Raw genomic sequence first — 72,089 nt, 5'->3', positions numbered from 1 at the left:
GGGTGAAAAAAAAAAAAAAAAAAAAGAAAAAAAAAAAAGGGGGGGAGCTGAGGAATCGGGATGGAGGATTAAAGAACAAAACAAGAATTCCGTAAAGAATTCCTGAGATTGTTATCCTTGTGTAAGAGCAAAATACATCAGAAGGTAGGGAGGGCCAACGGAATAATGGAACCGACAATGCTCAGATATCTGCCAGCGGTTCATGTACATAATCTCGCTTATTTAGAAAAGATTTGCGGGGCAGTTGCTAAAGTTCCTTTTGAAATAGCGCTACGTGTAACCAGCTCCGGTCCTACTTCGCGTGAAATTCTCATCATCCCCCTGGACACGAGATCTAATGTTAACCACTTGCCATCCGGGCCAATTCTAAAACTTTACGCCTACATGTAAAAATCGACTTTTTGTTTGCTAGAAAATGACTTAGAACCTCTAAACATTATATATATATATTTTTTTTTATAGCAGAGACTAGAGCTGCACGATTCTGGCCAAAATGAGAATCACGATTTTTTTGCTTAGAATAAAAAGATCACTATTCTCTCACGATTCTTGCAACGTAAAATCTTTCACGTTATACAAAAAAAAAATGGGTTAACTTTACTGGTTAGTGGTTTTTTTTTTTAATTCATTAAAGTCATTTTTTCCAAAAAAAAAATTATTTGGAAGACCGCTGAGCAAATACAGTGTGACATAAAATATTGCAACAACCACCATTTTATTCTCTAGGGTGTCTACTAAAAAATATATATATATATAATGTTTGGGGGTTCTAAGTCATTTTCTAGCAAAAAAAAAAATGATTTTAACTTGAAACCAACAAATGTCAGAAAAAGGTTTAGTGTTTAAATGGTTAAACTTTTTTCACTTACACACAAAGTCTATTCCATTGACAAATTGTTACAATGTTTATACTTAAGTTCAACTGATAAAGAATGTTTCGATTCTTGGCAGACTGCCCAGTTTTTCTCTCCCTTTCTTTTGATGGCTGTGGCTTCAGAAGAGCAGAGAGAATTCTTTGCATAGAAAGAATTGTGAAACACTTTAGTCAAGATCGCGATAATGATTCTTGACGATTAATTGTGCAGCTCTAGCAGAGACCCTATAGAATAAAATGTGGGTGTTGCAATTTTTTATGGCACACGGTATTTGCGCAGCGTTTTTTTTTCTTCCAAGATCTTTATTACGTTTTCAAGAATAAACATAGGCGTTAACCATACAATCTCAACAGTTCATTTAAGAGGACGTCCAATGGGGCTAATATCCCTGCATGAAAAGGCAATACAGTAAGTGGATCAATCAATGAACAAAAAAATACAGTAACCTAATAAACAATAGCGAACATCACTCCCCCTCCCACCCTATTTCTTCACTATAATTATTAGCATTGTTCCAATTTGGGGTGTCTTCGGTAGGATGGAGTATCTACAGATTATCAGAACTAGCACAATACATTTTTTTTTTTTTTTTTGGCAGCGGTTTTTCAAACGCAATTTTTTTGCAAAAAAAAAAAACACTTTCATGAATTAAAAAAACAAAAACAAAAAACACTAAAGTTAGCCCAATTTGTTTTTTTTTTTGGTACAATGTGAAAGATGATGTTATGCCGAGTAAAAAGATACCTAACATGTCACGCTTTAAAATTGCGTCTGCTCATGGAGTGGCGGCAAACTACGGTGCCTAGAATTCTCCGTAGGCGACGCTTTAAATGCCTTTACAGGTTAAGAGTTTAAAGTTGCACAGGAGGTCTAGAATTATTGCTCTCGCTCTGACGTTTCACGACAATACCTCACATGTGTGGTGCGGTCACTGTTTACATATGCATTACGGCAGTAACGTATGCGTTCGCATTTATGCGTAAGAACGGTGGGACGGGGGCGCTTTCAATTATTTTATTATTATTATTATTATTTATTTATTATTTTATACATTTTTTTTTACACTTTTTTTTTTTTTTGTACTAACTTTATTGCTATCACAAGGGAAGAACAACAGGTGACAATATGGGCCTTGACAGGTACTAATTATGCAGAGAATTGGGGTCTATTAGATCCCAAATCTCTCCTCTGGCCTCCCATGCAGCATAGTAACGTATGCATTCGCATTTGTGCGTGAGAACGGTGGGACGGGGGCGCTTTACATTTTGTTATTATTTATTTATTTATTTTATACCTTTTTTTTTTTTTTTTACACTTTTTTTGGTACTTACTTTATTGCTTTCACAAGGGAAGAACAATAGGTGACAACATGGGCTGTGACAGGTACTAACTATGTAGAGAATTGGGGTCTATTAGATCCCAAATCTCTCCTCTGGCCTCCCATGCAGCCGATCAGACAGAGATCGGTTCGATCGGTGGCTTTCCTGGTCGCTGGTGGCCAGGTAAACAAAGGTGCAGAACCGAAAGTCACAAACTATTTATCGATCCCAGTTTCCGGGGGTTACAGCAAGAGGGGAAGGACATCAGTTTCTCTCTCCCTGTACAGGGCAGCCATCGCCGCCGACCGCATCTGCGGTGGGATCGGAGAGCCTGGGAGTGGCGGCGGCAGGAGGGGAGGTGGGATCCCCTTCCGCCACCCACAGAAGTGATCGAATGGCTAATTAGCCAATTTGATCACTTCTGCATGAAACAAAATCGCCGGCTGAAAAGATCAATACCAGGATGATGCCTGTAGGTGCAGGCATCATCCCGGTATACCCACCTAAACCCGAGGACGTCCATGAACGTACCTTGGGCGGCAAGCGATTAAAGATGAGGCAGATAGAAAAGACCAATATTGGGTGGAGATTTACCGAAACTGGAGCACTCAGATTCTGGTGTAGCTGTGCATGGTAGCCAATCAGCTTCTGACTTCAGTTTGTTCAATTAAGCTTTGATAATAAAACCTGGAAGCTGATTTGTTTATATGCACAGCTGCACCAGATTTTGCACCCTCCAGTTTTAGTAAATCTCCCCCAATTATGTGATCATTAATACATCAAAAAATATACTTCTTTAACCACTTGACCTTCAGAAGATTTACCCCACTTCATGACCAGGCCATTTTTTGCAATACAGCGCTGCATTACATTAACTGGCGATTGTGTGGTCGTGCGACACTGTACCCAAATCAAATTTATGTCCTTTTTTTCCCCCACATATAGAGCTGCGTTTTTTATTTTTTGCGCTATAAACAAAAAAAAGAGCGACAATTCTAAAAATAAAACCAATATTTTTTACTTTCTGTTATAAGAGCTGGTTCTAACCACAAAAACGCGCTCCAGATCCATCCTGGATGCGTTTCTGCATTTTTTGGTGCTTTTGTGATGCGTTTTTGATGCATTTCCGGATGCATTCCAGATACTTTTTTTTTCTTCTTTTTTCCTGTTTTTTTTTTTCACTGTACTGGGGTCCGGTGCGTTTGTGATGCGTTCCAGTGCATTCTGCATTCTGATGCGTTTTACTGCGTTCCAGTACAGTACACTACAGCAGGAAAAATGCAGCAAGTTCTATTTTTTTTTTTCTGGAGCTGGAACGCCCTGGTGTGAACTATACCATTGGAAACCATATAACCTACTTTCCATGTGTTTTTGATGCAGAAAAAAACGCACTGGACTGCATGAAATGTAAACATGCCATGAGGGCTGGTTTACACCACAAAAAAAATCACAAAAAAAAATCCCAATAAGCTATATAGATTGGTCTGTGCAAAAGTTACAGTGTCTAAAAACTATTACCCTTTTGTATAACTTGACCCTCCCTCACAGATTGTAAGCTCTAATGAGCAGGGCTCTCTGATTCCTCCTGTATTGAATTGTATTGTTATTGTACTGTCTGCCCTCATGTTGTAAAGCGCTGCATAAACTGTCGGCGCTATATAAATCCTGTATAATAATAATAATAATAATGGGTTATATTTATTTATTTATTTCGTTTACTAGTAATGGTGGTGATCAGCGACTTATAGCAGGACTGCGATATTGCAGTGGACATTCTGACACAAACTGATACTTTTGACACTTTTTGGGTACCACTAATGACACGAATACAGTGATCAGTGCTAACAAAATGTACACTGTCACTGTACTAATAACACTGGCTGGGAAGGGGTTAACATCAGGGGCGAATAAAGACTAGCCAGTGTTTTACTGTACTGTGTGGGCTGCTTTTACTAGAGGAAGAGATGGAAATTATTCTTTGCTTTGCAGGAACACAAACTCCATCCCTTCCCCTCCTGTCAGAACGGAGATCTGCCTTGTTTACATAAGAAGATCGCAGTTCTGTCTCTCTGCCTGAGGATCGGCGGGTGCCGGAAGACATCTGGTCCCCCTGGCTCCCGCCGATTGGCTTCGGCTGTGTGTAATCACAGCTGAAGCGAGCCACCGGCAGTGCGCATCCTCAACCCCCTACCCGGAAATGTTGGATCATGTATTTATACACGATATGGTGCACAGGTGCCGCCCTGTATTGGTAAAACTGCTATAGGGCGGACCTCAAGTGGTTAAAGTTGAAAGGATATAAATCCAGTTTGTGTGAACCAATTGCCCTTACAAACCCATATATTACCTTTTAAAAGTAACAGCGGCATCATCCTTGTACTGTACCTTGATTGTGCAGAAAGGAAAGCTGTGGGAGCAACCCAGGGCTGATAGGAGGAGAGAGCAGTGTGACAGAGAAATGAGTTCATCACTGTGCTGCTTCTCCTTTCACTGTTCAGTCACAGGCTGGGAGCGGGTCCAGGACAACCTGGGTTCAGAGGAAATGGGTTTAATGATGCTGGTCATCAGACTGAGGACATCTAATGGCAGAGAAAGGTACTGCAGGGAAAATCTTTGGACCATAGGTAAATATTGCAGCTGAAGCTGATTTTGTTATTTTATCTTTGGATGAGCTATTCATTTAATCTTGTATTTACTGAACAGAGTTCTGCTTGTAAGCGAGCTGACATTAGGAGTGTCTGCACTGGCTGCTGTAATGATGGAGGCAGAGTAGGCTTGGTTACCACAGCATCATAGAGCGAAAAGCAGCTCTGGTAGTGACATGTTACATGCACAAGGTGTTGGATCAGGCAGGTGTTTCTATCCATCTATCTTTTTATCTATTCTGTCTATCTATCTATCTACATCTATCTATCTATCTATCTATCTATCTATCTATCTATCTATCTATCTATCTATCTATCTATCTATCTATCTATTTCTTTCAAAGCACTGCACCTTTTTATTGGACTCCACTATAATATACAGTTTATTGCTATTCTCTAATAATCTCTTATATATTATATGTTCCTATATGTAACTACAGTATGTCTGTCTGTCTATTTTATGTGTCTATCTATTCATCTATTATTCTATCAATCTAACACCCAGTATGTGTCTTTCTATCTCTCTATCATCCCTCCAATCATGCGTGTTTATATTCAATAACAGTTTATCTGTCTGTGTATGTATGTAATGATCTAATCCTGGTCTGTGCGTCTATCAATCAGTCTTGTCTGTGATATATAGAGAGAGATAATTATGTACATCTGTCCTGTATCTGTCTGTCTATTCTCATGTCTGTCCATGTTGTTCATCCACCAACCTGTCTCTCCTTCTCATCACTGACCATGGTACCTGTACAGGTGAGTTTTTTCTCTTGCTCTCTATAGATCACAGACAGTCAGGAAGGTTCTCATACTTTGTAGTATCATGGTGTAAAGGTGGGGTACCTCTCTACTATTGCTCTTGGTGTGACCCAGAAAAGTGAGGTCACCCCCATCCATCATAAAGAGGGTCTCCTCGGTGACTGGCAGGGAAGGGGTTAGTACATACAAGACTGATTTACAACCAATCTACCTATTAAAAAGAGATTTGGTATCAGTGGCAGGTTTATAAAGCGATTCTACAAGTCATTATTCAAGTGTCAGTAGGAACAGAGAGGTGAGAGGTGTCTTATTAATGACTAAATGATAACTTCATCTATGGTGGGGGGGGGGAGCAATGGAGGGGGGGGGGGGGGGTGGGCTGAAAACTCATCACTGAACAGCAATCCATACTCTCATGTCTACTCTTCAAGAGGACAGCTGTCCAACGTATAGAAATAGAGAAAAATCAATGGAACTGGAGTTATAAAGATGCATAAAATGTGGTAAAGTAATAAAAAAAAAAAGAAAAAAAAGATTTCAAGTACATGATATAGAGATAGATATATAAATAATTAGATAGACAGATAGATAATCATTCATCCATATCTATCTATCTATCTATCTATCTATCTATCTATCTATCTATCTATCTATCTATCTATCTATCTATCTATCTATCTATCTATCTATCTATCTATCTATCTTTACCTCTCTTTATCTATCTATCTATCTATCTATCTATCTATCTATCTATCTATCTATCTATCTATCTATCTATCTATCTTTCTCTCTCTTTCTATTTTTTTTATATCACTTTAACTCATTTTAAGCGTCTTTAAAAACTCCAGTTCCATTGATTTTTCTCTATTTCTTTTTTTTTGTAGGTAGATAGATAGATAGATAGATAGATAGATAGATAGATAGATAGATAGATAAATTAATCGATCGTAGATAGTCAGATAGATAGACAGAGATAGAGATACAAATAGATATAGATATAGATATAGGCAAAATAGATAAAAAGACAGATGGATAGATAGATAGATAGATAGATAGATAGATAGATAGATAGATAGATAGATAGATAGATAGATAGATAGATAGATAGATAGATAGATAGTTAAAAATATACATAATTTAAGTCTTATTCAGCTGATATACTTTTATTTCTATTACAGAAACAATGATTCAAATTTTGTCACAAATACAACAAAGTATTAAATCCTCACACAAGTATTTCCGATCCCCCCATACACAAACACATGCAATGTTTGTCTTTTCTTCCCACCATTGAACACTTTTGACAGATTCTTTATATTATAAGTTTTGCTCTATTTTTTCGACCTGCCATAAAACTTCCCGCATTCATTTCCCCGACTTTCTCCCAAGTCGGGCACCGGACCCCGATATCTCCACAACTAACTAGTTGTATGTTTTTCGATCTGAAGCCTGGAAAATAAATCGTATATTTTCCCCTCTTATAAAACCTGAGTGACCTTTATCATAAAGTTGTAAGATGATGACTCGGTTTTCTTTAAATAAAAAAGATATAAAAGCATGTTCCAAAACATTCTTCATCACTACGGAAAAAGATCAACAGATCTTCAAACCAGCCGACCAAGGCTGTATCGATTCTTATTAGATCGGTGTGAGGTGGAACCGTTTTATGTCGGTCTTCAAAGACTTTGGGCAAAATATTGAGTTTTCAGACACTTTGCTCTCCGCTGCATTTTAATCAACACCAAAATAAATCTTTTGGTGGGAAGAAATTCTGAGTTCACCCCTTCACCGCCGCTTCATATCCACACTATTCTTCTCTATAGAAGAGGATGGAGGAGAAGAGAACGAAATCTAATCCTAGGAGCAAACATCTACCCATCACAGGAGACTATATCAGCACCAACATACATACCGGACAGAGGAGGAAAGTAAACAACTGATTACAGCAAAAACACTTCTACACCACAACTAAGCCGATTCCCCAAGCTAGAAGTTTATCGGGGTGGGGGGTCTGTGACCTCAACATCGCTTCATGTATTGCGGGATTTATCGTTTTTAATGTCTCACTGATACTAAGAAAGAAACTCGATTAGTTAACATGACTCAAATCAGCATGTTTTTTTATCTTTCTTTCTTTCTTTCTTTCTTTCTTTCTTTCTTTCTTTCTTTCTTTCTTTCTTTCTTTCTTTCTTTCTTTCTTTCTTTCTTCTTATAGCCTTTATCCTCTTTCTCATATCAATCTTTCTTTCACCCTCTTCCTTCTCTCTTTCTTTAATATATATATATATATATATATATATATATATATATATATATATAATATATTTATAGTTGTCTACTTTATCTATCTATCTATCTATCTATCTATCTATCTATCTATCTATCTATCTATCTATCTATCTATCTATCTATCTACTATTTTCATTATTTCTTTCTAAATTATACTTTATATCTTTATTTGCTTTGTTCTGTTTACCTATCAATCTTTCTATATATCTATCCATCTCTATCATCTTTCTTTCTTTCTTTCTTTCTTTCTTTCTTTCTTTCTTTCTTTCTTTCTTTCTTTCTTTCTTTCTTTCTTTCTTTCTTTCTTTCTTTCTTTCTTTCTATATATATATATATATATATATATATATATATATATATATATATATATATATTCATTTTCTTTGTTTTTTTCTATTTTATCTATCTATCTATCTATCTATCTATCTATCTATCTATCTATCTATCTATCTATCTATCTATATTCTATCTTATTTTTCTCTCTCTCTCTCTCTCTCCTCCTTCCTTTTTTCTCTCCTCCTTATCTCTTTCCTCCCTTTCTTCTCTTGCTGTCTCTTTCCTCCTTACTCTTCTCTGTTTTTCATTCTTTCACCTCTCTCTCTCTCTCCTCCCCCACCTCTCTCCCCCCTCTCTCTTCTCTTTCTCTATATTCTTTCCACTCTTCTCTTTCTTTCTCTCTCTCTCTTCTTTTTTGCTATCCTCCTTCCATTCTTCTCTCTCTCACTTCTTTCTCTTTCTCCCTCTCGCATTCTCTCTCTTTCACTTCTCTTTATCCTTTTCTACTCTTTTCTCTCCCTTTCTTTCTTTCTTTCTTTCTTTCTTTCTTTCTTTCTTTCTTTCTTTCTTTCTTTCTTTCTTTCTTTCTTTCTTTCTTTCTTTCTTTCTTTCTTTCTTTTTCTCTCTTTGCTCTCCTTCTCTTCTGGAAATTAGGGACCTTTTCTCCTCTCGCCCCCTTTTCCCATTCTCTCCATTGTCCCATTCAGCCCTAAAGAGCACCCCGTGCCAATGGAATAATTAGCCGCCTTTGAACATATTACAGCAGCCAGCCGGGTCTGTAGCGCAGTACAAAGCGGCCAGTCAGGGTAGTTAATGAGCTGTTGCCCTCTCGCTTAGCTCACCGGCTCTCATCCCTCTCTCCTCTTTAGCAGGTACCATGTATGACATTTGATCTGGGATTTCACATGAAAGCCTCTCTGTAGTTGTTAGTTAAGATCTGTCATTGATCCCCATTGATTAAGCTGGGTTTACCCTTAACACACTGAGCTGTGCCGGGGGGTGTGAGATTGGGGGGGGGGGGGGGGTGTGCTGGTGAATAGACAGGGTATGAGGGATTTGTAGCTTGGCCGGGGGTTATAAAACAATGAGGTTATGAGTAGAAGAAAAAAAAAACACTTCCCTCCTTTCAACTCTTCCAAACAGTTGCCGACGGATATATAAATCGATAATTAATGACAATGAATAATTTACAGTATCGATTTTACTTGCCACATATCCTTTCAGATTGCATGTATATGTCTATATGTAGATAGGCTGTATGTGCACTTGCAGAGTGCAGGAGGTGGGGGGCGCACCAGAGACAATATACTGCTGGACTGGGGGTGGGGGAGGGGGGGTGCCTCTGGACTCCTGGTTTTTGTTGGTTTTCACTGTTTGTTCATAGTGTGTACTCTGTTTAAATAAATGCAAAGAAGAGTAGAGGAGGGATAGAAGAAGAGGAGGAGGGAGGGTGAGGTGCTCGGATTGGAGGGGTGTGGAGGGTATTCCCATAGCTGCTTGTTATAACATTTCTCCAGGAGATTTAAGCAAGTTGAAAGCTCTTGTAACTAAAATCAAAACTAACAAGGAAATGATTGCTGTCTCTCATCTGGGTAGAGCGTCCTGGGGCCCGAGAGGGGCTCTCAAGAATCAGCTTTGATTTCTAAAAAATGCATTACCTCCTAAATCAAACGAAACATTACTTTAGAAGAGAAAGAGACCGGGAAGGAGGGGGGGTCATCTACAACACACACACACATGGTAGAAGTGCGATGGCAAAGGAGGAGGGGGGTGAGAGGAAAATTCATAACGAAGCTTGCTGGGGCAGTATTGAAGATGGACGATTGATGGACGATAGATAGACCCCAGTTTTGACAGGAGTCTTGCCAGTTGGTGGACCTGGACCTGCCATTGGACCCCCAACTCAACAAAATTTAAATTTTAGCCAGTCGCCGGGTTCTTTAGCCCCTAAAATATTCCAGTGGTGAGATTTACCCAACTCTTCAACCCAACCATTATTCAAATCCCAATATACCCCTTTACATTTACTCAAACCCCATCTCCTTCTTCCAGGCCATAAATTTACATTGGCATTATCCTAATGTCTGCTTTACTTTCACACTAAAAACCTATTACTCCAAAACAGACCTAACCTGTAGTATTGGGGTTGATTTACTAAAATTGGAAGGAGCTGGATGGGATTTTAGCAGTACCAAATGACCAATAAAGGATGGTACCGCTAAAATCCCACCTGGTTCCCTTCTTTGAGTATTTTACATTTCAATAGGGATGAGTTGCCATGCTTAACTTAGGTTGGGATTTTGCATAAAGTATTTGCTAAAACTGAAGAGTGCATAATCTGGTCCAGCTGTGCATGGTAGCCAATCACCTTCTAACTTCAGCTTGTTCAATTAAGCTTTGACAATAAAACCTGGAAGCTGATTGGTTTCTATGCAGAGCTGCATCAGATTTTGCACTCTCCAGTTTTAGTAAATCAACCCCAATTGTGTAACCATTAATACATCATAATAAACTATTTCTTTAACCACTTGACCTCTGGAAAATTTACCCCTCTTCATGACCAGAGCATTTTTTTCTGTTTTCATGACCAGGCCATTTTGGCAATATGGCACTGCCTTAATTTAACTGACAAATTAATTTAACTAACTAATATAGTTTTAGTAAATCAACCCCAATTTGGGGAATCCATTGGACAAGCAAGTTTCCATCACTTCATACTGACCATGACAGATGGGTGGAGATGGGAATTCTGGTGGAGATAGCTCACCTCTCAGGTTCCTGAAATATATGAGGTCAGTTTATGGTTCAGCATGACAGGACTCATGCTAAAAGTTAGCTTTAATAGCACTTACCATTTCATCTCCAAAGTTCTTTTCGGGTGATAGATTCCCTTTGAGTGGTCAATATCTTGTGGAGACACCAGGCACATGGGTGACCACTAAAACCACTATTGCCATGCAACTGGGCAGAGGCAAAAAAAAACAAAAAAACACAAGCCACCAGGACAGTACAAAACTGGGACAGAGCTCTCCACTGTGTCATAATAAATAATCATACAGGGATCCCATGCAGCCCTTTAAAAATTGTCACAGCAGACATGAATTGGTGTTGCTGGCTTACCTGTAAAAGTGCCAGTTCCAGGGCTTTCATCTTGATTGTGATTTCATTGCTTAGTAATTCATTGACTTGGAACAAGCTCATAAATATTAACTGTCAGGATCCATGTTTGTTCCAGGTCAGAGTCTTAGTAAGTAGGAAAGAACGTATAATATTATTTATTGAGGAAGAGATAACCAGTAAAAAATAGGGGCATATGCATTTTTTTATCTAAAAATGAACTAAAAAACATCAAATGTTTAAAGGAATTCTAAACCCTAACTGGATGGCATTTAATTTCCCAAAGTGTTGTGTATCAAAAAATTGCCATTTTTTAACTTAAAAAAAATATTTTTTCACCTTTTTTTTATCTCAGTGATGCTGATCTCCTCCAGGGGTCAGCCACTTCTTGTCTATATGCACTGGCCGCATTGTCAGCTGCGCGTTATTGCTCTGGACTGGCTTCCTGATGGTAGACCAGGCACAATGCATTTCGGCATGGCCCCCTTGTATGCAGTACCGGAGGCACATGTGACAAGGTGACAACTCAAGCACACAATTTGAGACAGCTGCCACCCTATAACAAGAAATACTTGAACAAAGATCTTTATAGTAGTTTCACCAGAGATTCTTTCAACGTAAGGCCGAAGATGACTTTTGGATGACATTGATATGTTAAGGCTTATATGATTTTTTTACTGATAGGGTTTAGATCTGCTTTCATATATTGGTATTGATATAAAAAAAATATTGCAACAATACTGCATTTTTTTTTCTGTATATAATATGATGTAAAGCTGGTTAATACGGAGGCCCAGCGGTTGCACATAGGCCCTCTGACCTGAAGAAGGCTGCTGTAGCTGCACCCTCTGCGGCCCTATAATCCTGCCCTAAGGGAAAGGGATAACATTCTGCAAGTTAAAGAAATGAACAGAAATCAGCTCAGCCAGATCAAACTTTGGACCGCGTCCCTTTGCTCTTTAATACTTCATCTTAAATCCCCATTAATGTTTCAGTGAGGAGCGAAATTCGGTTTCAGCACTTTGGCATCTTCTCCCTTATTTACACTGAAACAGCTACTTTAACGTATATATACAAAAGCTGTTTCCATACTGTAAGCTCTGCCAGTAGAGTGCCTCATCCAGCTGGGTGTATTACCGATTCAAGATTATTAAAAGAGGCTTAACCAGCATGGTGAATTATTTTCTTTGTGTGTTTTCTTAATCTTTAACATTCCAGTTTTTGCTTAAAACAATGTATATTGTTTAGAAAGAGTAGCTGTCATTATGTACAGTGAAGGAAGCCACTGTAAAGTAGATAAAAATCCAATCTGTAAGATCTCATATCAGCTTTAATATGTTGATGTAATTTCAAATATCATTTTCAATATTTTTAAATTTGCAGCTTTCATTAACAGAATACCTAGTGATCCCACCATGAAGGGCATTGTTTAGGCACTTCCTGTTATAGGGCGATAATACTGCTCTTTCCCTGTCTCCCAGCTATGCTACTGTGTTGTTTCCCAGTCACATAGATATCCAATGGAGACTACAAGTGGTCGTTCAAACACACATTACTTACACATGGTCCACTGTTGTCACTGCTAGGAACTCACCCTGAGATCTTGGATATCCAATGAGGACTAGTAGTGACCACTCCAATACATATTACATAGGCATAGTCCACCATTGTCACCATCAGGAAGCCCACTCTGAGAAATGCCTTGCAGGTGCCACTGGTGGGCATGTAGACAGGGCATGAAGTAGCCTGCAGGAGATTAGTAGCACTCATATACCACAAAGGATGAAAAGAAGGTGAAAATATATATTTTATTTTAATAAAAGGTAAATTCTTTACGATGCACAGTGTTTTAGCAAGGGAAAATCTTTTAGTTAGGGTTTACCTTTACTTTAAGGGTTTGACAAGTGTTTCAGAGATAGCTGAGGTAGGTACTGGAATTGTGAAATAACTGGGGCTTTTAGTACTACGAAGATAACATTTTATAAGGCAATGAGATATAATCGTACTTTGTAGTCCAGCCTTTCTCAACATTTTTATTCGAGAAGAACCCTTAATTTTCAGGTCTCAGGGAACACCAGCTAAAATAATTAATTGGAGGTCAGTAAAAAGAATGGCCATTACATTAATGGTCTGTAGAAAGAATGCCCCACCTTACAATAGTGGTCAGAATGCCACCCTTACAGACAGTGAAAAAGATTATTGGGGTCATGCTGTTGACTCTGCCAATTGGCTTTGAACTGAGAACATCGGAGGTCAACCAAAGAATCTCTAGAAGAACCCTAGTTGAGAAAGGCTGTTGTAGAGTCTTTTATAACTCCCTTTACAAGTTTGTACATTCTGTTTAAATATTCACTTTGTGTATTAAAAAATAAATAAATTAAACTATGTATGTGTCTTAAAAATGCAACAAATCTCAGTTACCTACTCTAAGTAATTTCAGCACTGGACAGCTCAATTGAACTACCCCACCATTGGTACCCAAGCTAAAACCTTTTATCTAGGCACTGTCCAAGTGCTGAAAGTCTTCCTTCCAGACTCAGTCAACATTCTCAGTTGTACAAAAACCAGAGACTTTTATCTAGGAGTTGTCCAGGTGCTGACAGTCTTCCTTCTATACTCATTCAACCTCATCACTTGTACCAAAACCAGACATTTTTATCTATGAGTTTTCCATGTGATGAAAGTCTTCCTTCTATACTCATTTCACCTTCTCAATTGTACCAAAAACAGAAACTTTTATCTAGGAGTTGTCCAGGTGCTGAAAGTCTTCCTTATATACTCATTCAACCTCAACATTGGTACCAAAACCAGACATTTTGCAGGTGCTGAAAGTCTTCCTCATTCCTTAGTCTATACTCATTCTAAAGAAAGGTATAACACAAAGAGTATTCTACTTTTCCCTAGAATGGGTATGAAAAAAATATTTCCAGTACTTGGACAGGTCCTGGATAAAGGTGTCTGATTTTGGTACCAATGTTGATGTTGAATGATCATAAAAGGAAGACTTTCAGAACCCGGACAGCTCCTAGATAAAATTCTTTGGTTTTGGTACCAACGGTAAGGTTGAATGAGCATAGAGAGAAGACTTTCAGCACGTGGACAGCTCCTAGATAAAAATGTCTGGTTTAGGTAACAATGATGAAGTTGAATGAGTATAGAAGGAATATTTCCAGCACTTGGACAGCTCCTAGATAAAAGTCATTGGTTTTGGTCCCAAAGATAAAGTCGTTGAATGGAGCTGTCCAGCGCTGAAGTGCTGAAATGACTGCCAGGTTTGTTGTATTTATAACAGGTGCATTTTTTTTGGTGCAAATCTGGTTCCTGTGTTCCGGAACTACTATGTTGTCATGACAACTTAAAAAAAAAATACTTAAAAAACCACAGCATGTTACCGCAACTAATGTCTATGGCAATTTACAGTAAAATTACACCTGGGGGAAGTTTAGATTTAGTTCCTGCTCACAAATTAAAGTGCATGTCTGCTTTCTCTCTGGGTGTTCACTATCTCATGTATTGTTTCTTTTTTTCTATCTTCCCCTCCGTCTTTTTCCTCTCTTTCCTGCACACACTGCCTCTCTGTCTCTCTAGTGGGTTATCTATTTTCTTTCTGCCTTTTCTTATTTATCTGCTGTGTCTGTCCCAGCAGCTTGCCTGCTTTCTGGTTTCTCCGCTGAAAATTGGAGCTGGGAGGGGGATACAAAAGAGAGAAATAAACAGCCCCTTAATGAAGACAAACCGACTAGGCCTGCATGTTGGGACTGTGCGGTGTGTAGGAGACTGGCTAAATTAAAGTGCAACTCCAGTCAGAATTTAAAATCTAGCATTGAAATGCACAAAAGGCTATCAGGACTACCCAAAAAGGCTTCTGTTTTTGGATGTAGAGCACCAGTTTTTGTTGATAAAATTCTCTTTATTGCTGATATTCTGGTGGTTGCAGAACACCATCTGCTTGAGCCTGGTGAATATGCAAGTTAGATATTCCTTATAGTTAAACCAAAGATGGTCAAGTGACCAGAGGCTGTAGCCCCACTGCACCCATTGAACAACTTGCTACATCTAGTTGCATTTGTGTTATATAAAGTAAGGATGAGCTGAAACAAATTTTGGTATAGTTACAGTGTTTTCTAGCAATACTTGACTTTTCAGTTGCTTTCTGGAATTTAAAGGAGATTTGAGATTGGACATATAGCAAACTATTGGCACTCTATAATAATAATATAACATTTTGCCTTCAAATAAAAGAAAAATGTTCCAAAGTTACCACTCTATTGCTGGTGTGCTAAGCAAAGGAGGTATAATATGAACTACACACCAGGGAACTATTTGTATTGTTATCAGTAGCCTTGCTCTGGCTAGTCAATCCCTAGGACTGAATGAGAAAAGTCCTTGCGACACATACAGGTGGTTGCATATGTGTGAGAGATAACATCAAGTCATCAAGATGTGAAAAGCTCTTAATTGGAGTGTTCCACCAAGAATACACAGAAACAAAAGTAAATACTTGGAAGGGTTGCAGCCAATTATAGCAAAACTGAATTAGCAAAGTTACCTTTTAATTAACAAGAGGGTACAGGATAAGTCTGCAGGTAAACTAGAAATCCCCTTTTTAACTTTAAGTGTGGCACCATGTTCTGGAATGTGCAAGAGAAGCAGCTGCACATACTCAATGAAGAATAAAGTTTAAAAGTATTAGAGGAAAAGGAGCCTGAAAATGACAGTAGTAAATAAATAAATAAAAGGCATAGAGAGCCGAGAAGAAAGGTGGATGTAGCAGGAGAATTAACACTGGTAGATGAGATTTCAAAGAAAGGTAGTGTTGCTTCCTATAGATTCCTGTAGGAAGGAGAACGAGGGCCTTACACAAATCCCCTCACCCTCCCCGTTATACCCCCAACCTGCATGTCACACAAGAGGCGTGAAAACAACACAAACTATGCCTAGGGCCCCACTTTTCTGCTGCACCCCATCTGCTGTTCTGGTTGATCATTATCTGGCTTTGGCTTGACTTAGACAGCCAGGGGGCTGCTGGGGAGGTGGGGGGAGAGTAGCACAGAAGACTCGGTGAAAAAGATCAAGCACAGGAGGAGGGGGGGTGAGAGAAGAAGGAAGGGGGTCTGCTTCTTGCTAGTGGCTCTGAAAGAGCAAGATAGTTTGTTTCCCGCTCATATTATCAAGTTGTTATTTGCACAAGAAGTAACAGGATGTGTTTTATAAGTTGTGGGGGAGACTATCATATCTCTATCTATCTATCTATCTATCTATCTATCTATCTATCTATCTATCTATCTATTTAATATTACTGTCTCTCTTTCTTTATCTATTATCTTTATATATATTTATTTGCTGTTATCTCTATTTTAAATTTCTTTCTTTCTTTCTTTCTTTCTTTCTTTCTTTCTTTCTTTCTTTCTTTCTTTCTTTCTTTCTTTCTTTCTTTCTTTCTTTCTTTCTTTCTCTTTCTTTCTTTCTTTCTTTCTTTCTTTCTTTCTTTCTTTCTTTCTTTCTTTCTTTCTTTCTTTCTTTCTTTCTTTCTCTCTTTCTCTCTTTCTTTCTTTCTTTCTCCCCTCCTCTCCTATCCCTTTCTTGCTTTCTTTCTTTTTTTTTTTCATCTATTTATGTTTTTAATTTATTCTTTTCTTTTTCTTTCTTTTAATCCCCCCCCCCCCCATGAATCTTATATACTTTTTTTCCATCTATTTATTTTTTCTTTCTTTTTTTTCTTTTTAATTTTTTCTCCCATCAATATTTTATCCTTTCTCCCTTTCTTTTCATTCCACTCCTTTTTTCTAATATTCAATCATATATTTAGGTTCTATCCATCTCTATTATTTTTCTTTCTCTCTTTCCTTTTTCACCTATTTGTATATTTAATTTGTTTTGTTTTATCTTTCTTTCTTTCTTTCTTTCTTTCTTTCTTTCTTTCTTTCTTTCTTTCTTTCTTTCTTTCTTTCTTTCTTTCTTTCTTTCTTTCTTTCTTTCTTTCTTTCTTTCTTTCTTTCCCTAATATGCCTGTGTCTGTCTCTTGTTCTTTTACCTCTTTTTGATTTATTATCGCACTTGTAAAATTTACCAAGGTTTTATAATGCAGTGAAAACAACAGGAAAGTTGGATTTTATTTTAGATTTGTTGGAAAATAGTTTAGCTGCAAGCACAGTTTATACAATTTGTGTACAGGATGATGCAATGTGCATATGTGTCTGTGTGTGGTATGTGTGGGGTACAAGGAAAGCTTTGCAGGTCTGTCTTTCTTAATACCCCTTTTTCTGCTTGTTTTCCACTCCCCCCCCCCTTATCTTTTTACCTGCTGATTCCTCTTTTATCGTTTCACTGTTCTTCATCACCCTGACTGTCCTGGATTGTGTACGCCAACTCTCTGAATCTTCTACCTGTTCCACCTTGTTCTCCTTACCTCTCTCTCTCTGAACACCCCTTTTGTTCTTCACCTGGATAAATTCCTTCTTTCCTCTCTTCATCATTTAATTACTTATCTGTAATACCTGGTCTTCCTCATCTCCCATCCTTCATTCTATGTCACCTAATGTTCCTCACCTTTATCCTTTCATTTTTCTTGGACCTTCTGTTGGTGTCACCTCCCCTTGCTCTCGGAACCTTCTGCCTGCGTCACCTTTTCTACATCACCTGTGTACATCTGTTTTTCTGTGGATCCCCCGTTGGGTCACATCCTCATCTCCTTATCTCATTCCTGTGTCACATCCTCATCTCTTTATCCCATTACTGGGTCACATCCTCATCACTTTATCTCATTCCTGTGCCACCTCCTCCTGCACACCTGTTTGTTCACTTATTTTTTTTTATGCTCATCTGTTCCTCACTTAATCTTCCTCGATTTAAAATCCTCCCCCTCCTCATTCCTGTTCCCTGTCATCGTATCATCCCCATTTACTGGATTTTTCCTGATGTACCCTTTCCACTCTACTTCATTCTTCTACATTGTATCCACTTTACACTTTCCCTCCCACTTCATCTCACCTTCCTCCTTCAAACTTCTTCTTTGTTTGACAATCATTCTTCATCCACCTGGCTGCCTTGTATATTCCTCGCTCAACTGCTCGATCTTCACCTCTCCTGCCCCCCTCGCCTCCTTCCCCCTCTACAGAAGCAAGTATGGACTGTAGCTGCGTGTCTGACATCCTCCTGACTCCATCTATGCCAGCTCTCTGGACTCCAGGTAACTTTAGCCTCTCGGTGTTTCTTCGTTGCTTGTGTTGTTGTGCAGTGTCTAGTGTGTGTATAAATGTGTGTAATACCTTTCCATAGAGATCACATTATCATGGTCATAAGACTAAGACATAGAGTGGCTTTAAGCCTAAGGCTGCTGAGATTTGTAGTTCTATCGCAAAGGATTATCTGTCGATAAGGATATTGCAGATTTATTTATTCTTTTCAGTTTGCTGCAGTTTTTAAAAAAACAACACCAAGAACGCACAGCATAAAAAAAAACTTGAGTTTTGTAAAGTTCAGAGAAGATTATTAGCATTCTTATAGTATCACCCTGAATGGGGATGAATAGAAATGTAAAAAAAAAAAAAAAAAAAAGGTAAAGAGCGATTTTTAGTACAGGTTAGAAAATAAAATGGCTAATAGCAGGTATATTATGGACAGATGGTTTAGATGGTAGTTCAGTAAGGGGGAGACAACATTCAGTAGTAAACTTCAAAGGAGGAGCGACCAAAGAGAGGAGGATCCATAGAAGACGAAATAGGAGAAATGGTCAGCAGGAGCAAGGAAGGGGATGGGGTAAGTGGAAAAGATGAGGGAGATGGGGAGTAGGAGGGAGGAAGGAGATGGGGTACAGGGGAAATAAGGAGGGAGATGGGACAGTAAAAGAAAAGAAGGAGATCTTGTAAGAGGAAAGAGGAGGAAGATGGGACAGTAAGAGAGAAGAAGAAGATCTGATAAGAGGAAAGAGGAGAAGATGGGAAAGTAAGAGAGAAGAGACAATCTGATAAGAGGAAAGAGGAGGAAGATGGCAAAGTAAGAGAGAGGAAGGAGATCTGGTAAGAGGAAAGAGGAGGAAGATGGGAAACTAAGAGAGAAATATGAGATCTCTTAAGATGAAAGAGGAGGGAGGTGGGACAGTACGAGAAAAGAAGGAGATCTGGTAAGAGGAAAGAGGAGGGAGATGGGACAGTGGTAAAAAGGAATGAGATGGGATAAAGAGGAGGGTGGTGGGACAGTAGAAGAGAGAAAAAAGATGAGATATGGAGGAGGGAGATGGGACAGTAGGAGAGAAGAAGGGGATGTGGCAAAAGGGACAGAGGAGATAGATGGGACAGTAGGAGAGAGGAAAGTGATGGGTAAAGAGAAGGAAGATAAGACAGCTGGAGAGAGGAAGAAGGTGGAGTAAAGGGGGAAGAGAAAATAAATGGGACATAAGAAGAGAGGAAGGACTTGGGGTAAAGAGGAAAGAGAAAGGAGACTGGGCAATAGGAGAGAGGAAGGGGATGCAGTAAGGGGAAACAAGGTCAGAGATGGGACCATAGGAGAGAGAAAGAAGACAGAGTAAGCAAGAGAGAGGAATAAGATTAAGAGATTAAGTCAGCAGACAAAAAAAATAGGTGATAGCACAGTAGGGGAGAGAAAGGAGGTGGGCCAGTGTAGGAGAGTGAAAGAAGGAGGTTATGGAGAGTTAGAGAGGAAAAAAAATAGGCTATAGGGCAGTAGCAGAGAGGAAGAAGATGGGATTGTGGGACATGAGGAAGAAGATGGGTTTGTCGGAGAGAGGATGGAGATTAGGTCAGTGGGTAAGAAAAAGGGAGATGCTAGGAGGATAAACCACTAGAAAGGATCAGGAACAGGGGAGATTCAAGAGGAAGAAAAGTTTGTGAGCTGGAGAAAATAAAAGGAGAATGGGCTCTTCAGAGAGCACAAGGAAGAGTACAGTAGGAGAGATTAAGGTAAAGAGGGTCAGCAGAAGACATAAAGAGTAAGAGTCAGTAGCGAACAGGAGAAAAGAAAAAGAGAAATGTGAAAGAGAAGTTGGGTGAAAGGGTCAGCATGAGAGCGGATGAAGGGGTGGGGGCAGAAAAAGAGTGGAGGGAGGAGAAAGCTCAAACTTGAGATAGGAAGAAGTAGGTAGTCAAAGTCAGAGGAAGGAGTTGAAAGGGTCAAAATAAGAGAGGAAAGAGAAGTGAGGGTCATCAGCAGAGAACCAGGTGAAGAGGGGAGCTATTTGAGACAGCCACTACAATACAGAGGAAACTGGAGAAAGGGTCACTTTTACAAAGAACAGGTCAATGAAAGTGCTTCATAACAGAGTGTTTCCTTACAAGAAGACTGGGAAAGAAAAAAAGAAAAAAATCAGCAGTAGACTGAGAAGTTGGACAGAGGTGTACAGATGAACCTGAGAGAGGAGATGAATAAGAACATAAAACAAAGCTGATCCATAACATCACCCAGGGGAGCTCAGGTGACCTGTAAATGCTCAAGTTCTGTGAGACATAACCTACCTTACCAAGCACCATGGGATTTTAGTAATGGGTGAATTTGCTTAGGTTCCATTTGCCAAAGGGTTTGGCAAATCTTGTTCAGAATTCATTAAACATGACCTTAAAGGTGAATTATAAAAAAATTCTCTGGGAGACGAATCTTGACATTGGAATGGACATTTTTTGGGCTAATAGGCAAACTAGTGTAAAAAAGGCATGGAAAGTTGAGTACTGCCACTCGGGACGTGTAATGTAAAAAAAAAAAAAAAAAAGACTAATACCATACAGCAGAGAAAGGAACTTTTCATGCATCTTCAAGGGCAATATCGAAAATATACATTGTTTAAATATCATGCTTGAGGGATGCCTTAAAGCTATATGTGGTGTTACTAAACAGTACGATTTTTACAGTCTCATTGAAACGATACACTGGCAGGGCATATTTGGCTAAAAAATTGATAGTTTGTTTTACAATTCCCCAATCAGTTATGACTAAACACAAAATGTGTGAAACATGTTAACCTTCTGTTCATTCCCGTGACTGCGTCTGTCTACATTACAATAGAAGAAGAAGTTCATTCAACAATTCATTGCAGTTTTTAAATAAAAGTTTTTTTTTCAGGTAGTATTAGCAGCGACAAATACCTTTTCATCAAATGATAGTAGACCAGCTTTTCTCAACATTTAAAAATTGCCCAGCAGTTCACGGAGGTTGCCCTGTTCTTGCTGATGTAAAACTGTCCTGCCACTAACCAATTTCTATCTAATGTTCATTGAAAATTAAAAGACAGAAGATGATAAAGTTATATAGAATTGTCCAGCAGCAGGACATTTTTAAAAATGGGGAGTTGGCTGAAATATACTAGAGAAAAAAGTACTGGCCGGTGTTATGCATACAGTATTATAAGAGTTAAGGGACTGAAGAAGACACAGCTGTGTAAAAGTGGCCAGCAACAGGACAATTTTAAATAGCAATGCTAGGCACAATTTACTAGAAACAAAGAGCACAGGTTAGGGCTTAAATACAAGAATGAATATACAGCAGTGTAAAATTGGTCAGCAGCAGGACAGATCTGGAATAATAGGCCTAAATGGTCTATGCCTAACTTTTACTTCATATGTGAGGATAGAGATTGCTTTAAATATAGGTGATATAATGTGAGGTGGTTTAGGTGCACACTGTTCTTGTACTTTTCTTTTCTTTTCAAAAGATGCAGCAGTGTGCTGCAGATAAAAGAGAGCCTAAAGACTAAATGAACCGCAACAAGTGGATTCTGATGAGGGTGAGGGTGATATGGTGCTGAAAAAAGCACCATATCACCCTCACCCTCATCAGACCCTTAAAAGAAAATCATACACTGGCAGGGCATAACAAAAACAAAAACTGCTCTATCAGCATAAAGTAAACATTTAAAAAATCAATAAAAATAAAAAAAATCCCCAAATACTACCCCTGAAACAAAATCCCACTTTTTTTTTTAAGGAAAACTTAAATGCAAAAATTCAGAACCATGACCCATGACTATTTGTTTACTGCATAAACCCTAGCACCATCCCACTCCAATATCCTCAGCACAATCCCTCCCCTATATCATCCAGCACAGTTCTCCCATAGCCTTACTGCACCCCCCCCCCCCCCATAATTGCCAAGTACCAACTTGCCCCATACCACCAACAGCATCCTACCTCCCAATACCCTCAGCACCATCCCATACCCCCTTAACAATAATCCATCCCCACATTTCTAGCACCATACTACCCCTATATTGCACTAGTAACATTATACTTCCTAATATTTCCCAGCCTCAAATCACCAACATTCCACTACCATAACCACTGCACAATTCCTTCCCCATATCCCCTCACCCACCAATCTACCCCATATCCCCCAAGTACCTACTTACCGCCCAATCCCATCCTGTCTCCATACATTTGAGCACTATTCTACCATCATATTCTCTTCAGCATCCAACTCGAGTATCCCCTGCAGCATCCTACCCCAATACCCCCAGCACCATACTATCCCCATATCTCCCATCCCAGTCCTTATCTCCAACCCCATCCTACCACATTACACCCCCCTGCACCTTCTGACACCAATATGTTTTCAGCACCATATCACCCTCATATCCCACCCCAGCAATATCCTGCCTTCTTTTCCCTATCCCCATCCTACCCCAATACTCGGCATTGCCCAACCCGATTCCCTGTTTTCCCAGCATTGTCCTATTTTCTCATTAAATAAAGTTCAGAAACTTTTGCAAGAGAGTCAGTCTTTTTTTAAGAGTGAATAATTTATACATTCTCAGTCCATACTCCACATACCTCAGATTAAATCTTTCCAATAGTACATATTGTACCTGTCCAATAATATACAGCAACAAAAAAATGTTTTAAAATGTTTTATTGTTTACATTTTTTTTATTAAGGGACCAGCAAGTTAACAAATAACCTTTACAGTTGTACATTTATAAACCAAGCTTAAAAACAAATTACATGTAAAAAAACAATATTGATTATGGTTGACGAAAAGTCTTAGTATAACAAAATTGGTTACATTTAAAATCTATGCAACAATAATATCAGATCTATATTTTCTTGTGTCTGTTATAAAACTAATTTCTAAAAATCGCTGTCACTTTTCCAAGATGAAATATTTGTATTGCTCCTTTAATCCTCTGTTTTGTAGAATGAAAGCATTTTGTTTTCTGTCATACTCAATAATGATATACAATAGGAAATCAAAAAAGATTGTATCCCTCTCTGCCCAGAAGAGAAGGATGGAGGGATTCCGCACTCTGGGTGAAGCGCTCATAGCGGCCAGGCACCGGGGAGTTGGGTTGCCCTGCTGGAATGTAATGTAGGGGGAGGACAGAGGAGACAGATGGAAATTGAATAAACAGGCAATCCAGAGGGGTCACCGGTATCACATGAGATGGATGTGCCGAGAGATGGGAAAATTAGAGAAAAAGGGAGATGGAAAACTAAATTATACTGAGGACAGAGGTGAAGGAATTGCTGTAGATGGGAGGACAGAAGTAACACAATAAACAATAATAATAACTATTATTACTATTAATATTATTATTGATGATAATAATAAAAATAATAAAGTTAACAACAATAGAGGTGTCTTGGAATATTTCTTCCTTCAGAGTACAAAGCTAAGAAAATTATTTTTAGAAGTAAATATAGAGAGGTACAGCAGTATTAAGTCACTGATGCTATCGTCTATAAATGTACATAGTATATATATCCAGTGCTGTATGTATAGAATATATTAAGGATTTTTAGATCATTTATAGCCGTGTTTTCTTTTTAGTATATTTAGTATATTTTAAGGGTTTATATATAGTATAGATCCAGTGTTGCGTATTTAGCATATATCAGGGGTTTATTTATAGTATATTTACAGTGTTGTGTATTTAGCATACAACCAGCATTTATGTATCCAGTCTTATGCATATGTATATAGCATATGTCACAGGTTTATATATAGTATTTTTTGTATGCAGTTGCATATACTGTATAGTATATCAGGGATTTATATATATAGTATAGACCCAGTAGTGTTTTGATAGTATGTATCCAGCATTGTATATATAGTATATATTAGGGATGTATATATAGTATATCCCCAGTAGTGTGTTGATAGTATGTATCCAGCATTGTATATATAGTATATGTTAGGGATGTATATATAGTATATCCCCAGTAGTGTGTGGATAGTATGTATCCAGCATTGTACATATAGTATATGTTAGGGATGTATATATAGTATATCCCCAGTAGTGTGTGGATAGTATGTATCCAGCATTGTATATATAGTATATATTAGGGATGTATATATAGGATATCCTCAGTAGTGTGTGGATAGTATGTATCCAGCACTGTATATATAGTATATATTAGGGATGTATATATAGTATATCCCCAGTAGTGTGTGGATAGTATGTATCCAGCACTGTATATATAGTATATATTAGGGATGTATATATAGTATATCCCCAGTAGTGTGTGGATAGTATGTATCCAGCATTGTATATATAGTATATATTAGGGATGTATACATAGTATATCCCTAGTAGTGTGTGGATGGTATGTATCCAGCATTGTATATATATAGTATATATTAAGTATTTCTATATAGTATATATCCAGTGCCGTGTATATACTATATATAGCATATAGAGTTATGTTTACTGTATAGTATATATTAGGAATTTATATATAGTATATATCAAGTGTCATGTATGTAATACTGTATATTAGGGGTTTATAGATCCAGTGTTGAGTATATAGTTTAGATCAGATGTTTATATATAGTATATATCCAGTGGTGAATACATATATTGTGGGTTTATATATAGTATACATATCTGGTGCCTGAGTAGAGATGAATGGTAATGCCCAGATTTGGTTCTTGGGGGTTTCGGCAAATCCATCTTCAAGTCTATAAAACCAAAAGGTGGCATCCAACCCCATTGAAGTCTATTGGAGTTGACTCTTGGTAGTATGTTCTGACCCCTTTATAAATATAATATTCTAAAGGAATAAGTGTAGGAGTGTAATAATATCCCCTTCTTAAAAAAAAGGGCTAAAAGTAAGTAAACTCGCACACACTGAATCAAAAAACCCTTTAATTACCATGAAACACAAGCACATACTTGCTTTTATAATACATTTTATTAATGTCCCCAAATGTAATCCAAGGTCAACCATGGCATCCAGCGCTGTAAGTACAACATCAATCACGATGACCCATCGCTAACCTGCCACCAGCCCAGTCATCTAAGGGGCTGCAGCACAACAATGGGGTCATCACGCTGCTCTCTCCCCCTGTAAGCATGCTCAGTCTGTCCATGACAACAAAATGGAAGTGTTTAGCATATTGTTTCTATAGCTGGAAAGAATTTTCTTTGACTTCAGATCTCTTTTTACCTCTTCATGTTTTTTATCTTTGCTTTTTCTTACTGGTCATTACATTTTCTTTTTAAAGCTGAACTCCAGGATTGTAAAAAAAATAATACCCTTTTAATGGGTCCCCTCCCGCCCTGAAAGGGTCACATGCTCATTGAACAGTATTTCTAGGAGTATTGGAGGAGACGTATTACTCCCTGATCCAGACAGCTTCAGTGCTGTCCTCTTCTCCCTGGTGCCCTGGGCTGTGGGTGGTCATGGTGTCATCTTGTGCAATGCAGGAATATTAGCCCTGCGTTGTACATGGAGGGGGTGAGCTGGCAGCCACTCCTGAAAGTGCCTAAACCCAGCCATACATGGATCAAAATTCAACTGGTTCTGCAGGGACTGGACAAATTTCGATCCATGTATGGTATGGGCAGGGTGGCTGTACAGAGTCAACCTACCGATAGACTTCTGTACAATCACCCTGTCGGAATTTTTGCTGCTCGATCATCGCTGCTGGCTATAGCCAACAATGCTGATCAGTGGTGGGGAAGTCTCACCGCTGTCAGTATACAAAGGCACAGCGAAGGATTCCCCCATCCAAGTCAAATTTGTGGATGGAGGAAGCAAGTATTTTTTTTTTATTTAATCATATATGGGTTGCTTTAGAGAGGCATCAACTCTGAACTGATTGCATGGATGGAGGAAGCCTGCTGGAGCCAAGAATAAGGTAAGTATTATTTCTTGTAGACTTGAGTATTAAACTTTTGCAGGTTTTGGGGTCTTTGCATGATAATAGCATTTTTGTTCCAGCTCCTAGTAGCAAGCGTTTTTTTTTAAGCTCCTAGAAGCTATTAGCATTTTTTAGTAGTTTTTGAGCTTCAACATCTAGGAGCAGAAGAAATACAATTTTTGTAGAATTTTTTGGAGCGTTTTTCCAGCAGAAAAGAAACGCTGAATGCTCCTAAATGCTCCTAACTGCTTCTAAATGCTACTAAAATAAGCTTTTTTTGAGCTTTTTCTTCTTCAAGTAGTGCAAAAACACTAATAAAATGCTAATACTTTTAAGGCTCCATGCACACTTTTTAAGCTCCTAGAAGCTGTTATTAGCATTTTTCTGCTCCCAGAAGCTAAATAGTGTTATCCTATGTGTCCATGAGCACTAGTTTAGGCTATTAGCGTTTTTTGAGATTCAACATATAGCGGCAGGAAAATAATTGTTTTTGCAGAGTTTCTTGGAGAGTTTTTCCAACAGAAAAAAATGCTGAATGCTCCCAACTACTTCTAAATGCTACTAAAATGCTACTAACAGCTTTTTTTTTTTTTCTTCATGTACTGCAAAAACACTAATAAAATGCTAAAGTTCCTAAAAGCTTCTAAGGCTCAGTTTCCACTAGTGCGACTTTCATGCGGCAATCTCAGCAAACATCGCAGCAAAATCGCACGACTTTCAGGTCGCAATAGTGGAAACCTAGCCTAAAGGCTACTAAACTGCTACTAGAAGCTGGCACAAAAATGCTATTATCAGCATTTTCCATTCAGCGTTTTTTTTTTTTCTAGCTTTTTTTAAGCTTATGAAATACGCTAGTGTGCATGGAGCCAAAAAAAACAAAAAGCTGCTAGAAAAACACTCCAAAAACATTTTCTTTCTGCTACTAGATGGCAAAGCTCAAAAATGCTAATAGCCTAAAGTTGTGGGCATGGACACATAGGATAACACTATTTAGTGTCTAGGAACAGAAAAAAATGCTCATACTAGCTTCTAGGTGCTTAAAAAACGCTAGTGTGCATAAAACCCGCCAACATAATACTAGAAAGAGCCAAACTACAGACAGACAGACAGGGGCGTTGCTAGGTCTACAAAACATCTGGGGCTGGAGCCCATAGCAGCGTAGTAAAGAAAGTCATACGCTTGGGCGGGCATACACATGTATATAATATACGTGTGTGTGTGTGTGTATATATATATATATCCCCAGAGAGCCTCCCCCTTAAATCGGGGTCCCCAGAGAGCCTCCCCCTTAAATCAGGGTCCCCAGAGAGCCTCCCCCTTAAATCAGGGTGCCCAGAGAGCCTCCCCCTTAAATCAGGGTCCCCAGATTCGGGGCTATAGCCCCAAAAGCCACCCCCTAGCGACGCCACTGCAGACAGATACAAGGACTAAATTATGAAATTATAATAAAAGCTAAGATCATTCCAAAATAAGGCATAAAACAGTTTAAAATAGAAGAACACATTGAGAGCTTCTATGATTTTGTTTTTCAAGGGATAAAAGTGGCGTTTCATGTTGGCTATGCTCCAATCTGCTTCCTTCCCTTTGCAGGGTTTGCCTTTCCTGACTGGGCCTATAAGCCGGAATCCAGCCCGGGTTCCAGACAGATCCAGCTCTGGCACTTCATTCTAGAGCTTCTCCAGAAAGAAGAGTACCACGATTTCATCGCCTGGCAGGGAGACTACGGAGAGTTCGTCATTAAGGACCCCGATGAGGTGGCGAGACTGTGGGGCATCCGCAAGTGCAAGCCACACATGAACTACGACAAGCTTAGCCGGGCACTAAGGTACTAAACAGAAACATAGATAAAAGTAGCAAGAGAAAAACTCACCCAAGCTCCACCGCTATATAGTATAGTTGGTGTGTAGAGTAGTCAGTGCTCTGGCTAATTAAGCTCACAAAAGATCCATAGAAAGTACAGACCGGCAACTCTTCTCCATAGAAAATATTTATTTAAGCATTACAGCAATAACATCATTCAAAAATGCAGACGCGTTTCGGCCTTAGGCCTTCATCAAAAGCACTGCAAGAACTTTTACATAAATATATTCAGACTGTACAAGTTTCAGGTCAAGTAGCAGGTTGGATCATCAAAGAGTACCTGTCTGTTAACTATCACTGGTGAAGCTTAAATCCAATGAGGAAGGCTTCCATTGTCTGACTCTCAGAAGATGTGATAGTTCAAGGGCGGAGTAAACCTCTAAAACACAGTGATGTGCCTGTCCTGGAACTAGCACCACTTCCAAGAATGGGCCATTGGAAGCCTCCAGAAATTCAAACAGAAACTGAAGCACCACACCACCGTTAAGGTCCAGATATGACTTTATTCCAATAAAAGTCAAGGGGACAATCCAAAGTGTTTTCAAAATATTTTGTGGGTCCCCTAAGCCCCCTTTCATCAAGGCTATGTTCAAACAATGTCCCTCCTTCAGAGTCATAGTTGAAAACAAATACCCAACAGCTACTAGTATTGGAAGTATAAAAACGAATGTCCGATAACATTGAATAAATAATCAACGCACAAGAACCCCAGACAATTGTGATGTTAAGTCGGCCCTTTGATTCCCCCTGATGGCCTTTGGAATTAAAGACACCAACGATCCAGAAGCATTCTTTGCTTGATACAACTTTACTTCAGAATAACAATTATACATACGGATAACAAATACAGCTTACGCCGGACCAACAGCTCAATAGGGTGTGGTCCTGATACAAATATGTCTTCAGCTTTTATACAGAGGTTGCAGAATGTTTGTCTATGTATGGCATGATACCAAAGCACAAGTCATGCTTAACTAATTATTTCTACATTACATATGGTCGTCTTGACCTCTAGATTATATTGTCATACTTCATCAATCTTATAGTTACACAAGAGGGGTCGTCCAAACAGGACTTTTTGTTATGTTGGCTCTTTCCCAGAATAGGGCCAATGTACAGCCAAACTAGTCCAGACATCACTTGGCAGCACATTTTGCAACATTGCTTAATACTGAAGAAGTTGAGAACATAAGGGGGAGCTCCAGACTCCTGAGAACGTGTTACTACAGTTCGATATAGGGGGATCTCCGGACTCCAGATATTCTGTATCTTAACAGTCTCTCCTGTAGTTCCAACTCTTCGTTATTAGGCTCCCTCTGTGTCTTTAAACTTTCTCTGTGTCTCTAGGTCGTCCTTCAGGTATACGAGTTACCATCTCATAGTCAGTCATCATGCGTGACCTTGAGGGCTCAGAAGGGCGAGTATTAACCAGTCCAGTAACCAGTAATCAGTCACGTAGTAGGTTGGATCACTAAAGGGTACATGTCTGTTAATTGTCACAGATGAAGCTTAAATCCAATGTTGAAAGCTGCCATTGTCTAATTCCCAGGAGAAGTGCTAGTGCTGGGGCAGAGTAAACCTCTACAACACAGTGATGTACCTGTCCTGGAACAAGCACCACTTCCAAGAACAGGCCATTGGCAGCCTTCAGAAATGCAAACAGAAATCGAAGCACCACACCACTGTTAAAAGATCCAGATTTGACTTTATTCCAATAAAAGTCATAGGAACAAGCCAAAGAGTAGACAACGTGTTTCTTTGTTCCAGAAATGACCCTCTTCTTCGGGGCTACAAAAGAAATCTTCAATTATATGGTGAAACACAAGCAGATGCCCCTACTGCTAGGGGATTGGCTAGAAACCACACTCCCTCCTAATCACTGGCTCTCCAGCTGTGCAGTGATGGCCACCGTTTGCCATTGGGGAGACTTTGCCTCTATTGCCTGACCCAAATAAACTCTGTCATACCCAAACCCACTGGAAATCATAAAAAAGCACCACACCACTGTTAAAAGGTCCAGATACAATTTTATTCCAGTGAAAGTCAGGGGACAACCCAATCAGTAACTAACGCATTTCAAGGGTCCAAACTCCCCTCCCCGCTTCATCAGGGCTAGAAAAAACACAAGGACATCTCCATATCAATACACTACCCATACAATATGCCCTTCTCAGGTTCATAGCTAATAGCTATTACGTAATAGCCAACAGTATTAGACATGTGCACTGCTGAAAACTTTGTTCATTTTCGTTTCATTCGTTTTTTTGTTTTGTTTTTTTTCGGTTTTCATGTCATTCATTATGATTGCAATTCGCAAATTCGTAAATTAGAAAATTAGTGAATTCAAAAATCCGAAAATAAGAAAGAAAATGCGAAAATTCGAAAGAACGAAAATCCAAAAATTCTAAATAATAACTAACTAATAATAATGAACTATTAAATTATAGGTATTGGAATTACCTTTTTCGACCGGACTGGTCCGACGGACGCCGACCGACCAAATCCGGCGGACAATCCGATCGTGTGTGGGCTTCACTGGACCTTCAGCTGACTTTTCCAGTCGCAAATCTGACGGACTTTAGATTTGGAACATGCTTCAAATCTTTACGTCGTAACTCCGCCGGACCCAGAAATCCGCTCGTCTGTATGCTAGTCTGACTGACAAAAACCGACGCTAGGGCAGCTATTGGCTACTGGCTATCAACTTATTTTAGTCCGGTGTGCGTCATCACGTACGAATCCGTCGGACTTTTGTGTGATTCTTGGTAGGCAAGTCCATTCGTTAGAAAGTCCGTCGGAAGTCCGCCAAAAGTTCGTCGAAAGTTTGTCGGAGAGGCTGTCGGACTTTTGTTGCTGAAAAGTCCGACCGTGTGTACACGGCATAAGTGAACATAAAGAATACGAATTATCCGAAATAACGAATACCGCATCTAAACAAATGGAACGGAACAAATTAATAATAAATAATAATAATTAAAGAGTTTTTATTACTATTATTGTTATTTATTATTAATAATTTGTTACGTTCCATTCATTTAGATACAGCATTCATTATTTTGGATAATTCCTAACTTTGGATAAATTTGTATTCGTTATGTTCACTAACAGCTAAATTTGAAAGTAAATTCCAATACCTATAATTTAATAGTTAGTTATGATTTCAGATTTTCGAATTTTTGGGTTTTCGTATTTTCAAATTTCGAATTTACGAATTTTCGACTTTATGAATTTTCGAATATTCAATATTCAAATATTCGGAAAAATTCTTTAAACGGGTTTTCGTTAATTCGGATGTTTCGTTAAAAAATGTATTCGGAATGAAACAAATTGCACATGTCTAAACAGTATTGGATGTATAAAAATTAAAGTGTTACAAAACCCCGGACCCTGCATTCACTATCTCTGGTCTCCCACAGTACACAGAACATGGAAATGCAATTATTTTAGTAAATATAAACTGCTAAATACCTTTTCTCATCAGCAGTATATAACAGTCTTGTGAATTCTATCAGTGTTTGGTTAAAGCTTGTAGGAGAAGTTTTCATTCTCCCTTCACTGTCCTATGAGGCTGCAGGACTACTGACCCTCTGTCTAAACAGTGCTGCTTGGCCCTGGGCTGATCACATGCACCCTCCCAAGAGCCAAACTGAGCATGTGCAGCTTGCCCCCAAGGCTCAGGAGATGGATTGGGGACAGTGGAAGAAGGGGAGGATCAGAGAAGACAGGATGAAACAGCCCTTTTACACAATGCAGAGGATTAGCCCTTTAGGTTCCACAGTGAGTATAACAAGCATGCTTGACTGCATATACAGACTGATTTTACTGTTGTGGGTTTAGTAACACTTTAATTTTAGATAACTTTGAATAGATAATCAATATACAAGAAACTCAAAGTAAAAAGTGTTTTTTAACCCAATTGATGAACTGTCTTTTATTATTCAGATTCTTACATTTGTCTGATGTTCTTATATTGATTATCAATTCAATGTTATCTGACATTAGTTTTTATACATCTAATACTATTTTCTGTTGAGTATTTGGTTTTAACTATGACTCAGAGAAGGGGATATTGTATGGATATGGAATTAATATGGAGATGTCCTTATATTTTTTTTTAGCCCTGGTGAAAGGGGCTTTTTGGACCCCCAAAACATGTTGGATACACTTTGAATTACCCCCTTGACTTTTTGTAAAGTCATATCTGGACCTTTTAACAGTAGTGTGGTGCTTCAGTTTCCAGTTCTATGATTCACAATGGGTCTGGGTATGAGTTTTTTTGGGCCAGGCCGTAGAGGCAATGTCACCCTAATGGCAAAGCCGGAGAGCCGGTGATTAGGAAGGAGCGTGGTTGGATAGCCAATACTTTAGCAGCAGCGGCATCTGTTTGTGTTTCTCCGTATTATTGTATTAATATAGAGGTTTTTTCCTAACCCTGAAGAAGTGGCTATTTTTGGAACCCTGAAACATGTTGGTTACTCTTTGGATTGTTCCTACAACTTTTTTTTTTTTTTGGAATAAAGTCATATCTGGACCTTTTAACGATGGTGTCGTGCTTCAGTTTCCAGTTATATGATTCACAATGGGTCTGGGCATGAGAGAGATTTTTGGGCCAGGCAGTAGATGCAAAGTCTCCCTAATGGCAAATCATGGCAAAGCTGAAGAGCCACTGATTACAAGGGAGCGTGGCTGGTAGCCAATCCACTAGCAGCAGTGGCATCTGTTTGCATTTCTCCACATTATTATATTAACCACTTGCCGACCTCCGCGCGCCGATATATGTTGGCACAATGGCAGCGGTGGGCAAATGGGCATACCTGTACCTTCCCTTTAATTGGCGGCGCTAGCGGGAGCGCGCCCGCCGCGTGCAGGGTGAACATGCCCGCGGCACCGGTGGACTCGATGTTCGCCGGTCTCTCGGCGATCGTGTCACGGAGCCGCAGAATGGGGAAGTGCCTATGTAAACAAGGCATTGCCCCGTTCTGCCTAGTGTCATGACAGAGAGCACTGCTCTCTGTCATCGGGAGCAGTGATCGCTGTCATTTCAGTGGTAGCCCACCCCCCCCCACAGTTAGAACCACTCCCTAGGACACACTTAACCCCTTGATCTCCCCCCTAGTGGTTAACCCCTTCCATGCCAGTGTCATTTACACAGTAATCAGTGCATTTGTATAGCATTGATCACTGTATAAATGACAATGGTCCCAAAATAGTGTCAAAAGTGTCCGATGTGTCCGCCATAATGTCGTAGTCACGATAAAAATCGCAGATCGCCGCCATTACTAATAAAAAGAAATTAATAATAAAAATGCCATAAAACTATCCCCTACTATCCGCTATAACTTTTGCGCAAACCAATCAATATACTCTTATTTATTTTTTTTAACAAAAATATGTAGAAGAATACATATCGGCCTAAACTGAGGAAAAAAATATTTTTTTATATATTTTTGGGGGACATTTATTATAGCAAAAAGTTAAAAATATTGCTTTTTAAAAAAAATTGTCGCTTTTTTTGTTTATAGCGCAAAAAATAAAAACCGCACAGGTGATCAAATACCACCAAAAGAAAGCTCTATTTGTGGGAAAAAAAGGACCTCAATTTTGTTTGGGTGCAACTTCGCACGACCGCGCAATTGTCAGTTAAAGCGACGCAGTGCTGAATCGCAAAAAGTGCTCTAGTCAGGAAGGGGGTAAAATCTTCCGGGGCTGATCGGTTAATATGGAGATGTTTTTTTCTATCCCTGAGGAATTGGGTGTTTTTGGTACCTCCGAAACGCGTTGGATACTTTTTGGATTGCTCCCATAACTTTTATTGGAATACAGTACTATCTGGACCTTTTAACAGTGGTGTGGTGCTTCAGTTTCAATTTTTGTTACATTACACCACAAGCCAAGGAGGCCATGGAGATGACCTAGGTGATCTAGTAGAAGCCACTTGCCTGGGAACCAGATTAATTATAATAATATCAATACGTTAAGATGGCTATACCAATAAAACAGCCCTACAGGTCCAGCACTATTTTTCCACTTTCCACCACTGGGCATCATAGGGGAGTAAGTAAGGTAAAATCTTCCCAGTGGGGACACTGGGAACCCTTCCTTCTAGCTGGGAACTCTAACCCTTCCCTCCTCCAGCCAATACAGAAGTACATATAAAAGAAATGTCCAGATTGACCTATAGCAGCCAAGCCTGCACTGACAAATGACTGTTATATAATAAAAGCCTGCACGTGATAGGTGGCTGCGGGCAGTGCGTTTTTATTCCAGGCGCGTTGACAAATGTGAGCCAACACTCTGCGGATGGTCTCGCTGTGTAAGTGACAGATCTAATGGGACTATCACTGTAACCGAGACATAAAGGCGTCAATATCTTGGCCAGCTTGTCCTTTAGTCAAAAAGCTGCCAGGCAACCCTCGGGAGAGATACAAGGAGAGATATTGACACGAGAAAGAAACCAAGAGGAGCAGATTAACACACAATTATGGATTGCCTTCCACTCACTTAAACAGAATTAATGCATCATTAACTGTCCAAGTAGTCATTCTCAGAGTACTGTACCGGGGCTTAGGAGAACACGAAGGGAAGATCTTAGAGGGCAGAACCGCTTCTACACTACTGACAAGAAATGTGTAAAGTAATGTTCATCCTATTCTGGTCCTCCTACAGTACTGTATGAGGGTGGCAGTGTGCTTCACTATGCTATAGTGGTCTCTAAACTGTAGCCCGTGCTTGCCCCTGGGTCACTATTCCTCCCATTGACACCAACAGTGGGGTGGGCACTATTGCCCTCCACAGACACCAATGATGAGACACTATTCCACCCACTGACACCAATGATGGGGCACTATTCCTCCCACTGACACCAATGATGGGGCACTATTCCTCTCACTGACACCAATGATGGGGCACTATTCCTCCCACTGACACCAATGATGGGACACTATTCCTCCCACTGACACTAATGATGGGACACTATTCCTCCCACTGACACCAATGATGGGACACGATTCCTCTCACTGACATCAATAATGGGGCTATATTCCTCCCACTGACACCAACTGACACCAAGGATGGGGCACTATTCCTCCCACTGACACCAACTGACACCAATGATGAGGCACTATTCCTCCAACTGACTCCAATGATGGAGCTCTTGTCCTCTCTCGAACACCAATGATGGGGCACTATTCCTCCCACTGACATCACTGATGGGGCACTATTCCTCCCACTGACACCAATGATGGGGCACTATTCCTCCAACTGACACCAATGATGGGGCACTATACCTCCCACTGACACCAATGATGGGGCACTAATCCCCCACTGACACCAACTGACACCAATGATGGGGCTCTTGTCCTCTTTTGGACACCAATGATGGGGCACTATTCCTCCCACTGACATCAACGATGGGGCACTATTCCTCCAACTGACACCAATGATGGGGCACTATTCCTCCCACTGACACCAATGATGGGGCACTATTCCTCCCATTTATACCAACGATAGGGCACTATTCCCTCCCACTGACTCCAATAATGGGGTTCTATTCCTCCCACTGTCACCAATGATGGGGCTGTAGCCCTCTCTCTCGGACAACAACGATGGGGCACTATCCTTCCCACTGACACCAATGATGGGGCTGTAGTCCTCTCTTGGACACCAATGATGGGGCACTATCATTACAATAACAACTCAAAATATGTTTCATTCAGACAAAGCAGGCCTAAAAGCAAGCTGCCTTTGATAACCTACCATGTATTTACAAACCAAAGATTGTGTGCATATAGTTTAAAAAAAAAAAAAAAAAAAACAGAAATATAACATAATTTAAAAAAAAATGTATAAGTGTTAAAAAAAAAAATAAAGACATATAACATAATTTACAAAAATGTATAAGTGTTAAAAAAAACAGACATATGACATTAAAAAAATAAAAATAAAAAAGACATATAACATCATTTTAAAAACTGTATAAGTGTAAAAAAACAAAAACAAACAAAAAAAAAACATATAACCATTTAAAAAATGTATCAGTGTTTAAAAAAAAAAAAAAAAAAAACAGACATATGACATTAAAAAATAAAAATAAAAAAGACATATAACATCATTTAAAAAAATGTATAAGTGTTAAAAAAAACAAAAACAAACAAACAAACAAAAAAAAAACATATAACACCATTTAAAAAAATGTATCAGTGTTTAAAAAACAAAAAAACAAAACAGACATATAACATCATTTAAAAAAATGTATAAGTGTTAAAAAAAAATAAAATAAATTGACCCTAAACCAGCTTCGTTTCCCTTTAAAGGAAGCAGCATATACAGACATATACTATGGGATGTAAGAAAAGTCTCGCCTCTGTATATCTTACACCAGATTTAAATCTAAACAATCTACCTGGGAGTTCAGCTCTGTTTGGTGAGCCTGCCACGTTTCTTACATGGTTTGAGACCCGCCGGTCCCTGCAGAGCGTGTGGGTGAAACAGGGAGGGGAAACCTCATCCCTTGGCCGAAAAATCACTTTTGACATTTAATTTCAAAAATCTTTTCTTGCCTAACACTTGGGTGATATGTTTGCCCTACCAATACAAGCCGGGCTCTCTGGAGAGGAGAGATGGCGGGTAGGGGTAGGTATGTCTTAGCGCATTGTATAAAAAAAAAATGAATTTTTCTTTTACAGTATATGATATAGGTGAGGATATCGGATTCAGGATTTCATTACATAGGCTCCCTGAATATTTAGCTTTGAGCAAACATCTTCATTCATCGAATTTTGGGCTTATTAAACAGAACTTGGTGCCCAAAATAAATTTTAACAGAAACATTTTTGCTCTGGCCTTTAAATCAAATACAAGTGAATTATATACTGATTTTTTCAAAGGAGCATTATTTAAAAAAAATATTCCCTGGGATTTATGAAGGCTCCTTTCATACAGGTGGCCCAGGGGTGGTAAAAACAGGGGGGTGATACACCCTTTATACAGCCCCCCCCAACCACCCACCTACAAGCGAACATGGTGTTGTTTGGGCGCGTACACATTGCCACAACCGCCATGATTTGCATCGCAGTGCGACAGGTGGTGCCGCCTGTCAATCTTTCCTATATAAGTGAATGGGGCCAACTAGCAGTAGTGTTTCAATGCAAAATTGTCATTTGGCATTAAAAAAAAAAAAAGCCAAAATAATCCAGACATTAGGAGGCGGCAGTATCACCTCCTTATTGCCTGCAAACCTCCTTTCACAATCCTCTGAGGCTCGGTTTACACCATACAGCACCTTCCCATATGTTGCTAGGGTGGCCACCTGTCCGGGATTCCCCCGGACAGTCCAGGATTCACCATCTTAATAACATCATGGGCCTCTGGGCAAAGTAATGCACTGGGGCCCCTACCAGCATGGCCCAAATTTACGCATCTACTCTCAAGAATTAAAGTATAAATAGTCAATAGAGTTAAACATTTATTTATTAGCACTTTTAATAAAATCGATTTTACACAATAAGAAAACATGCCATAAATCAAAGACAGGAGGGCAAGATACTGGGATCAGGTGGGCAAAGTACAGGTTCCCGAGACGCTGGCCATCCCAAGAAAGCTTATTAAAAAGCATGACTATCCCAGCAGATCCGGGACAGTTGGCAAGTATGATGTAATGCAAGATTAGCATGGGGCCCCCCGTGCACCCGGGACCCCTGGGCGGTGCCCAAGGGTGCGCATGCATTAAGACAGCCCTGTGGGGAAGAAGTCCCTGACTCTTTTTTAAAATGGCTGTGTAGCCTTTAGCAGTCCCCCTACAGCAGAGAGAGAGGAAGAAGCAGCACAAGGAATTAATTAGCTCATGTGCTGACAAGGAGCATGCTGATAGGAGGAAAAAGCAGAGTGACAGAGAGACAAGCTCATCACTGTCCAGTCACAGGCTGGGGGGGGGGGGCGGGTTTAGTATGGCCTGGACTCAGAGGAATTGGCTTGATTGATGCTAGCTATCAGACTGAGGACATCTAGCGGCAGAAAAAAGGACTGCAGGGGAAATCTCTGGGGTAAAAATTGAATTTGGCAAGCTGTTTTTGATATTTTTTCTTCTATTTTGTTCACTTTGGCTGGTGTAATGCTTTAAATGAATGCTTCAGTTTTTGGTAGATGTAGGAGTCAAAAAGAGGGGAGCAAAGGGGGAAAGGGGGATATTGGGACTTATTATGAATTTTCTACCACATGCTTCCTAATAAGTCCCAATATCCCCCTTCCCCCTTTGCTCCCCTCTTTTTGAATTGAATAGGGATGGAAATACATGGATTTACCAGGCCATGGCTTCGTTAAACTCCCAACCTATCTCCACTACTTAGAAGATGAATGAGTGTGATATCTGGTCTATTATGATTAGGTACATATGATTAATTTATGCGTCAACCCAACTTGGTGCAGCTAATTACAAGGGGGTCCCACTGTGCCTGTTGGATTTTTAATGTATAAAGAAGAATGCATTAGGCAGAGTGGAAACTCTGCAAGATGAACACAAAACACTGAGATGGCTGTTTAAGAGACATGGCAAGTGTGCCAAGATGCCACAACTGGAGTCTCTAAGAGACGTGAGATGGCAGTGGGTGATCACAAGATTCCTCCCATAATTGAAATAGTGATTTTGGGCGGACTGACCCTTAGTACAACTAGTTAGCAAACTTTGACCTCAGATACAGTTGCAGCGTTTCCAATGTGAGCAGTAATGTGTCATACACTATATTACCAAAAGTATTGTGACGCCTACCTTTACGCGCACATGAACTTTAATGGCATCCCAGTCTTAGTCCGTAGGGTTCAATATTGAGTTGGCCCACCCTTTGTAGCTTCACCTCTTCTGGGAAGGCTGTCCACAAGGTTTAAAGTGATTGTAAACCTTCAATTTATTTACTTTTTTTAAATAACAAACATATCATACTTACCTCCACTGTGCAGTTCGTTTTACACAGTGTGGCCCCCGATCCTCGTCTTCTGGGGTCCCCCTGTGGCGCTTGCGGCTCCTCCTCGCATCGGTAAACTCCCTAGGAGAAGCGCTTTCTCTGGGGGTTACCTTGCAGGCTCACTCCCGAGTCCAGCATTTGCATCCATAGACACAGAATGCCGGACTCGGCCCCGTCCCCTGGCACCCGCGTCATTGGATTTGATTGACAGCAGCGGGAGCCAATGGCTGTGCTGCTATCAATCTATCCAATCGAGAGCTGAGAACCCCGGGCAGAGAGGAAGAGCGCGTCTCCGCCGAGGGAACGAAGGGCTCAGGTGAGTAAAACAGGGGGGGCTAGGGGGCCAGTCAGTGTGAGAAGTTTTAATGCATCCCCAAACTGTTCCCACAAAGTTGGGAGCATGAAATTGTCCAAAATGTCTTGGTATGCTGATGCCTTAGGAGTTCCCTTCACTGGAACTAAGGGGCCAAGCCCAACTCCTGAAAAACAACCCCACACCATAATCCCCCCTCCACCAAATGATTTGGACCAGTGCACAAAGCAAGGTCCATAAAGACATGGATGAGCGAGTTTGGGGTGGAGGAACTTGACTGGCCTGCACAGAGTCCTGACCTCAACCCGATAAAACACCTTTGGGATGAATTATAGCAGAGACTGCGAGCCAGGCCTTCTCATCCAACACCAGTGCCTGACCTCACAAATGCGCTTCTGGAAGAATGGTCAAACATTCCCATAGACACACTCCTAAACCTTGTGGACAGTCTTCCCAGAAGAGTTGAAGCTGTTATAGCTGCAAAGGGTGGGCCAATTCAATATTGAACCCTACAGACTAAAGCTGGCCATACACCATACAATTTTCCTGTTCAATTTTCTTTAGATTTACCTTCAACTATGTAGTACAAGGGCCTACCTGATTGCATCCAAATTGAAAGTGTTTAGGTTTGACCTCCTATTATATGGTTTTGGTAAATCTAAAGGAAAGTTGAACAGGAAAATTGAATAGTGTATGGCCAGCCTAAGACTGGGATGCCATTAAAGTTCATGTGTGTGTAAAGGCGGGCGTCCCAATACTTTTGGCAATATAGTGTATATTCAGATGATTTCTTATATGTTGCTTGTGATTGACAAGCCTGTCTTTGCCGCAGGTACTACTACAACAAGAGAATTCTGCACAAAACTAAAGGAAAACGTTTCACCTACAAGTTTAACTTTAGTAAAGTCGTACTGGTGAACTATCCTCTGCTGGACATGGCAAACTCCTCCCTGCTGCTGGGGCAGGGCTCCTTCCCTGGGACCCATGCTCATGACCCCTTTACTCCTGAGGTAAGAGGCACAAGATGGCCAATTGTGACATTGTAGTCTTTACCCACTAGCTTTTATTTTAGGGTTACAGATTTCTTTCTCATGTCCCATCTGGTGAAACAGTTGTCACGGGACAGGAAGTGAGGGTAAATCTCTAATGGAGGTCTGCATAGCAGAAAAATCCAGAAAGGGGTTCCTTATGCTTCCTCACTTCATCGAAAACTAAAAAAAAATCTTGTCCGGACATATGCCTTAAAACAGCAGTGCATTTGGCACTCCAGCTGTTGTATGAACAAGTCTCCTGTTATCTATGTATTGCTTCCTTTTTGTGATATCACTGTTATTCTTGCTAGTCCCCCTGCTTTCCTATCAAAAACTGATCACACTAGGCAGGAGAGCATGGTGTGGTCAGATTTCTAGCTGTGCTGAGAACTCAGCCTGCTCTCCTCATATGATCAGACTTGTTGTGACACGTGCACAGCCATTCACTGAAAAGACCAGTGTGTTGTTGGTTTTTTCTCCCCCAGCTCTCCAAGACCCTCACATTTTTGTAAATGTTTTATTATATCTTTTCATGTGACCACACTGAAGAAATGACACTTTGCTACAATGTAAAGTAGTGAGTGTACAGCTTGTATAACAGTGTAAATTTACTGTCCCCTCAAAATGACTCAACACACAGCCATTAATGTCTAAACCACTGGCACCAAAAGTGAGTACACCCCTAAGTGAAAATGTCCAAATTGGGCCCAATTAGCCATTTTCGCTCCCCGTTGTCATGTGACTCGTTAGTGTTACAAGGTCTTAGGTGTGAATGGGGAGCAGGTGTGTTAAATTTGGTGTTATCGCTCTCATACTGGGCACATATTGTTGCTCTACTTTAAGATGGCGTAGGCTATAAGAAGTTTGCCAAGACCCTGAAACTGAGCTGCAGCAAGGTGGGCAAGATCTTACAGTGGTTTAACAGGACAGGTTCCACTCAGAACAGGCCTCGCCATGGTTGACCAAAGAAGTTGAGTGCATGTGCTCAGCCTCAGCCTCAGATCCAGAGGTTGTCTTTGGGAAATAGATATATGAGTGCTGCCAGCATTGCTGCAGAGGTTGAAGGGGTCAGCCTGTCAGTGTTCAGACCATACGCCACACGCTGCATCAAATTGGTCTGCATGGCTGTCATCACAGAAGAAAGCCTATTCTAAAGATGATGCACAAGAAAGCCCGCAGTTTGCTGAAGACAAGCAGACTAAGGACATGGATTAATGGAACCATGTCCTGTGGTCTGATGAGACCAAGATAAACGTATTTGGTTCAGATGATGTCAAGCGTGTGTGGCGGGAACCAGGTGAGGAGTACAAGGACAAGTGTGTCTTGCCTACAGTCAAGCATGGTGGTGGGAGTCTCATGGTCTGGGCCTGCATGAGTGCTGCCGGCACTGTGGAGCTACAGTTCAATGAGGGAACCATGAATGCCAACATGTACTGTGACATACTGAAGCAGAGCATGACCCCCTCCCTTTGGAGACTGGACCACAGGACAGTATTCCAATATGATAACGACCTCAAACACACCCCCAAGATGACCACTGTCTTGCTAAAGAAGCTGAGTCTCCAGACCTAAACCCTATTGAGCATCTGTGGGGCATCCTCAAACGGAAGGTGGAGGAGCGCAAGGTCTCTAACATCCACCAGCTCCGTGATGTTGTCATGGAGGAGTGGAGGACGACTCCAGTGGTAACCTGTGAAGCTCTGGTGAACTCCATGCCCAAGAGGGTTAAGGCAGTGCTGGAAAATAATGGCTACACAAAATATTGACAAAAAAGTGGCTACACAAAATATTGACACTTTGGGCCCAGTTTGGACATTTTCACTTAGGGGTGTACTCACTTTTGTTGTCAGCGGTTTAGACATTAATGGCTGTGTGTTGAGTTATTTTGAGGGAACAGCAAATTTACACTGTTATACAAGCTGTGCACTCACTACTTTACATTGTAGCAAAGTGTCATTTCTTCCGTGTTGTCACATGAAAAGATAATAAAATATTTACAAAAATGTGAGGGGTGTATATATAAAATGTTTGCCTATTTCCCATCTCATTCCTTCATTAGAAGCATGATGATGGTGAGCTTATTATGTAGAGCAGGTCTCTGTAATAACAGATCTGTTATTCTTCATGGGTTTGGAAGGTGTTATTAATTACAAGATATTGGACCCAAAGGGATTTCAGTACACCCTTGGTTCTGATTGTGCAGGACCTTATGTTAACCTGCCAGAGCAACACCAATTGCTTGTTGCTTAGAAGTTAGTGATGTAGACCACTGGGTTCTTAGATTTATTTCCTACCAGGAGCAGTGTCCGTGTAGCCCGCTAAGTGTGTAAGAACCTTTGCAAAGTAGAAAAGTTGGATTGATAATAAAGTTGGCAGTGCCTACACAGGACAGGGCCTCTGTGAACAGAGGGGATTCCCTTCCTGGGAAATTAACTAGTAATCTAATCAACATAATTGAAAATGGAGAAACTACTGCAACCAGCATATAACATTAACCATAATTGTATAGATGCACACCAGTATGGAAATAATAGTATAGAAATAATACAATACAATGCATGCATCCAATATACAAACAGGTATTATCAGCAAAAGGCCTGATATGGGTCCTTATGGAATTGTGAACATATACCTGGGTGTGCATAGGTATTAATATAGATACCTCCAGATGAACGTTGTAGTCCAGTGGCAGTGACCCCTGAGGATGATCGTGATGCAGCGTTCGTCTTGGTGTTGGAGACCTGAAGACAAGATCAGCAGTGTTGGGGAAATCCTCCAGCCGTTGTCCAACCAGCCTGGCACGCAGCTTCTCACATGCAAAACTCAGCGTCAGCCTATCTACTCTGCACTTTAGTCCCTTGTAGTCTCTAATTGGACATGCAAGTGGACCTCTAACTACCAGAAGTGGCCATCATTTGCCTAACCCGACTCTAGCCTATGCTGGTTTTTGAGCCGTGAGCTAAATCTAGCTATAGAATCCCAGACCAGACAGGACTGGGTTAGCTAAAATATCAGGAGCTGCATCTAAACTCTATTGCAATAAACATACTCACCTAACAATATACCAGAAGGTAACCACTACACACTTACAGTAGCACAGACTTAGCTATCTGGCACTGTGCATATGAGATAATGACAATAGACAGAGAGAAGTCTGTCACAAGAATTTAGATACACACTCAAGAATTTATGGAAAGCTCTAGGTAAACTATTAGAACACAGGAATACTTGCCCAATAGTCTCTGCTTCTGGTCTGAGTGAAAATACAATAGCACCTGTGTGTATAAGATCATGAGGCTTACCTCTCTGTGTCTGTTTCCTAACCCCCCCCCTTATAAAGATATCAAAGTCCTCCAATCTGGGGTTTCTGACCCAGCAAGCAGGGACCGAAAGTGATGTACACATATAACTCTATGGCATTAAAAAAAGCACAGCCACTTACAAATAGAGACAGTAGAGGACACCAACTCCTTACAATTGCGTAAATTACATCCAGTCCTACTGGGGTAGATATGGGTTTCCTTCAGATGTTCTAGTTTCCTCCCACAGTCAATCCAATACCATGATAGGTTCATTGGTGTCTACTCAAATTGACCTAAAATCTGGGAGTGACTGTGCTGAAGATGGTAGATTGCAAGCTCTTGAAAGGCAGTAAGTGGTTCTATTAAGCGTGTGAGGTATGGAAGACTTTAGAAATTATATTACTAGTAGGGTAGTGGCAAGGAACTAAGCTTCAGATTAGTATCTTAAAACCCTGGTGAGGGCCCTGGATCCTAAACCCAGGTGGTAAGTGTGGCCTCAATGTCTTGCAACATAATTAAATACAAAATTGAGTGCAGCGCTTAATGATATGACTAGATATGTAGAAACATCTAGAACTCACCTACACGTGGTGATATATGAAAATATAATAAAATGTGGGCCCACTATGTCACATGAATTGTACTGAAACACAATTCAAGGACTAGTGGAAAATATCACTAATGACAAGTGAAAAGAAAAATAGTGAACACACTATAACATATGAATAATATGTTCAAATATAAACATCAAAACGAATGATAAACACAAGTGCAAATAGATAAAATACTATTGTTACGAAATATATGTGACAGATAATGAACATGAGTGTCCAAGCAAAAACAAGTGCAATGAAGAGGAGCAACTTCCAGATGGAATTTTTTTACATAAATCCAGATCAATTGATCGAATGCCAAAGTACACTTGAAAGGTGTTCAAATGAAAGGTTGGGTACTCTTACCCGATGCGGTGGACACACGTACTGTACGGCAGTGGGTCAAACAAGCTCACAACACCTCAGTTCCTGGTGTTCGCACTAAATGTAGTGATCCTGCGACTCTAAACCATGCATTTCTGTACCATACGTCAGAACAGTGATGGAACCGACAGCCTGATGTTCACACTGGATGTAGTGGTCTCGTGGCTCCGACTGTGCGTCTCCAGACCATGTGTCAAAGTATCAATGGAACCAATACCCGGATAGATCCGGAGGGTAGTATTGTAGGGAGAATAGGGGCATTCACCGTGATCCGACTGTGGAATAAAATAAAAAAATATGCTTCATATGGTGCAGGTCAACCAAAAACAAAAAAATGCTAGTCCAACCCATAGAGTCGAAACGTGTCGGACCAGCATTCTTTCGCTTCCCACATTGCTTTTAGTCTTACATTTTTATCCAGTGATCACTTTTTTATCCTGCATTAAGTTGTATGATACTTTTTATATTAAAACCTTTTTTGGTTGACCCGCACCATATGGAGCATATTTTTTTATTTTATTCCACGTTCGGATCACGGTGAATCCCCCTGTTCTCCCTACGTTACCACCCTCTGGATCTATCCGGGTATTGGTTCCATTGCTATCATTCATTTTAAAGTTTATATTTGAACATATTATTCATATGTTATAGTGTGTTCACTATTTTTCTTTTCACTTGTCATTAGTGATATTTTCCACTAGTCCTTGAGTTGTGTTTCAGTACAATTCATGTGACATAGTGGGCCCACATTTTATTATATTTTCATATATCACCATGTGTAGGTGAGTTCTAGATGTTTCTACATATCTAGTCATATCATTAAGCGCTGCACTAATTTTTGTATTCATCCCTGTAGACTTTGAGTGCCAGCAGCTATTTCTTTCAGTTTATTTTTTGGTTTAGCGCAGTTTTTTCTCCTCATTTCAACATAATTGCCAACATTCTGAAAAAAGTTGTAAAGAAGGAGATGTGTGCAACTTGTGTGTTGCCAGGTGGGGGATTCCATGGGATATGGGACAAAATGGGAGGAGGGTCTTACACAAAGAGGAAGATTGCTTCAAGTGTATTAAGCCCTAACACACCTTGCCATGCCCAAGTCTTAATGGTTAGCAGAAGATCTGGAATTTGACACGAGGGGGGAAGCGTAAGGCTTGGAGGGATTTGATCTAGGCTTGATGACAAGTCCAGATCATTCTTTCTCCCACCAGTATTCCCTGGAACCCTGGGGTTCCATCAAAGATTGTTAAGGGTAATGAGTGATTTCTGCCTCTCAGATAAGTGACCACTGGCACCAATGATCTTTTTGCTATCTGTATAGGGATTCCTAAAACTGACTACAAATGTAAGAATCATTCTTCCTTTTGACCATCACACTAATGTACCGTGAGCTGTACATATAATAATTATTAGCAGAGGTTTCCTGAGATCAAACTTTATTTCATGGGTTCTTCCATGTTAAAATGTTGAGAATGGCTGCCTTAGATCAAGGTCCTACCTAAACTCAAGGAACATGGTGTTGGCAGTTTGCCTGTAATCTTAGTTTAAACACTTTGGTGGACATCACTTCAGGATCACTTAAACAGTTACCTGCCAATGTGGCCTTATAAAGAGACCCTGTCAACTGTCCATAGCCAGCTTGAGAGTAAAGCTAATGTTCAGGAGAATGCCGTGTGCCAGATGGTTAAGCTGTTTTGTGAATAATTTCTCCATATAACCTATTTGTATATTGATGAATTGGATGACTGTTTTGTAGGCTCTACAGTCCCTTTTCTCTTCGTCCAGTCGCCCACCACTCTTGGATCGTCCCCTTTCTGCACCAGACACGGAAAAACTGTGCTTAGAAGCTGCTTTCCCTTTCTTGGGATCAGGTGAGTCTTAAGCTTTAAAAACCTTTAATGTCTCATATGATCTTGTGTATGAAAAAGCAACCGATGAGATTCTCCCTTTCTTTGTAGTAGCAGAGCTTAGACAATGAAAGGGGGAAGCTGATTGGGTACATTACTCTTATCCTTGGCAACAATTCAGATTCAAGCTGAAATTTTCTAGAAACATGGAGGACCCATTCACCCCTAAGCTTTCCTTTGCAGTGTCCTAAAGTGGTTGTAAACCTAGTTACATTACTTTTACCTACAAGTAAGCTTACCTGTAGGTACTGGAAATATCTCCTAAATCTGCACGGTTTAGGAGATATTTACCATATACTCTTGCGGCGATGTCATTGGCGCATGCGCACTGAAGAAAGGTCACTACCGTGCCATTTCTAAAGGGTCCGTGCAATAACCGGCTCCTCCCATGTGCATGCTTGGGAGTGACGTCATGCGACTCCGGCCAGCCACAGAGCTAGAGTCCACGGCCCTGGAAGGAAGAGGGGTGAAGATGGATGCGACCACCAGCGGGACATAGTTGCCTGACTCTCATTGCCACTGCCATCTAGCATTGTAGCACCAGAGAAAAAGAAGGTGATGAGTGATTATGTCCATCCAGAGAGCAGTTGTATTCCACCACACAAATATACAACCATTTTGATGGGAAAAAACAATCATATCCATTTCAGACGTAATAAAGTATAGCTCCAGTCAATACTTTTTCTACCTTTGGCTAAAGCAAGGACTGGTTAGAACCTCTGCCAGGTCTTTTTTGCTTTCTGTGCACCTATGTGGAGATTTAACCTATTTGTCCTGTTGTGTTTTTGAGGGGAATCTAAAATTTGTAGTTCTCACCAAAACAGGTGTAGAAGGGGCATCTTTCAATGGGGCACTTTTTCCAGTGACAACTGCTGGAGTTACTTACATTATGGGGAGATTTTCATTTTCTGTTTGCCTCTGGACACCGGAAGTGCAGGTAAATCTCTCAGCTGGGGAAACAGCCATTAAAAACCCAGAGGTTCTAACCCTACTCCCACTTTGTACAAAACCAAAAAAAAAAACTTTTGGCTGAATTTACACTTAAAGGAGTCTGGCTTTGGTTCTGCTTTAAAATTGGTCAAATTTTACCTAAAACAAATAACTAATTTGAGGTCAGTTGGAGTTTATTCACGTGGCTGATTTATGTTACCCTTTTTCTTTTCCAGGTTCTGGTTACACTAAGCCTCCGGCCTTGTTGCCCCCATACAACCGTAACTCGCCATTTCCAGAGTACCCATGGGGATTTAACCCCTATCTCTCCAGCTCTTTCCCCCTTAGCGGCTCCAAGCTGCCTACCTCTCTCTACCCGCCACATTTCTACCCCAGCTCACTGTCCCAGATTCCTCCCCCCATCTCTCTGATCCCTGGCGAGTCCTTGGACAGGTCGGCCACCCTCCTTCCAGGAGTGCCAAGGCTCTGCACCGGCCTAACTTCTCAACCTATACCCCGAAGCGGAGACCTGGCGGGTGCCGGGGTAGCGAGAAGAGACAGAGCTGACCCGCCCGAAGGAAAACAGGAACCAGAATCTGACTCAGACTTGGAAATCACAGACGTGAGTGACTGTAGTTCAGAGGCAGATGGGTGTACGTACAGCCCTCCCTGCCCCGGGTCTTCTATCGGAAGAGGCCAGACAGAGGAGGAACGACTAAAACCAGCTACCGCCTCCAAAACCCCACCAGAGAAAACGGCTGCTCCAAAAAGCTAGGCCTGGAGAGGTCAGGCTGCACAGAAACTATATAAAAATGTACAAATATATATAAATATATAACTATATGGATATATAGGGGGATAACAGTGTGTTTTGCAACCTCTTCATCCCAATAGACACTTGTAAAGGAGTACGCCAATATTGCAAAGCCACCACTTGGCAGCCATTTTGTGTATAGATCAGCTTGACCAAGCCATGAAATGTAGTGTTTGGTTGCTACTGAATCTGTTGGCTGCATTTCAAGAACAAAATGGCCTCAGGGTGTCAGAATAAAGAGCTGCGTGTCCATGGTGTCATTGCAGTTTGCTCTTGCTTTTGTCTTAGTAGAGCTCCTTATTCAGGGTCACCCATGATCAATTTGGTGAATTGCCTTATTTCATGAAGACCAGATGAAGCATTGTGGCAACTGATTCGAACTGATGTATGATGAGCGTAACAAAAGAGGAACTATTACTCATTGAAACCAAGAAAAATCAACAAAAAGAATGAAGTCTGGTTGGCGCACTGTTGATTTCTCTGTGGAAGCAATTGTCTCTATTTAGGTGGAGTACTGCTTTGTGGCAGAGCTTCCAAGGTCCAGTCATCAGGCCCAACTAATGCTCCTTGACTGATAGGAGATCCAAGTCCAGCGCCTCATACCCACTTTATCTTGGCCCATCGCAACCAGTCAGGCTGATAAAAGGCAGCACAAGGGCTGATGGGAGTGTTTTTTGAATGCAGTGGACCTGTGTGCAATATTATAAGCTAGGCCTCCTTCAACAAGACTATGCTCCCCCACTCTATGCTATTGACGCAAAAGCACTACTGGGGCTTAACAGCTTCTATACAGAAGAGCCCATGACTCTTGATGCAAACCATCTGTGTCCAGGCTTGGTCAGAGGTGACAATTGCATTTATCCACTTGTGTGTGCAGTTACATGTGATCATCTCCAGCCATTGATTTGCACCCAATAAACACCTGTACCTCTAGACCTCAAGCCTGTAGACTACACACTATCACTTGGTTTCACTAGGTTTTTATATAAACCTTTTATAATTTGGAACAGTTTGTGGGCACTAGTGAGGAAAAACCTGGCTCATGCATCTACTGGCACTCGCCAGACATATGTACATGCCCCCTTCAGAGGGTGGATGCAGTGCCGGCATATGCAGATCTCTTTTGAGCTACAGACACAAGTGACAGGCATTTCCAGTGGCATAGCCTGGGTTGTCAGCGCCCAGGGCAAGGCAAATAATTTGAGCCCCCTAACCATGGGCTTTTAGATACCCCCGCCCGGATTACACCCCAGATACCCCCACTCCGATCACACCCCCTCAGACACCTCCACCCTGATCACACCCCCAGATACCCCCGACCCTGATCACAACCCCAGATACCCCCCCACTCCGATCACACCCCCCAGACACCTCCACCCTTATCACAACCCCCAGAAACCCCTCCCCAATTTGATAACACCCCCCAGATGCCCCCATCCTGATCACACCCTCTAGATACCCCCACCCTGATCACACATGCATGATACCCCTACCCTGATCACCCCCCCCCCCAGATTCCTCCAGTCTCTGATCATACCCCCAGATTCCCTTCACTCTGATCACATTCCCCGATTCCCTCCATTCTGATCACACCCCCAGATCCCCCCCCCCCCCCCATCCTTCCACTCTCCATTGAGATTCTTCTTGTCAAGCGTCTAACCAAACCATTTTAACTTTTTTCACCCCAGAGTAAACCATAAAATAATTTTCAGGTTTTAGGAACCCCAGCTAAAATAAACTCATTGGGGTTCGGTGGAAAGAATGCCCTTTTATTAGGGTGCCGTAAGAAGAATGTCGCCCTTACAGTTAGCTAAAAATATTATTGGTGTCTTGCTTCACCACGTGGTGTTTGCACAGGCATCATCAGATGGGAGGTTAATCAAGGAACCTCTAGCAACCTCTGGAGGAGTCGTAGGGTTCCACAGAACCCTCTTTGAGAATGGTTGCTCTAACATATAGATATAAGGAAAAGAAGAGCGGACTGCTAAGATATCATGATCACACAACTCTTTCATTCAAACACCCTGGTAAGTGAAACAGAGTCAGCCATTTTGTTCTTGAAAAGCAGCCTACAGGCTCACTTTAATGTCCAGCTCCCCTCCCACACATACTCACCTTCACTTCACTCCCCCATTGATTTATTCAGTGCCAGGAGACAGAGAAACACCTGATGCTTGTTGATTGGCCAGTCCGGCACCCAGGACCATCACATGTGGTGGGGAAGGAGTCTCTCTACCTTCATGTTGCAGTAACACACATTAACACATATTACATGTATTGCAGTACAATTCATTTGCACCACAATGCACCTGCGTTGCAACAAGGGTTATGGCTATTTTTCGTCATATCGTTGTCAGCCCATTGATTTCAATAGGCTTAATGCTCTGCAAACATGTAACTGTGCCCTCAGGCTTATACAAAGCTTTTTCTTCTCACTCCCAGCCTAGGGGAGCAAGGCAAAAATAAGTATAAGATGCTGAAGGTCTGGTTTTAAAGTGAACCTGCTGTAGGTTCTCCATGGCCAAAGCACAGGTACAGGTTCACCTCAAAGTCTGTATTTCAAGAGACCCTGTCAGGATTATAATGGTCATTGCTAACCTCCTTCTAAAAGTGCAAGCTCCCCTGCTGTCATCCTCACCCCACCTGCGCTGCTATCTGTCACCAACCCGAAACAAATGCAGATCCAGAGTTCTGACTTTACTGCCTACATGCTGAACTTGTTCTTTGTCCATTTTCAGCATGGTATGAAGAGCTGATGTCATGGCTATGCAGCCTATCTGGTCACTGGTAATGGCTCATATCACATGCACATTGAATACCTGTTACTAGAAACAGTTTGATCACCTTCCCATTAATTTTAACATAATGGCTGCTAACTAAAGTTATTATACAACTTGTATTAATCTTATGGACCATGATAGAACGTCATAATACAGTTGTAGGAATAAGTATAGAGGCCAATGATGATAAACTCAATGCAGCCACCCATAGCATCAAATTTCAGTTTACAGGTCAGCAATTAGTGAATTCTGATTGGTTGCTTTGAGTTACTGCACTTTGCTTATTGGACTTGTAATTCAATATACCCACTGAGTATCAAAAATAATATGATCAACACAAACCAGCATTAAGGTTGACCTGAAGGGTTGCTCCAGTTTTATCTTACTTGCAGCTAATTCTTCTCTTAGAACAGGTGCAGGTTGACCTTGATGAGCATCAGAAGTCATAGTTCACAAAGGTTTCTGTTTTAGAGTATTAAAAGAATGGAGGCACCACAATGATTGGATAAGTCCAGTATAGGTTTTTATTAAATGCAATATAAAAGTATAAAGCCAATGCCTTGTATGGCTGTCACGCTGGTGGCCAACTGCTACCAACCTTGTTCTCTTTGTACAAGTCCAGTACACATTTGTATTCATTGTCACCATACAGTACAAGCCCTGATGAAGGGAGATACATGAACCCTTGGAACGCTTTGGATTTATTATAGTTACATTGCATCGTTACCGTTACATTGTATCTAAATTAAAAACCCAAACTTGATCCAATTGTTGTGGCGCTCTAATTTTTCCAAGACTCTACAAATTTTTTTGGGGACTCCCTGGGATACAACTGTAGAAATAGAGCTGCCTCCAAAAAGTTTAGGAAATAGTCTACCTGTCCTCATCTACTCAGGGGGTCTTGCACTCCTATAATACAAATCTACTTTTTAACCAATATTTATTTGTTATTGATGATCTCAAGTGACGAAAACCCTGAAGAACAAGGCAACAGGGAGCACTGACAACGTTCTTAGAGAACAACTTGTATCTGTTTTTAGAGGCAACTTTGTTGTAGGTAATATGTGCAGCTAACTGAAGAACCCTTTTAGTCTTGGGATGAAGAGGCCCTGCTTGCCAACTGGGGAACTGCAGTGCAGCTCTCTTCCGTTGGCAAACAGGTTAAAGAGATTGTACGTGTTTATTTTTCTATTAAAGTACTTTGGAATTTGTTCATTTGGGACACAGGTGAAGTACACAATTCTTCCCCTCAGAAAAGAACAACATGACACTGCAACTACAGCAAGTATACATTTTTTTTTTTAATTATTTCTTCCGGGAAACTGTTTAAATCCTCCAAATAAGTCAGATTCAATCCAACCATCGAACTTCGAGTAATATCCACCCGTCCAGAGTCTGAAGTGTTTTTCTGCCACCCGGTGGATGAGATCTCCAACTGCAGCTCATAAATGATTCACGTTGACCTCCCATCAATGTTTGAGTGAACACCCCCTGGTCATGATAATGTACACTCGTGAATTATAAATATTGGTTATTTTTTCTTTTGCATTATGGTGTAAAACAATATTGGGTCATGTTTTAGCATTTTGCCCCATAGTTATCACATGGTAAAGTATTGGTCAATGAAAAAAGATTACAACAGAGAGGCCCTAACAGCAATGCAGGGTTGACCTTTGTGAATCCATATCTGTATTAAAAGAGCTAAATATTTCACATAATAATAATGATGTTTCCAATACCATTGGAGGTCGATGTAGCTTCTTAGCGGACATCCATATAAAATGCCAAGGTCATCCCAACTGGTTGCCTTTCATGACCCCTTTGAGGAGATCTCACCTCAAGAAAGAAGGGAAGGGTTGTCACTAGGACAGAGATACACAGAGAGTTATAATAACCTTGGAGATAATCTAACCCCCTGGTGTCCAACCTGCAGCCTTTCGACAATTTTTGTGTGGTTTACAGGGCTACTGCAGACACTAATCTGTGTTTCCTATTGCCCTGTTATAGCATTGATTTCTAGCAGTCTCATGCAATATGTCTCTAGTCTACGGTTGTCTCCTGAAGCATGTCCCCAGTCTTCAACAACTACTATACCATATTCATAGCCTCTAAAAGTCTCCTGCGGCATATCTGCAGTATGTGATCATCTCCTGTACCATATCTGTAGTCTATGACCATCCCTTGTATCATGCCTGCAATCTCTGACCATATTCTGTACTATGTCCACAGTTTCTGACCATCACCTGTACCATGTCAGTAGTTTCTGACCATCTCCCATATTATGTCGACAACCTCTGAATATCTCTTGTATCATGCCTGTAGTTTTGACAATATCATTTTGTGTGTCTGAATTTTGTGTGTGGCCCTTTGTTGATGTCAGGGGCTGCATTTGAAGCCCCCTATATCAAAAAAATTGACTACCACTGCTTGAACCTTTCCCAATTTTTGGACCCTTTATATGTTATTTTATGTATGGTGGCTTGCTGCAATAAGGCAGTCTATTTATGAATGGACTAGCAGCGCAACACAATGCAAAAAAAAAAAAAAGTGGCACCTGCACAATTATTTCAAGGTGCTGCACCACAAGACATAGATGGTTCACATTGGTCCATTGGGGTGCATTAAAATGCTGTAGGCTAAGGCAGGCCCTAGATGATGCAACCACCATGGGTTGATGGAAAGAAAATCGCTTGGTTCCCCTTAAACATTGTCAATGGAATCCCTCCCGTGGAGCTATTGTGTTCTCCCAGCGGGGGGGATGGTGCGGGGAATCATCCATGCTGGGAGAACATAGTAATTATTGTTAGCTGCTGACAATAATCGCATGTAAAAATCTGCTATGCTGTCTGTACCCAAGGCAATCGATAGATCAACTTGGGTACAGTCAGCCTGCCCATAAATGATTTGAATCTTGTCCGGTCGCTGCTGAACCAGCCGAGATTTAGACCATCTATGGCTGGCTATACCAATGGAGCAACAGACAGTAAATAAAAACCCAGAGGTGTGGGGTGGAGTTGGGCTTTAATTTTGGCCTCTTGAAGCCATGATCTCATTCTAATGCTTACCATAAAAATAACAATTTTGAATTGACCTAATTACTTGCAGCCAGCTATCACAAAAATGAGTCAACCTACCAGCAGTACATTTTAGTCATAACAGTTTTGATAGGAGCTGTTCAATGTTGATAACCTCAATTGGTTCCATTGATTTTACGATGGAAAGTTGATTGAGTTTGTTCGAGATGCATGGCCACTCTGTGTTGCAATCTGGTTGTACAATCTTCTCTTAACATCATTGCTGGTGAATATAAAGCTAGTTTTACAGTCAGATGCGTGTACAACCAGCTTAAAATGTATCTAAAGCCAAATATATATATATTTTAGTTTTGGATAGCGTGAGAAAAGATGAAACCCCAGTCAGGTTTTTATTGTTGACCGTTTCCCTACTTTGGAGATGTACTCCCAACAAAAAAAATATCTCTTCGATTAAGCCAATTGTTAGGGGAAATGCATAGCTAGAGGGGTTCCCAGGTGGGGCTTATTAGCTTGTGCTGTATGGGACAATAAAACTTTATTGAAATGGTGGGTTATAGGCATGTGGCTGGGTCTTTTGTTGGGTGGATGAGCTCCATCTGATGCCAGTACCAGAGCTTCCAGACACCAATAAATACTGTACACTGGCAAGCGGCAACCCTCTTTGCTCTGTTTTATGGAGACTTACTGCTGGTTTGTCTTGGTGAAGAAAAATACAAAAACTGGAGGTTGTCACCAGAACAGAAATAAATGGAAAATCTTCCAAAAGTATGTATTGCCAAAATTAGTATTAGATTTGGAGTAGGGACCAGTTAAAACATTTTTTTTTTCCTTGCTGTACCATTGGGAAAATTTCACTTTGCCTTCAGAGACACAACCGGATGTTAGAGGAAATCTCCCAAAGTGAAGAAAATTCCCTTCTTAAATAGTCATTCCCAGAAGAAGTGAATCCATTGGAAGATTTCACCTTACCTCTCTGGGGACAACTCTAAAATTTTGGATTTCCCCTCAATTTCTGTTTCGGTGGCAAAGGTTACTAGGACAAATAAAGGGGAAATCTCCCCAACAAGGACTGTAATAAAAACTTGAGTCTAACCCTTTCCCACTCTATACAAAATTTAAGACAAAAAGTTTTGCTTAGAGATACACCCTTAAGTGGGGATATCCGCGTCTTTGGAGATATTTTCTATCACTTCCTGTTGTGTCTCTAAGACAGATAGTAAAGCATATTTTTCCCAACAGGATGCAGATGGCAAACCGGCAAGGCAGATAGAATTAATATAGCTCTGTAATCATTATTACATCATTAAAATAATTTTTTTAAACGCTGGCGTTTCCCACCATTGAAGAGATATCTGATGCCGGGATTCTGATCATGTGACCACCGTGATTGGCTGTCGCATCGATCACATGATTAGAAATCTCTGCGTTCGGGAGCTTTCCGTTCGCCACCGGTAACTGTGCCGGGAGAGCTCTGTGTCCATTTTAGCACGTATACTTGCGCTTGCTCGGAAGTAAGGCCCACCCGCCGAGAGGCAGCATATATGCATACTGCCGGCACGAAGAGGTAAAATTCAAGCAGTGTAAGTACCTGAATCTGACACACTCTTGTATTCCCTGTACAGTGGGGCTGGAGTGTGAAAGTCAGAAGCAGCACAATTGTCCAATCAGTTTGTGTCCTGACAAGAAGCTTGCTCATAGAGGATATAGCAGAGTGACAGAGAGAGATCAGTTCAGCCCTTTGCTGCTTCTCATTTCACTGACCAGTCACTGGATGGAGGGGTACAGGATGACCTAGGCTCAGAGGAAGTGGGTTGAACGATGCTTGCCATCAGACTTAGGACATCTAGTGGCAAAAAAAGTATAACGGGGGACATTTCTATCTTATCTTGTATTTATATCCTGGGGTATACATTTTTCCCTTGTATGACTAGATGTTTACTTATACCTATTCTCTAACCTTTTCCACCTTTATTTAAAATAGAAAAACAAGTTTGGCTTTAGATATACTTTAAAAAGTCCCTTGCGTTATTACTTGTAATAATGGCATCAGTGGTAATGTGGATGCTCAAAAATCACTTTCATTCATCTCTATCAAAAATACCCAACCAATCATCAGACGCTGGTGTATGACAACTGTAAGGTAATATGGATGGAGTCAATACAGTGACACCTCTCAACCATTAAGCAACAGAAATATTATTTACTCATTTCTTATAATATCATCCTAGTGTTGTGAATCAAAAATGAATCATTCCGTTTGTTCCAGACAGCTCATGCCTCAAGTAGATAATCAATTGCTCAAAAATGTTTTCTTTTTGAAGAAAAAAAAAAATTAACGACAGCACTTTAGTTCAAATCCATACAGAGCAAACCTTTCTAGAACACTTCCATGACCATTATATGCGATATCGATGTGTTCTCCTTATTGCAACACAAAGAACCTTCTTTTACCAACACGCCGCAAGATGGTATGAAGTGCCCAGCAATCACGGGGAGCGCAAGTGACCATGTTGGCTTCCATCTTCAAAGGTGCTAGAAAAATGGCAAACGCTGATTGGCTGCTGATTGTCAAAATGGATTTGTGTACTTTGTTAGGACAACTTTGGTTGCTTCAGTCTGTGGACAGTTCTAAGCAGAACCCCCACTTCCCGTCCCATCCCAAAGGTTTCTTGTGCTTCACCTGTGTACCCAGTCTAGTATATTGTGCAGTATGTGCGTGTTTGAGGCCCCGACCTCCCTCTCCTCATCCAGTGTTCTGTCCAGATGTCTGTGCTAATTTTTTGGAATGGGAGGGAGACCAAGGAGGAAAAGGAAATGGGAAAAACCCACAGGTGCTTTCTGTGTATCTGTGAGTGAAAAGACTGGGTTGGAGCATTCCCAGAGCAAAGCAATAAAGAAATACACAACAATCAACTGTCTTGGCATGTGCTTTAAAGGGGACTTGTCCATTGGGCAGTACACTACATGACCAAAGTTTTGTGGACAATGATCATCACAAAAGTACGTAGACACCGCACCAAAATGATTGAGCCTAGGTGTTTTCATTAAAGAGTACTATTAATGCTATGGCAGCCTTTCTCAACCTTTTTACAAAAGAGGCATAAAGGTCTGCTAAAAAAAATTAATTGTAGGTCAGTTGGAAGAATGCCCCCTATATTGGCAGCCAATACGGAAAAATGTCCCCCTTACATTGATGGTCAGTGGAAAGGGTGTTCCCTATATTGGTTGTCAACTAGGATATCACCAAGAATCCCTGACAGAACCTGTAGAACATGGGCGCTCAACCTGTGGCCCTCATTCCGCAACAGCTGGAGGGCCAAAGGTTGAGCACCCATGCTGGAGAATATTGGAAGGATGGGTTGATGATCTGTGTAAGTAATCTGCCAAAAACCTAGAGCCAAAAACAAAAAGGCTACTTCACAGGTCTCTGAGTCCAAGAAGGTTCTGATCCTAGAAGATGCCTGAATATTGATAGGGCTGTCCTTCTAAAGAGAATAAAGGCACCGTCAGGAGGAGTACTCTAAACTATACGAGAGGTAATAAATAATGGGGCAAGGATGCTTCAGGTGCTTATAAGTTGTTGGTTGCCTCTACCAGTATATCACTGGTAATGTGGACTAGGGATGAGCTTGGGCGTGTTCAGATGCTCTTCAGAACCCATTTGGCAAAACCTGCTGGGAAGCCATCACTTGTATTGGTCCAATCATGTGTGGCAGGGGCATACCCAACCCCGCAGCTGCACATATACAGTGGGCATGTATTAGGTGTAACTGCCGAGCAGGAAATGCCTTGGCCACAAATGCCCATTAAAGTTGACAGTTTTCTGGCAGCTTGATCACATGGGTTTGGAAGAGCATCCAACCCACACACCCCAGCATGTCTCCAGTGTGGACAAATTAGAAGACCAAGAATTATCAGAGCCAGCGAAAGCAAAAAAAACGAAATACATAATTCCTGATCAGAGATATCTAAAGCCAACCAGATCAATTTGAGCAGTCTTCCTATGAGTTTTATTAACAATAAGTTTTTCACTACTCAACATACAAAACTGATATTTATATTATTTTGTCAGGACACTAAGTATTTTATTATTTGGTAGAAAAAAAATATTTAAAATCAAAGTTCATCCAGTTTAATGCCTAACATTTTTGGAAACTAGGGATTTGTGTTGGAGGGCTTTTCCTAGCATCAAGACCTTTTTTGCATTCCCATACAAAACCTGAAAGTGGTTGTAAATCCTTACACATACCCAGTGAAGTGACTGACCTCGGGTGATATACAGAGATGAAACAAATCATCCTACATAAGCCGTACCTGTTAATCTGCAGTCTTCTCTTCTCTACAGCTTGTTTAAGCTGTTGGAAAAAAGGGGGATGAGAGCTGAAGTCACATTCTGCAAAGCTCAGTGAGAAGATCTCTGAGAGCTGATTGGAGAGAAGGGACACACCCCCCCTTCACACAGCACACAGGAACAGATCTGAGGCTGTCAATCAGCTGTAGCTCCCTCCGCTGTCACCATTTTTCTCTTGGTGTCAGGAAAATTTGTCAGAAGTGATTAATGCAGATAGCAGAGGAATGCGGCAGCAGACAGAAATGACACTTAGTGCTCTTAATTGAGACAAGTACACACTATTGAGGGATATGCTTTGTTCATATTTCAGGTCTGAGATTTAGGACCACTTTAAAGCAGGTCAGAAGGAGGACAGATGCACCTGCCAATGAATTCTGAATGATCTCCGAAGTGTGTCAAACTGATGCCATCAAAACAAGCCCAAAGCTCATCTACCCAGGCCTTAAATATTATCAGAAAATATTTTCTCCCATTTAGCCCCAATACAGATATCCCAAAAGTTCATAGTATTTGCTGCATAAAGTATGATATTGGTATATGGTTAAAAACATGTTTTAGATCTCAATAGGTTTGTTTTTTCTCATACAATGCTCAGAGTTCAATAGAAGAGTAAAATAGCCTTATAAAATTGCTCTATCTATAAAACTAGACCCCAGGGTATTCGGGGTTTGGTGTGCTGTAAAACTGACAATTAGTTGTTTTTTTTTTTTTATATCAATTGTACTGCAAGATGGCAAAAAAAAGAAAAATATGTCACCACTACGATAGTGGCCAACCAATTGTTTGTTATTTTTGGAAGATGCTTGGGCATCTTGTAGATCCTAAAGTTAAAGTGTTACTAAACCCAGAACCTGCATTCACTATATCTGATCTCCCACAGTACACAGAACATGGAAATGCAATTATTTTAGTAAATATAAACAGCTAAACACCTTTTCTCTTTAGCAGTATATAGCAGTCTTGGTACTTCTATCAGTTCCTAGTAAAGCTTGTAGGAGGAGTTTTCATTCTCCCTGATCCTCTGTTTGGACAGTGCTGATTGGCTCTGTGCTGATCACATGCACCCTCCCAAGAAAAAGAAAAAACAACTCTCTAGCACCATACACCAATCTGAGCATGTGCAGCCTGACTCCTAATGCTCTGTTATATCAGGAGATGGGTTGTATTCAGTTAAAGAAGAGGAGGATCAGAGAGACAGGATCACACAGCTTTTATACACAATGCAGAAGATTAACCCCTTGAATGAACTATTGGGCTTACAAAATTTACTGATACATGATTAAACAAAAATTAGTCTTTCCCCAGAGACCCAGTTATATCCCCATCTTACATCTTCCACAGAGAAGACGGAACCAGGATGTCAATCACAGGTTTACTCCAGACAACTCTGTCCTTCCTGGGACTGTCTTGCCACTACTTGTACATCAGAGGCTTGCACATCACATCCTGTCCCACAGGAACATTTAGTCGTACTTTATAATAAAACCGAAGAGACATAAAATGGAGAAAAAAAAATCTTTATTTTTTGTGACATTTCTAAAAGTTACAACTTTTGCGAAAAATGGTCTTTGGCATATATTGAGAAAACTTCTCTAAAGGAACAGTCTTCCCTCCCCAAACAGATACCTGCAAGCCAAACGCTCCCCAAATATAAAACAAAAAAGAAATACAAAAAAAAAAAAAAGCATCATATATATAAATATATAGGAATGATGTTTAAATAACCAAACGGAATAGGAAGCCGCACTGGGCTAAAAAAATACAAATATATATATAATTCCCCTCATTTTGCAAACCTGAACATGGCGATTCCTCAGATTCGTCATCATAGATTGGCAATAGAGGGCCTTGGAGTCTTTGGCGCAAGTCTAGAAGGCTGAAAAGGGCCTGTGAGAAAACTTACTTCCACCACAACTGCAAGTTGCCCCAGTCTACTATATCATTCCACCCAAAGCATCTATTTGGCAAAAAAATATAACACTGACTATAAAAAAAAAAAAAAAAAATTCCAAAGATTCTAGATCTCCATCACGTTGCAGATTTTGGCGTCATTGGACTCTTGAAACATTTAAGATCTGTCCCTTGAAAGCTATTTCCATGATGAAACTGCTACAACATTTCTTGCCTCTTCCATTTTGTAACTGGTTGCCGACTGCTCAGATAACGATGAAGAGGTGGGAGCTTTTTCTTTATTCATGCACATGATTATTAAAGGATCAGCTTGCCCAAAACTCTTATCAGTTTTGCATAGATTAAAATAGGGCTAATCTCCCACTGGCTTCTTAAGGACCGCAAAGTTAGGTCCATACCCAAATTCCCAACTAGGCCCATCTACAGCAACCATTATCAAGGAGTCCTGCTCTCACTGTTGGCTTTGGCATTTATTTTACATTACATGGGATAGAGCAGGCAGAAGACTTATATCCTTGGCCTAGAACAGCCACAGAAAGGGGCAGATAAGGCAACTCCAGGAGAGATGCCTCTGCTACAGCCCCCTAAGCAATTTTAGAAGCAAGCGTGTGAGTCAACCCGTCAGAATCCAGCAACAAGTGAAATATAAGTTCTGGGTGGACTTAAACTTTAACGCACAACTGTTCCAAGTGACAACTCTACCATGAGCAAAAGACATCTATGGCTTCTTCTAAAACCATTGACAGAACACTTCTTTACACCGTTTGTTTAATACACATACATAACAATCCATGTTAACATGATATAACCTTGGCACAACCACTGTCTTGCACAGAGTACATGGGTGATAAATGTCATATTACCAGTCCTCAGTTACCAGGTAACTCATCACAGCAGACCCAGCATTGCTCTTACTAAGTAGCAAGATGAGAATTTTACCTTGGCTATCTCAAGTATACAGAATGTGCATCCTAAGCTTTTATAGCCATAGGTATAGTCTTAAGATGCTTCCTGATGGGTGTGTCTGTAAAGTCAGAGCAAGGTTGAGCTGAAATGACAGTAACTCCTAGCAACCAAACGGTTTGTCCTATAACTCAGATAAGTGAAACCTGGTCGGTTACTATAAGAGACAGTACTTATTAAATATGGAAATTAATGTACAAATACTCCTTAGCAGATGTTAATACAAAACAATTCTGAAATTCGGCTAATGGAAGGATAGGATTTGCTGGCCAAGGGGAACCAATTAAATGCTCCCTTTCATGCTTCCAGTGCAGTATGGCCAAATGAGAGGGAGAATCTGATTAGCGGCCAGGAGCAACAAGAACTGAACTGCTGGTCCTTCCAACAAGCTTATGCATTAGGCCCTTGCACGCTTTAATATGAGTATTACCACAGCAACAGCAGAATAAATCTCAAGGACAGCAAATCCACATTAGACCAGCATTAGCCAGTAAGGACACAGTGCTCAGTTCCTTTGACCTGAGAATACTAATGAGGACTGATAATGACAAAGAGTATAGGCATACTAGTCAACACCGTCATTTTAATAAACGCAACCCATTGACCCCCAGGAAACTAGCAACACTGCTGTTCCCAGAGGCACAAAACAGCTCACGTCTCAATAATATTACTAGTTCCTAGCACGCTGATAATTGGTTCAGCCACAATCCACCATACCCATTTTGTATGCCCTCTGACTGTCTTACTTAAAGAGCAGGCAAGCTGAATCTCAGTTGACTTCTTACATGTCTAAGGGACAAGGGAGATACAACAACCTAGCATTCCCAGCTCCACCCCCTACTCTCTCACATCCATTGGAGGACTCTCTCAGAATTCTCAAATATGAATGAGATGAAAGGCATATCAGAGAATGTATATCCTGGAGATCTTTTTCCGGAGCCCCTCAGAGATATATGAAGCTAGTAGAAGGTTCAGCCTGCCAACACCTACTCAAAATGGAAATACCAATTATGGGTAGAGTGGCCCTTTAAGTTTTCACACCATCCCATTCTGTTATCTGCTACTAAACGTACCGCATTACTTTCACTTCCAAAAGCTTGTCCTCTTAAGCCATTCGTCTCAAAACTCATTTGTTTCCCTGAAATGTTAGATTATGGTTTCATGGTCCCGTTTACTGCGGATTGGAAACCAGTAGAATTTGGTATCCTTTGTGTAGCTTTATAATATTTAGGGAGGAGGCACTGAAAGACCAGTCTTTTCTCTAATAAGCAAACAAGATCATTTTACTGTACAGCTACAATAACAATCTCTATATCTAATATATAATTAAAGAAAAAAAAAAAAAAAGAATACATCATATATATATATATATATATATATTCATAAAGAGAGAGATGTTGGATCTCCCCACCCTGCTACAGTCCCTGAAAAATTACATATAAAAACAAAAAGGCACTTGTGTCTTGACCAATAGAAATAAAACAGGAGCCTCCTTTAAAAAGGTCGCCCACCCACATCCTATGACTGGCAGTCTTGTTTAGTCCCACCCGTATGATTATCCATCCCAAAGGAAACACCAAGATGGAGGTTTTGGCATTGAGTTGCTGTCATTTTTGGTGTATGTGGAAGTGATGAAAATAAAATTTGAGGCATGATCTTCCCCTGTGGATATAAAAATGAAAATTACTCACAATAGATTTAAACGCAATGACTAAAACTTTAAAAAAGTAAATTTTATTATCTGCAGCATTCATTAAAATAATACCTGGTGATGTTGCCATGGAGGTCCTTGTTTGGGAAACTAAAGTTATAGGATGGGAACGCTCTGTCCCTGTCTCCCAATTGTGCCCGTACGTTATCACCCCATTAAATGGGCTTCCGATGGAGACCAGTGGTCAATGAAACATACATTATGCAGGTACGGTCCACTGTTGTCACCATCAGGAAACTCGCCCTAAGAAATGCCATGCAGCCATTGTTGGACTGCATAGACACAGAAAGAGGCTGCAGAGTATTAGCAGCACAGAGATGTACCAAAGGATGAGAAAGAGGACCCCTCTCTGATCCAGCATGACTGTGCTCCTGTGCACAAGGCATAAAGATCTGGTTTGTGGCGTATGGTGAGGAGGAACTTAAGTGGCCTGCACAGCCAACTGCATACAAGGTCTTCTCGTCCCACATCAGTACCTGACCTCACAAATGCACTTTTAATTGAATGGGCACAAATATCTAGACACCCCATAAAATCTTGTGGAAAACCTTTCCAGGAGAAAGAAGATAGTTCTAGATGAAAAATGTCCAAAAACTCAAATAAATGCGATGTTCGGGTGTCCAATTGTTTTATCAAATAGTGAATTACTAAATAGCTTGCATGGAAATACTGTATGTCATACTATAAAATCCCTCGTGTGCCCTCTGCCCTGTTTCATGTGTACATATTTCCCCAAACTCTGCTCACTCACCTGTTTCATGTAAAACTACTTTGTGATACTGAAAATTTGGTGACTGTCCCCTGCAGGTGTAGGTAATCCTCTTCTATCAACTGTGAATCAAAGAACAAGAGGTATAGAGTGAGGGGATTTCCAAGCATTTCCAGTTTAGCCGAATAAAAACCAATTACAAAACAAAATGGTCATTATGACCCTGCAAGAGGTGGAAATAAACTACTACAGGAAATCTCACTAGTGACATATTTGATGAGAAGTCAGCAGAGAATTTAGTCAATCATTAAACTAAAACAGTGGCTTTGGGTGGAGTTGACTTTTACATTACTGGCAAAAAGTGGGAATGGGCAAAGTTGGACGCATTTCAAGTAATATTGAAAAATTTGATTTTGGTGGGTAAGATATGAAGGGGAGTGCAGAGTGAATGACAATGACCAGTGTGTGTTGGAGAAGTGCACACAGAGTATGGTGGTGGGTGGTTATTGCAGGAGAGCAGTGCAGAGGATTTGGCGGCAGATGGTATATACAAAAGAGGAGTGCAGAAAGTAAAAAAAAAAAAAAGGGGGGGGGGGGGGTGATGAGAACAGAGGAGGAGCTCAGAGAGTATAGTGACAAATGGTATGTGCCAGGTAATGTGTGGCATAAAGGAGTGCAGAGGGTATGGCAGTGGGTGGTATGTGCTGAAAAGGAGTTCGGAGCGTATGTAGGTGGGTATTATGTACAGGGGAGGAGTATGGAGGATATGGCTGAGGGAGTATCGCAAGAGAGGAGTGCAGAGGGTTTGGCAGTGGGTGGTATGTGCTGGAAAGGAGATGGAGGATATGGTTGAAGGCAGTATATGCCAGAGAGGAGTGCAGAGGGTATGGTGGCAGGTGGTATGTACAGGAGAGAAGTACAGAGGGTATGGTGGCAATTGGTATGCGTAGGAGAGGGGTACAGAGGGTATGGTGGCAATTGGTATGCGTAGGAGAGGTGTACAGAGGGTATGGTGGCAGGCAGTATGTACAGAGGAGGGAAACAGAAGGTATGGTGGCAAATGGCAAGTGCAGGAGCGCAGTGCCGAGGGAATGGTGGTATATACAGAAGAGGAGTAGTACAGAGGGTATGGTGGCAAATGGTTATTGTAAGAGAGGAGTGCAGAGGGTATGGTGGCAGGCCAGAAAAGGAGCTCAGAGTATAGGGACAAGTGGTATGTGCCAGGTGGTATGTGGCAGAAAGGAGTGTAGAGGGTATGGTAGTGGGTGGGATGTTCTGGAAAGGAATTCAGAGAGTATGTAGGTGGGTATTAGGTACTGGAGAGGAGTATGGAGGCTATGGCTGAAGGTGTATTGCAAGAGAGGAGTGCAGAGGGTTTGGCAGCAGGTGGTGTGTGCTGTAAAGAAGATGGAGGATATGGCTGAAGATGGTATGTGCAGGAGAGGAGTGCAGAGGGTATGATGGTGGGTGATAACTGTAGGAGAGGGGCTGGAGGATCTGGCTGAAGGTTGTACGTGAGGGAAAGGAGTGCAGTGTATCACAGATCATTGAGGGCTGTGGGTGCTTGCCTTCCCTACCAAAAACTGCTGATAGGGGCAGAGGTACAGAAGGCTCTAAACAAGGCACACAGGCTGCACAGGGCAGCTATTCTATTCCCAGAGTTCACAGCTTAAAAGACATCTCTTAAGGCACAGTTAGTGCACAAGCCCGATTTATTAATTTTGTTTCAATAATATTTATTCCTAATACTTTTTATCATAATCTACTGGTGTGCACAGTACAGGCCATGAACACTTACTTTAAGTTGGTGGACCTTCTCCTCCAGTAGTAGGATATGCCTTCTAACCTCTTCTGATTGCTCCTGAGATAGTACGATGGGAGCACATAGAGACTCTCCAACATCTCTGGAGGCCAAGTCTTGACCTGTAGAGAGAAGATATGAGAAGATATGAGATCACAACTACAGCTAAACTCCAGGCACAGATAACACAGCTCTTGTAAAATAAACATGGTGCCACTGTGTTGCATACCTTGCTCTTTTGCCATTTTGTTATTATATTTTTATTGTTTTTGTCAGGTCCATATATATTTTAACCCCTTCCCACCCAGCCCAGGCATTCTTTTAACTGGGTCTGTATGCATGCAAGAGGATTGGGAAGGCTCAGACGATCGCACGACCACTGCGATTGGCTGTCAAAGTGGTCACATGGTCAGGAGCTGGTCCTGGCGACTCCTGATCATTAGTACAGACTGTCAATTACTGTGCTGGGAGCGCGCTCTCATTGACGCATATGTGCAGCATATGGGCATTAAAGTTGGACCCCAACTACATGACATGTGCATTTGCACCAAACCTTACAAGCTCATTCTCTCCTCCTTGCCTTTATGTCAGTCTCTTCCATTGTTCTTGCCCACCACATGGACAGGAAGGGACACAGGGCACAGGGTTTGCGGTCAGGTGAAGGCACATAAACAACTTAGAGTGATTTTTAAACAAATTAATAAAGAAAGTGACAACACAGTGTTAGAAGTGCCTTGGGGCCATTGGTTGTCATGATTCTTTCCATCGACTTTACGTGCATTGTGTTGTGAGCTTACTACAACAGGAAGTTGGGATTTCTGGTAGGATAAACGTGTATTTTTTTTACAGTTACCAAACAGATATAACAAAAATGTCAAGGTTATTTTTACAAGCCCAAAAGGAAGAAAATAAGAGAAGTTCATTGGGTTTACGAACTCAAGACTAACTTCTGCAAGCTGCACGCCAACATGACAGGATCCCAACCCTTTCATAGGGGGTGAATATTTTAGTTGTCTGGAAAAAGACCAATTGCATGAATATAAAAACGTTTCCAATATTGACATAAAAAAAGTTATTATAAAACAGAGCATAATTGCCACCCAAAGCAAACTGTACAACTTCTAAACCTATCAAGTAGCCAGACGGTGGACTCATACATCTGGATCGCTCACTGTTCTCTCCTGGGTCTCTGCCTTCTCGCTCGGACTCTGGAACAGAATTATCTCCTTCCTGGTCTCCATTGGCGGCCTTTTCATCCTGAACATTTTGAGAGGCTCCGGTTTCTTCACGGGAAAATTCAGACCAACTCTCCAAGTTGGGGAACGACTCCACATCTAAGCTAAGGCGAATGTTACGTACTAACAACCTCTTCAGCACCGTCACTGGGAGGAGGGAAAGAAGAGGATGGGTAAGGCTACACAACTTTCCAAACTAAAATTACAGTTATTCTAAACAACCATATACCATCCACAATATAATATTAGACAATCTGCAATCTTTTTGGGACTATGGTTTCTGCTTAAACTCAATCCCACGTAGAGATAAAAAGCACAGATTATTGCTGCTCCTTAACACATTAAATGTATATTTTTGGTCCGACAAATCAATAGAGTTCAAGTGTAAAACATACATGTGTAAGCATTGAATGTAGAGGTAATATTAGTATCAGGAGGTCCCATTGCATTATGCAGTAAAACAAGGATATATTAGTCCATCAAGCAAAGCAGAAGGCCCAGAGGCAGCTCAGACTCACATAAGCAATTGGTATTATATAGTAAGGAATACAATAGTGACTAACTTGATTAAAACGGAGTTCCGCCCGCCCCATTAAAAATGAAAAGTCAGCAGCTACACATACTGTAGCTGCTGACTTTTAACATTAATACATATACCTGTCCTGGAATCCAGCAATGTCGGCACCACAGCCAATGTGTACATTGGCTGGTCAGTTGCTGCCGCTGCCACTGTGGGTAAGGGAGCCCAGCAGCTTTTGGCTTCACAGTGGGGTCCCTACTGCGCATGCATACGCTCTCTCACTGGCCCGGCAGAAGGGCCGAGCTGCTGACGTAATTCACCGCGGTCCAGTCTCCCGGAAGTGGGGACAGGGTACCTGTAAAAAACAGGTATCCCCTCCCCCTGAAAGGTGCCAAATGTGGCACCGGAGGGGGGGTATGAGATAAGCAGAAGTTCCACTTTTGGGCTTTAAATTAATTTTTTAAAATTAAGGCAGTGCAAGTATCTGAATTTGACTTTGTTAACCCTTTTGAATTTTTCTGTACAGTCCATACAGAAGCGCCTAGAGAGGGGTAGGAAAATCAGCACAAGAAGCCAGCCAGGTAGGCTGCAGTGTAAGAGGCACGCTCATAGCAGGTGAGAATAGAGTGACAGAAAGATGAGCTCATCAGTGCGCCACTCCTTCTTTCACAGTCCAGTCACAGGGTGGGGATGGGGAGGATGCGCTAAGTAAAGTGAAAATGCAGCAGGGAAAGATCAGGCTTACCCCCTGCCAGACAGGACTGCTATGTGGCAGAGCTGTGTAAATCCTTGGGAAGGAAAAATTGTGTGTGTGTGTATATATATTTAAATAAATACTAAATATATTATACATGTATAAAAATGATAGATATATATATATTAATGTATAATAAATATATACACAGTACACTGGCGGAACAGAGGGAGGCAGAGAGCAGTGAAGGTTTGTATAAGGGGTCGAGTTTACTTTGACCTGTACAGAACTACCATTGTGCAATGAAGCGAGAATATGGCAATATGGTAAAATGTTATTTTCTTTTACATGTGCTGCTCTCCCATTGTGAGGCTGTAATAACTGGTCAGGTTTAGTGATTTCTCAGCTCTTTATAATCCCCAGCAAGTTTTACGGTTAAAGTCATATGCCGGGATCCAACTTACCCTCTTCCAGAGCTGCACTGGCTACATTCCCTCCCAAGCTGTGGGTCAGATGTTCCATAAGCGTTGGGTCCCCAAGAGTCTCCTCCTGTCCTAAGCCAGCTTCCTCCAAAGACTCTTTTTCTGTAAAGACAAGGAAAATGCGCAATAAAGGTGACCTATAAAACAAATGTTATACAACTGTATACAGCATTACCATGTACTTGAAAAAAAATACAGCTTACAGGCAGATGCTCTTAATACACCAGATATGTTTATATATATATATATATATATACACATACACACACACATACATACATACACACATACATATATACACACATACATACAGTATCTCACAAAAGTGAGTGCACCCTTCACATTTTTGTAAATATTTTATTGCATCTTTTCATGAAGAAATGACACTTTGCTACAATGTAAAGTAGTGAGTGTACAGCTTGTATAACAGTGTAAATTTGCTGTCCCCTCAAAATAACTCAACACACAGCCATTAATGTCTAAACCACTGGCAACAAAAGTGAGTACACCCCTAAGAGAAAATGTCAAAATTGGGCCCAAAGTGTCAATATTTTGTGTGGCCACCATTATTTTCCAGCACTGTCTTAACCCTCTTGGGCATGGAGGTCACCAGAGCTTCACGGGTTGTCAGTGCTCAGATCATAGACCGCACACTGCATCAAACTGGTCTGCATGGCTGTCGTCCCAGAAGGAAGCTTCTTCTAAAGATGATGCACAAGAAAGCCCGCAAACAGTTTGCTGAAGACAAGCAGACTAAGGACATGGATTACTGGAACCATGTCCTGTGGTCTGATGAGACCAAGATAAACTTATTTAGTTCAGATGGTGTCAAGCGTGTGTGGAGGCAACCAGGTGAGGAGCACAAAGACAAGTGTGTCTTGTCTACAGTTAAGCATGGTGGTTGGAGTGTCATGGTCTGGGGCTGTAATATAATGAGAGAAAATTGCTACTACGTGGTTCATGTAAAGTCCCACCCTCTTGCCCCCCTTTTTTTCCTCTCGTCATTATCATTATGATGATCAGAGCACAGCAGGTGCTCTATGGCTCTGTCAGTGTCACATGGTGGTTGGGTGCTGACTTTCTTGCTGACTTTCTTAATATATGGCTGTACTTGGGGTTACAGACTATAACACAGTACAGCCATAACAAAGTCAGCACCCAACAGCCGTGTGACACCGATAGAGCCATAGAGCACCTGCTGTGCTCTGATCATCATAATGATAATGACCACACGCACACAGCGAGAAGCTACTTTACATGTGTGTTGGGGGGAAGGGACAGTAAAAACACACAGCCAAGCTGCATTTTTACCACCCCAAAACCACTCCCCTGTGAGAATTTTTCACCCAAGCTTTGCAATTAGGTTCGCCTGTCAGTTTTTCATGCGGACCTGATTGAAAGCTCAATGTAGGTCTACAGGAGACCTGATATGAATTGACTTGTGTCCATTTACATCCGCCTATGTCCGTGTCCATTCAGGTAAAAAAAAAAAATCCTTTTCTATTTTTCCAGACCTAAATGTGACAGATCAGAGGTAACGTAATGGAAATGGACACAAGTCTGTGGCGTATGCGGACACAAACGGAACGGGCACGGATGTCAAAACATTAAACATCTCTCCCATTCAGCTCCAGTTATGATTGGTGGGGTGCTGTAAAGCTTCCTGGTGGTTTAGCTAAGGTGGGTTCAGACTACGGTCCGAACACGCCTAAGCTCATCCCTGGTAATTAGTTGTTGTCAAAAAAGTTTTAAAATAAAACATCTCTGCTGCTTTAAAATAGTGTAAAAAGTTTAGAATAATAATGGTTATTAAAGGTTCACCTTTTGGAACATTGAAACATTGAAGATGAGCCCCGTCAGGTAGGCTGTATGGGACCCCATGATTTCCAACAGCGGCTCTGTATGTGTGTGTAGATATATATATATATATCTACACACACACATATATATCTGAAATGAATTAAATCCACCTAGGTTTTATACTTAACCCCGACACCCTTATATAAATCTTCGTAATATAAGTGGCCTCTTCCAGTGTTAACATTACGAAGCCCAAAAACGTCTTCATCCCTGGCCATGCCTACACAATATTCCCCCAACAGACTTGACTGAGGCCTTACTCCAAATGTCTTTACCGTAGACTTACTTCTATAGGGAGTTATTATAATGCTGGAGAAGATTTTGGGACACAGGATAGAAACAATAGTCACCTTCAACCTGGAGCTGTCACTACGCAGTACTTCTTTTCTGCCACTAGATGTTCTCAGTCTTTAGGGTTGAATGATGATCAGCATCATTCAATCCCCTTCTGCCATGAACCTGGTGGAAGGTGGGTGTCAGACTAGTACTGCATGGTATCGCAGCCTACTGATGCAGGAGAAGAACAAAGACCTGTGATGTCAATGGACTGACCAGACATATGTATATATTTGTGCAGAGGAAACAGGAAGGAGGGGGGTTGAATACTACAAAAAAAGTATATAGAATACTACAAGAGTAAACTGTAAAAAAATTTGGGGGGCTGCCACTGAGGACATCCTTCTGCAAATGCTAGTTGCTTGGCTGTAATTGTAACCAATTGGCTTCAATACGTCACTAAAACACAGCGCTTCTTCTGTTCATGAGGCAATGAATGGCAAGCTCCTTTAATTCAAATAATGGTAATAGATGACAAAATGAAATGGGTAAGTAAAGAGTATTTGGTTATAAATTTGTATCTCTTACCCTCTTTGGTAACAGATTCTTTCAGGGAAGCACCATTCTCACTAAATCTGCAAAACAAGATATAGAGGATTAATACAGAATGAACAAGACCACTAACATGACATCTTTATAGAAGTGATATATCTTTGTAAAGTGCACTCCCTGTAGCTTACATTTCTATGAACAGAACCATTCTGATCTAAATCTTTGATTCTGTCCAGCCCGTCCTGTGATTCACACACCTGCACCACACTGCAGAGCCAGGAAGACCACTCCAAATGTTTCCTGAGCTTCACAGCTACCTGTGTTACCTGTCTGCCCACTGGACAATGAATAAGCAGTGTGATCATGCTGATTTACTTCAAAATAGGTAGGTTGGAGATATAGAAGCAACACAATATCTGCCCATAGAGTTTGATATGCCCTATGTATATCTAAACGGAATTACAGGTAAAAGAGTACACATAGTTGTATTGTAAAGTGCTTATACTCATAATTTAGTGGTAAGCTCCTCCCCTCCTTATTCTATACCCGCCCAGTTCTGCATTAAACCCAAAAGTTTACAAGGTGTGGATCTCTGCATCAAGGTCTGTTATAGATTGATGAATTAGGGCAAGGGTCTCCAATCTTTCTAAACAAAGGGCCAGTTTAAAGTCATTCTGACTTTAGGGGGGCCGGACTGTGCCCATTGGGAGCAAAAATTGTCCTGGCATCAGTGGCAGTAAACAATGCAGCTTT

General features: G+C 40.8%; 2 protein-coding genes across 8 annotated transcripts in view; one reads left to right on the top strand and one right to left on the bottom strand.

Annotated features, from left to right (window-relative positions):
- The first annotated feature begins 17,976 nt into the window (after window positions 1-17,976).
- Window positions 17,977-49,853, top strand: ERFL (ETS repressor factor like). Its single transcript, XM_073602007.1, has 5 exons — window positions 17,977-18,472; window positions 27,961-28,195; window positions 40,331-40,508; window positions 46,562-46,676; window positions 47,879-49,853. Exons 1-5 carry the CDS (start codon window positions 18,409-18,411, stop codon window positions 48,415-48,417), a joined length of 1,131 nt encoding a protein of 376 aa, XP_073458108.1. The 5' UTR covers window positions 17,977-18,408; the 3' UTR covers window positions 48,418-49,853.
- A 10,270-nt stretch (window positions 49,854-60,123) lies between these two features.
- Window positions 60,124-72,089, bottom strand: part of ARHGEF1 (Rho guanine nucleotide exchange factor 1) — a 194,753-nt gene continuing 182,787 nt past the window's right edge. For 5 of the 7 annotated variants that reach the window (XM_073601999.1, XM_073602000.1, XM_073602002.1 and 2 more), the window contains 6 exons: window positions 71,373-71,419; window positions 68,631-68,750; window positions 66,875-67,099; window positions 65,715-65,839; window positions 63,959-64,038; window positions 60,124-63,158 (listed from right to left, as the gene is read on the bottom strand). In XM_073601999.1, coding sequence (XP_073458100.1) covers window positions 63,964-64,038; window positions 65,715-65,839; window positions 66,875-67,099; window positions 68,631-68,750; window positions 71,373-71,419 — 592 coding nt within the window. In that variant the 3' untranslated portion in view covers window positions 60,124-63,158; window positions 63,959-63,963. The remainder of the gene's footprint in view (window positions 63,159-63,958; window positions 64,039-65,714; window positions 65,840-66,874; window positions 67,100-68,630; window positions 68,751-71,372; window positions 71,420-72,089) is intronic. The other 2 variants (XM_073602001.1, XM_073602004.1) reach the window with 1 other exon arrangement.

The sequence above is a fragment of the Aquarana catesbeiana genome, linkage group LG10 (genome assembly GCF_042186555.1).
Source record: "Aquarana catesbeiana isolate 2022-GZ linkage group LG10, ASM4218655v1, whole genome shotgun sequence".
Lineage (NCBI taxonomy): Eukaryota > Metazoa > Chordata > Amphibia > Anura > Ranidae > Aquarana > Aquarana catesbeiana.
Note: the sequence above shows the minus strand (reverse complement) of the source record. Positions and strands in the feature narration are given on the sequence as shown.

Bases quoted from the DNA above. Each gene is read 5' to 3' on its own strand.
- ERFL (XM_073602007.1), top strand. From the start codon at position 18,409: ATGGACTGTAGCTGCGTGTCTGACATCCTCCTGACTCCATCTATGCCA. The intron at 40,509-46,561 runs GTAAGAGGCACA...ACTGTTTTGTAG, and splicing joins ATGACCCCTTTACTCCTGAG to GCTCTACAGTCCCTTTTCTC. The intron at 46,677-47,878 runs GTGAGTCTTAAG...TTTCTTTTCCAG, and splicing joins TTTCCCTTTCTTGGGATCAG to GTTCTGGTTACACTAAGCCT.